This window comes from Saccoglossus kowalevskii, chromosome 12 (assembly GCF_978046115.1).
Source record: "Saccoglossus kowalevskii chromosome 12, keSacKowa6.1, whole genome shotgun sequence".
Taxonomy (NCBI): Eukaryota; Metazoa; Hemichordata; class Enteropneusta; family Harrimaniidae; genus Saccoglossus; species Saccoglossus kowalevskii.
In genome coordinates, this window is record NC_140652.1 from 11,143,851 (window position 1) to 11,204,798 (window position 60,948).

General features: G+C 37.6%; 2 protein-coding genes across 2 annotated transcripts; both read left to right on the forward strand.

The window, feature by feature from the left end:
* Positions 1-5,966: 5,966 nt before the first annotated feature.
* LOC102802840 (ras-related and estrogen-regulated growth inhibitor-like protein A) lies at positions 5,967-16,703 on the forward strand. Its single transcript, XM_078013702.1, has 5 exons — positions 5,967-6,146; positions 14,002-14,058; positions 15,312-15,385; positions 15,723-15,921; positions 16,534-16,703. Exons 1-5 carry the CDS (start codon positions 5,972-5,974, stop codon positions 16,701-16,703), a joined length of 675 nt encoding a protein of 224 aa, XP_077869828.1. The 5' UTR covers positions 5,967-5,971.
* A 6,641-nt stretch (positions 16,704-23,344) lies between these two features.
* Positions 23,345-58,771, forward strand: LOC102806857 (ras-like protein family member 11B). The gene is made up of 4 exons (XM_085506131.1): positions 23,345-23,672; positions 42,968-43,024; positions 55,811-55,887; positions 56,954-58,771. Exons 1-4 carry the CDS (start codon positions 23,585-23,587, stop codon positions 57,368-57,370), a joined length of 639 nt encoding a protein of 212 aa, XP_085362257.1. The 5' UTR covers positions 23,345-23,584; the 3' UTR covers positions 57,371-58,771.
* Positions 58,772-60,948: the final 2,177 nt, after the last annotated feature.

Genomic DNA, 60,948 nt, shown 5'->3' on the forward strand with positions numbered 1-60,948 from the left:
GGACTCGTCACGGTGTGTACCACAATGTGAAACAAAGGATGATACGCGTAAACAGCAGTACGAACATTGAAAAATATCCTTGGCAGGTCACGTGTTCTATATATCGTACACGCACGGCCACGTGTTAGACGTATGTATTCTAAAACTCCGAGTCTGAGCTAGACGCAAAACCAATACATGTAAGAGTTCGAGTCAAAACATGTCACCACAGAACTGCGTGTAGAACTACTTTTTCGTTTTTGCAATGCTGCTACTGACTTTTTTCAGCTAACTAGAAGAAAAAAAAATACAATTCTTTTATTTATTTTTTTTATTTTCTAGTATTGTACTAGACTGACCCAGGTACTTTTGCATACCGCTCGTCTTATAAGCCGAGCCCACAAGCAGCAAAGCATTTTTTATAATACAAAAATGTGTATTGTCTACTCCATTCATTAATTGTATCATTACTTATGCTGGTACAAACATCTGATGTCAGCATCGTAACTATTAACCACCTTCAAAACATAAAAATTATTAATAATTACATTTTTTTATATGATATATTTTCTTGTAACACCGAGCTGCCTATGTGGGGTCGTAAATATGAATTTGAAGCCGTTCGCGGGCAATTGAGCTAGGAATAAAAGCGAACGAAATTTTGTTGATTTAGAAACAAATACTTTTAGACCTTTTCTACTTAGTACGAAATATTTTTTTAAAGAAAAACTGTCTGAAAACATGCAAAAACGGATTTTTTTTAACTATTTCCTTATGATTTTTTTCCATAAAAAGTATATAGTATTTGTTAGAGTTTCCCAATAAGCAGTACAACCATTAATATTAATCACGTATGATTTTTCACCATTATAAAAGATATAATATGACTTAACTTGTTTACCACTGGAACTATTAAAATTGCTCAATAATTGATATTTTTAGTACGAAAAGTAGTTCGGCGGCCAGACCTTTTTATCAACATTCTGTGAACACAACATCATACTAATAAAGAAATATATAATAAATGTCTGGGAAATCGGGCGATAATTTTATACACCGTGACTAGACGTAAAAATGTTTAAACACTGTTAAAAAAGGTTGGGACTGATACAAATTGTGTTAATAGTAATAAGCTACCTTAATGTAGACACTTTTGTCCAAAACACTTAGTTGCCAAATAACTTTAAGGATATTTCTAACCGTACCTATATTTACGACAGCTTCCAGTCGGAAAATCAATTACACCGATCTTCCCCGCACCAAATACGAAATAATCAACAATATAGGACTTCAAGATTAAATTACATAATATCCAATTATACTGTAGATTAAACAGCGCAGCTTAAAAACGCTGACAAAATAGGACATAATTGATATCACATTACTGTAAGCGAATACATACACTTGAACCGTAGTCCCTTTTTCATAACTTACTCCAATATTTCGCACCGAACACGTAACACGACGCGTTAAAAAGACGTCAACAAAGTGTCGATCTACCTTAAATTTTGTCCCTTCAAATTTTATTCCACTCACCCCCGCCGTTGCGTCTGCTGTTCCAATCAGCATTATAGTTACACGGGTCAAGAGTAGGCGCGGTGCCGGGAGAGAATTGAATACAATTTTAGAGGGTGAAAAACAGTTTCGCGGTTCGCTCTCTCCCTGGTGTATCCTTTGGTACTGAATTTCACAGATTGTAAAAGCGGGTGCGTGAAATGTAAATAGAATGCTTAGGTGTGTGTCCGGTCATTTCAAATACTTTTTGTTTTAATTGTTTTTGTGCAAGGCGATATTTCCGACATTGTCACTGTTGTCTCTTTTGAATTTTCTTTGTAAGTGCAAATTACTTTGTTAGTGTTGAAACATTGGGACTACACGGTTCAAATACTTCATGGCCCCTCCTCCAGCCCCCCCCCCCCCCACACAGGGGCGTCGATCCATTCTGAAAAGTGAGGGGGGGCACTTTTGTGTCCGACACCACTATGTTCCGAAACCCCTATGTTCCGACACACAGTATACTTATGTCAAACTTAATCTGACTAGCAGTGCGTGACCTTTTACTACCTTGATATAACCAGGATGTCTTGTGTGTTAATACTGGAAATCCAACTGTAGTGTAGTCCGGCCATGATGCTCGAAAGTTCGTGAAGGCGGGATCTTGCATAATGTTATCGGATAATTATCAGAGAATTGTCAAACAATGTTGCCCATTGTATCATTATACTTCGACAATTATTTGACAATATCCGTGTCTGTTGGGTGTGGTTCCAACCTTAAATCCTCCGATTGCCTAACTATCGAAGTTTTAGATCGATAATTATCGGAGAATTATTTTACCTTTTTAATGAAAGTCGCGGAATTGCAAGGATGTCGTTTACATCCGGTAGAACCTTTCCAAGTTTATCTACATATTAATTAAAATCATTTATTTATTATGCGAGAGATGAATAGGCACTGCATTTAACATTCCGTAGTGTTTGCATAAGTTTTTGAGATTGCCAAAAAATACAAAGGTTTCACACTATCTCTTTCCATTCCTATATTGTGTGTTTTCGACCAACATTCCTTGTTTACCTCCACACGTTATACGTTTTCCTATCAATCTAAGACATTGATAGGTCTCAGAGAATTCCATGTTTAAAAAAATTAAACCACCACCCAGCTGTAGACCCTGTCTAATATCGAGAATTATCAGATATTTATCCGATAATTCAAATGTACAATAGGCCGGCTTCCTCTAATGCGAGGATATTGCACAAGTTTATACTACCTGCAAATTTGAAGCATAATTCATCGTTCAAGGTTAAGGTTCATATTAGACAGATTTCCTTGAGGAAGTCAGAAAGCACTATTCTATTCTATTCTTCGTTGTTCCATTGCATTGTTCCGATATTCCTCGTTATTCTGAAAATATTCCCATATGTTACACTCATAAATTACAGTTGGTATAATACACAATTTAAATACTTATCCTTATATTGGCCAAAACATGTATATCCAGTATTTATACTTTACATTATTTCTTTGTCAATATCCTTCGTGTTCTGCAGATGTGTTTGAAACTGCCTATTCGCTCCATTGTGCAGTCGTCGATTTAGTAATTTACGTTTGTGTAAATTGCCCAAACTTCCTTGCTACATATGTTTAATTTACTTATGTAAATCTTAGGTCAGGCAACGTCTCGCCATCTTTTTGAATTCTTTTTTTATCTGTATGTAATTTCTTGGCAGTGTAATAGCGTGATCTTAAATAAATAAATAAATAAAAAAAAAAAAAAAAAAAAAAAAAAAAAAAATAAATAAATAAATAAATAAATAAATAAATAAATAAATAAATAAATAAATAAATAAATAAATAAATAAATAAATAAATAAATGTTGAGAAAGCATAAAAATACTTATTTTCAAATACATGAATATGTCATGACTAATTCATTTTATTATAGACAGAATTTGCCCAGAAATGCCATTTCATGATTTTGAATAACGTATAATAAAGTTAATGAATTCATAGTGTCAATAAGTAATGGAATATAATATCCAACGTAATACTTGTACGCTACACCAATATAGCTTTAATATGATATATAACATGATGGTGTTTGTCTGAGGTACAGGCTATTACGTAATTATATCTTTGTATAAGATTGATCCCATAAAATTCCCTTTTTATTTGACGCTGTGTTTAATTTTTTAAAGCTAACATATTTACCCTGATTTTCGGGGGCAAAACGGCTCAGATTCTACAGCCAAAATTGACCAAATTAATTTCCATGTTTCTGTCTATTTTATGGCAAGTAAATTTGACAGCTTTCAAGTTTGTCTTAATTTTAATTGTACAGTCAGTATTCTGTAACTAGACTGATCGCGCTGAAAAGAAAAAAAAAACATGTTGCTTTGTTCTACCATGGGAAGGGGTATTTATCCAATGTTGGCTTCCGACCACTAGCGTACATATTTCCATTGAAAACAATGTAATTTAGGTCTCCCCGAGTACAAGTTGTCAGGGGCCCATATGAAGACTGTCAAGTACATAGTTTATTGTTGATCTGAACGCAGGCTTTGATATAAGCCTATTATTGATATTTGGGTAAGTCTGGAAAGTGGAGGGGACAGTTGATATTGTGTCCCCCACCCTTCAAAAAGTGGGGGGAGGGACGTGTCCCCCCTGTCCCCCCATGATCGACGCCCCTGCCCCCACATACAAACACATCACCCGTCCCATCTTTCGCAATAGTTCTTTTAAGGATTAATGATTGGACGGAACCGGGACACAACTTCATGGTGGTTGTAGCCCTGTCCGCAGGGCAAACAAATAAAATTAAATCTCTTTATTTTTTCAGTTTACAAATTAAATAATGTATCAATTGAACGGCAAATGTTTTGGACATTGGACTACGTATCTATTATTACCCATCGGTTTATTATTGAAAACAAGCTCCGCGCCTAATAGATAATTTATTAGGGTGAATATTTTTTTTATAATATTTCTTTGTTTATATGAAAACTTCATGTCATCGCTGCTACGTGATACTTCATGTTTCTTCCCTATCCATCATAGAAAATAGAGATACAACAATAGATTTGCATACGGTTTCTTGTTTGTTTTTTGCGTTTTTTTTTCAAGAAAATAAAATATTATGTGAGTGTATAAATGGCGAAAGCTGAATTACCGCGAAAGCCGGATTACCGCGTCCCGTTCTAAAAATGAGACATCAAACAAACAAACAAAAAAAGACTGCATGCAAGTTTGCCACATCAAAAACGCAAGACATATCTATTAATTTGCCATTTTGCGCATATAAAAAACAAACAAAAGTAACTGCAATTGCACATATGTCTGGTTAATGCTGATTGTCATCATCCGATACCGTATACTAATAATGAAAACAGTTAAATTCGAGTGTTGAAGTGCTAGTATTATTTCTGAGAATAGCCCACACTATATTTGGAAGCGTTGTTCCGCATCTGGGTTTTTTGTATCTGGGGAATCATCACTTATCGGGCTCACACTATGATTAAGACAGTAAGTTTCCAGTAACCCCCCCCCCCCATAGTATACCACTCCTAAAACGGGGGAGTCGTCACCTGCGCATGCGTCAGATGGCCATAGCGTGTCATTGTTTACAAACAAGCGTCTGCCCCTAAGCCTTTGCGTTTTTTTAGTGTGTGTTGTTATTGTCGCTTTGGACTCAATTCCCGCGCGTGCGCAGGTGACGAGCCTCCCACGTTAATGATAATGAGAATAATCTTTAACAAAAATACTTTGACATGGTTACACAAGCACCATAACATGGAAGACAAGGAAATTGTTCTATATTGTACTAGCGTACGGTTCCATGTCAGTCATAAATCAACGTTTGTTCAAATATTGTCACATTAAAATGTTCTAATCAGTAATAAAGATCAGTGCACTGTCCCACTACCACCGGTCTGGCAACGGCTGTTAACAGTGTTATGCGTTTAAAACTAAGGTTTTCAGTGAGGGGTGGGACACAGAGGGGCTGTGGGTAGGCTAGCATATCTACGTTTTAAAGTAAGCTGGACCAACATTTTTTGTTGGCAGAGCATGGTTGCTCGGATCGGCTGTCGGTTTCTCAACATCAATATATATGTAAAATCTAACCGTGTTGAGGACCGTTGTATCCTTGTCATTTTTTCTGTAAAATAACGAGATCTGGAGACTCGGGGATGTCAGGAAAAAAGAATTCAAGGTATTGCATTTTCGTGATGGAAGGAAAGTGTGCATGACCTTGGAAAACTTAGAAGTGTTGCGAAGAAGCAGTGTAACCTTCGATTAATACATGAGTTGGGAAATTAAACATTCCTCGGGGACAATTTGTTAGGTTCCCTTTGCGCAGATAATAACATCTGTTATTCAAAGGTATAGGTATTGCGCTCATCTATGATAACCTCTGACCTCGCCAGTTTTGCGCAAGATTATAGTCATCGGCGGCGCTTGCTAAGTTTTAGTTGTCAACTTACCGAGTGAGATGCAACGTCGAAGGTCCAAGAGTGTAGCTGGCACCGCGCCTAATCCGAAAAAGCTGGATGTACCACTTCGTAAGTTGAGTACGTCGAGTCCGTTCACCTTCAGAAGAAAAAAATCAAGCAACGTTACAGATGTGCGAATCGCATTTGTCGGGACGCTGGGTGTTGGAAAGAGTGGTAAGTGGTACACTTCATGGCATCCCTATACGTATACATACACTCACAGAGACAGTTAAGTATGCTAATCCATATGTCTGATAAGCGGTAACAAACATGGAAGTTTTGGTGAAGTTAATTGCCTACTAGTAGACTGTGATAGACGGACCGCTGAGAAAACAGTGTATCTAAGTATATTACAATGGTACGGGCACAATCCATGTCAATAGATAATATATGTATCACAACATGTTTTTAATCATCTACAACAACAAGTATATTAGTTTTAAGCAGGTGTCCTTGTTTTTCTTTCCAAGCATGCTTGCGTTCAAACGTTACAGTCACGACATATTCTTCTGATGTCGATTGAGTATGACGACGAATGTATAACGAAACATATTTTTAAAGCCAGTCTACATTTTCCAACGTACACGATGCAATGTTCCAGCGGTCACACAACTTACCACGTTTAACAAGTGGCTCGTAGAGCGAATGCAGTAGAAGATGTTTACATGCCTATGGGAATGTAACGTCCCTCGTCTTAGAACAGCTCTTTATTTGTTAGCGTTGGCTCTTCCATCTTCCATCTGTCATATTGAAAAAAAAATCCACTTAGTTCTAGTTAGGGTATTTACACAAACGTCCCAAAGAACGACATAGAACCAGTCATGCAAGAGAAAGGGTCGAATTCAGACGATTGATCGTATATGATACGGACCACTCGATTTTGTAAATGAAACCTCTTGTACCATTCTGATACAGCGAGATTTAAATTGAAGTATGGCGCTAGTTTGTTGCGGGTACATCGAACGCAGTAAACGCCGGCTTTTAACCTCGGGTTTAGCTAGCCTGGCGTGCCGTGGTGTCGCGACCGTTCGTCGAACAGTCTTATCCCGAAGTTGTTATTTCTAACCAACAATAATCACTACATCGCAACCTTTAATCAAGGTGGATATCATGATGTTTTTTTTATCGTTTGGTAGCATTTTTTTACAGAGTTTATCATTCCCCGTCTGTATTTGTTTTGTTTTTGTGTACTCATTGCGTAAACGTCATGCCCTGCCCACCGGCGGCAGCTAAATACTGCCAAGATGAGAGGTGAATTATAAGGAATAACAAAAATATACGTCACAATATGCGATGCACCATGGTTGGATCACGTTGTCACTATACATATATCAACTCAGTTGTAATAATTCACACCATTATATAAAGCTGTTAAACTGTTATCAAAGTGCAAATTTATGCAGCACTATATTAACCATGGGCGGCTGATAAGAACAGGAGATTTGAGCTGTGAGTAAGGTGAATGACCTGTTCTGCATAATTAGCAAAACAAAAACTTGTCATGTGCATATGTCGATCTCAAATCGAATTGAAGATGAAATGCATTTCATCTTAGATTGCAATTTCTATGAAGTAGAGAGAAAACATGTTTTGAAGTATTTTAAAATAAAAATTAATGAGTTAAATTAATGAGATCTCCAAAATGGAAAGCTTCGTGAAAATGATGGGAAATAATATGGCTTTATCATATTATTTAAAAAAAATACAATTTTCTAAAGTTAAGTATGTAACTGTGGTCTGGGAGAACCTTGCTGCTGTTTAATAAGTTTTTTCAGAGATTTTCTAATTGTTATTTTATTTCTTTTGTTGAATTTCAGTGTATTTTAGTTTTAGCGTGTCTTTTTTTATTTGTCTTTGTAATCATTTTTTACCTTACTAAACCCACGGATGGTTAAGTTGCGTAATAAAGTTATTATCATTATTTATCTGCCGTGTTTAAAAACACGATTGAGATTTCAGACTAAACCACATCGACATTATCCATGTATGCATAAATCTCACATTTCTGCTTGAATATATTATTAGATACAAACTACATTTCGGTCATTCACATATAATAAAAATAAACGCACCTCTAATAGTCCGGTCAATCTTAATATGGTGCTACGTAGCCTGGGGCGTACTTATACATGTAATACGTATCACAATTCAGTGTTACACTAAACGCCATAAATGTGTCAACATTGCTAGGTATATATCTGTGACAAAACTGCCTTTCAGACGGGCGATACAACTTGTTTTTTTGTTCAATATATATGCTGAAATAATATAATAGTTTGTCTGAAATGTGCATTCCTGCGATCGAGCTCGTCGAGAAGTCGTACAATATTCACTAAAATCGGGTTTCAAATATCTATATCAAGCTAATGTATGGTGGGTAAACAATTTATTTGAAACACTGAGAAATTCTGAATAATTTGCATTCGTCTGGAACATTTGTTTGCGTGAACGAGACAGTGACCGTGACAGTGCTCGTCATAAACTATCTGCGAACGAGCCAGCAAGTTCCTGACGCATTATCACGTGACCAGAATCTCCTAATCGTTCACCCGCGAAATACATGTTTGAAATCGAAATATAGATAGACAGTGTTTGAACATTCTAAATTTCTACGAAAACAAGCTGGGATTTTGTTGAACACGATGCAATACACATCAATCATTATTTCTCAATAAGTTCGGTTAAGTATTAGGCGTGCCGAAAGTCCGGATCCGGGTACGTCGCACTAATATGAAATTCATAGTGTATCCTGTTTATGCATCCATAACGCGTGCTAACAGCGTAGCAATATTTGTCATATCTAGATCGCAGTATGATTCAGAATGATTTTATCTACGATGGTGACGCGACGACAGCACACATTGTGGTCTGTATGACGTCATTTCAGTCGCACACCTCTCATTTCCATCTATTTTTGAAAGGTGTGAACAAACATAATGACACGTCTTATAAAGTAAATAACGAGCTCGTAATGTCTAACATTCAAAGATATATTGCCGAATCTACTGTCCAGCTGATTTATATACCATGCCCCCGCCTTTCGATGAATACAATTGGCGGTTTCACGTATTACTTTTGTTCAGGTACGTCATACAAACTGCTTCGTAGAAAGTCGTGCAATAATAACTAAAATCGTTCTCCAAATATCTGCCTATTAAAGCATTGCATGACGGGTAACTTGTTGAAACCGAAAATTACACAAGTACTTTCGAACTTCAAACACAAATTTGATTATCGTTATCATGTGTATCATGTTTTTGCTATTTACAAGCTTGAAATATTTATGACATTAACATTTCACCCACTAAACAATATTTCACTACAATACACGATTAAAAAGCAACTTAAATTGGAAAAAGAAGTATCAAGTTCCGTGTATAAACACTAGTGTAAAGAGGCGGCGGGGCGCTATTTTAACCAAAATCGGCTAGTAAGACGTCATATGACACAGGTCTGTGCTGGAACAGCGCTTCCTGTGACGACACAACGCAGTAAACGTGTATTGAAAGGGTGGCGCGGAAACAATCTTTCTAATGATATATGCAGTATAATGCGCATGCGCAGTGAACCATTTGCGGTATTGTTGGACTTGTCCGTCAATTGGACTCACTTGATATGTGTCATTAAAGCTATATTGATTTTAAAAATAATGCGATAACCATTTTACAATAATTTTGTTTTCGTCTTCAGCGCAAAAAAGTGAATGTAATTTACTGCTTTGTATTGGGACATTGCGTGGAACCTGTAGGCTGTAGCGGATCGTGGGAGAGAAATGGCTCTAGTGAATTGAAATATTTTGTTTTTGCAGCTATCGTCACATCTTCTACAAAATGACGGGTTCCTTGTGGCCAATCAATACAAGACGTCCGAAGAATCAATTAATGTAACCTTACTCATCACGTGACAACCAGACATATGGCCGCCTATGGCGCTGTCTCCCTTTGTGCCCTACATTTTCTAACTCGTAGTCGTTATTGACAGAAGGTGACTTGTACCATGTTCCCATCGTTTATAACTCATTTCCTAGGATTGATTGGGAATTATACTTAGTTACAGCGAGAGAGCAGCGATTCACCTATTTGTAGTGCGGAATTTTCTGTAACTCACTTCAATATATTACCCATACGAGCGCCGCCATTTTGTCTATCAGTCTTGACCAACTGTTGAAAAATTGTGATGGATATCACGTAACTTCTTGTACGTGCAACAACTCGTCTCATTTAATGCTGAGATGGCATCGTACATTTTAAGGTAGCTGGGCATCTGAGTTCCATTTACTGGTGGCCCTCGCGTGAACTGTGTCCAAGGTGATGGTAAGGCGTTAGTCTTCTTCGCTGACACGTAGTAAGTCGCGCATAAGGTACTTAGAGTCTAGGACAGACTTCTGCTGGTAAATGACAATACCGAATTCACAATTGACATTGTAACACTTGTTTTGCAATAACCTCTCAATGAAGTGACTATTTGGCGATTTTTTAAACAAACTAACTTTTACCCTTATATTCTTGACTTCCGGAAGAAATTTCAATTCTGTAGTGACTTTAGAATTAATAATACCAACATTTAGACATTATTAAAACCACATGACACGTGACAGAAGAAATAATATAGGTATTGCAATCATATAGGGTAGTTTTGCTCCAACATTTATCAGAATATTGCATTGCATACTGGGTAATGGAAACGATTGCCCATGGTATTTGTGTCCGAGCACCATACCACCCACAGCCTCGTTCGTTGGCATTTAGTTGTACAATCATAATCTTAAATGAACTCGTCCTCTAAACATCTATCTATCATACCACGGCGAGCGAATAAATGTTTGATTTGAACAACTCGAAATTATGAAAAGCTACGTTCGTTTGAATCAATTGTCAGTGTGCATGGGACGGACAAATTTTGGGTGTGGTTCGAAGCGACGACTCAAACCACAGCAGATAGAACATTAAACACCTGTATGAAATTGAGGGATTCGATTGGCGCATCTATGCAAATTGAACACAATCAAGCCATGGTTTATGTTACTATATGTACTTATATCAGTATCAAATAATTGGCGGGGAAATGAAAACGCGTTTATCACAGTACCGTGGTGACTTTGCTAAGCCAACATTTCGGGTTTCCGGGTAAATGTACGCTTTGTGTCGTGTGTTACATTAATAATCATAAGACCACGTGATAGGTTATAATTATGCTCCAAGTCGTACAATTGCCTTAATACACAATTAACACTCAGTGGCGAGTTAAGCTAACTAATATATGACCATATACGGTAGTACTACAACATATAGTTCCACATACTATTAACACCGACTGCTACGTGTAACGGACATTGCAATTAAACAGTGTGTTATTGTTGCATCGACACCTTTTCTCGCACAAATTATCACTTAATCGGTTAATAAACCCACGATGTCGTGTAAAGACGTACTCGAGTATCGGTTGCCAGGTAACTACGTAAAGTGTTTGTTAATCCGTGATAAAAAAAAATCGATCAACTCCCAGGTCACGTGACCCGAAGTGTGTCAATTTTGTTGTCGCTGGGTGTGAACTTTGCAACTATATGTACACATATACGACTTTCAGGTAGGGGCGACTCAATTGAACACATCGGTGGTTGGTACGGTGGATGTTTGTTTTTTTAAACGACGATAGGAAATATCAGCCAGTGGACCTGTTTCCGGTTTCCGACACAAATCCGACACAAATGCTTCACTAATTAGAAAAAAAATATGTTACCAGTTTTATTTCGAGTTACACAAAATCAAACTTTGTATATACGAGGATAGTTAAAACAATTACCCAGAATGCCGATGGGTACCACGTGTGAATTATATAGGATGTTAAATGCTACGTTGAAATTCGACTGTGAACCTTGGAGGGGGGAGGGGGAGGGGTAATGTCATGTCACGTGTGTGTGCTAAAATAAACGTGACTGATGTGGATGGGAATGATCATCTGATCAATTGATCGGCGTCTTCAAGAGATATTATTAATCCTGAGTGCATGGCAAACTATTACAAGATAATAACTATTTAGATATTAAAAAAATACTACAATTTGAACATGTTTAGATGATAGGCTGCGTAAAGACAATATTTATCTCTTAAATATGATGAATGGCACGCGCCTGCCAAATTGTGTTGCATGGTGGGTAATCATCAGTACGATGCACACGAGAGGCTGTATTTATTCCATGCGAATTCCCATAACGGGTACCCAGACATGATGGCCTATGTTTTTCTTTTCACAGATGCCTGGTGTTTTTAGGAATATTCTGTGTTTTAAAGAGACAATAAAGCCAAGAGTTTTGTGGGGTTTTTTATTTAAGATTTTTGCTGTTGCTGTTGTTCTTTTTTTTTCAAATTGAACGAAGTGTTGGCTGTAAAGAGTTGAGTTAAATATATTTGTTTACAGTAATGATGTATTACCGGGTCGCAGACCAAAGTAAATAGCCGAACGCTGTTAACGAGTTCAACCTAATGACCCGATGCTACCATACATCATTAAGAGATAATTTTAGTGCCTCAATGCCAGATAGTATCCCTCGAATAGACTATTTGTGGATTTTGCGCGCGATATTGTGTCTGATTACGTCAGCAGCACGTTTGTAGTTTGTTCATGGCGCGCGAGGTCATCGTCTCGTGCAAACAAAAATATGATTAATATGAATGCACTTTATTAAATATTTCCAGGTGTTCAAACATTTACCCGTCATGCAATGATGTGTCTAAAACTATCATTATATCTCAAATTGCAGCACCAGCAACTGAGTTTGTAGTAATAGTGTTCAGTTGTTGTTAAAGTACATCTGGAATGCACCTGTGTCGATCAAATGTCGTTCTTGTTGTTACCTATCTTACAAAAGAAGGGGTTTTTCATTTTCCACACATATATAACGTGGAGATTATTTCCCGGGGATAAAGCTGATCCACTCCAATTAATATTCACACGTTAGGCTCAGTCTACGGTCATCTACGAGTATACAGCCGGCTCTAGCTCGGGCTCTGTTCAATCACTGCTCAGCAAGTCCTCTACAGTTACGCCAGACAATCACATAGCAATGACTTATCTTATTCCCAACATCAAACCAATCATATGCACTTCCGTTGACATTACTAATTAATAGCGCATGACGTCATTTCCGGATTTTCATTTTAAATGATCCATAAACGTTTCTCTTACTCAAGATCTGCGCTATCTCTTGTTTTCAAACAGAAGTATTATCTCTTGAGTCGACTAAGTATAATGAGTTCACCGGGGTCAACACTGACTCAGACTACCGTTTAGATACAATCTGATGACATCACATATGACAAACAATCCCGTCAACTCATGCTAACACAGATCATCAAAATAATCAACGCCCAACGCCAATGTTATGTATGTATGTGATCGGTGTACATTACTGGTAAGATCCGAACGTTGACAGCGATCACATATATGTTTGGAGCAGTCTTTAATGTTTGTACAGGAATCGATATACATTTAGTGTATCAGATATCTATGTGTGTCAGTGCTGGGTTGTCTGTGTAACACACATGTGTATTTACATAACACGTCGAAATTCAAACAACACGAGTTCGTGTTCAAATATCAATACTTTGACAGTTTAATTGCATTGGAGTGAAATCTAAAATATGTAAACTCTGACAGTTGTCAGAATTTACAAAACATTTGTTTAAAACGATTGATATCAAATGTCAACGTTCCCAGGGACCATCACGTCTGTTGGCATATTAACGTCATGTTATTCACTCTATTTACTTTCCTGTCTCTGATTTATTTATTTAATTTACATCCATTTCCATTCTTCGACGAATAAACAAACAACGCTGCAAACACAGATGTAAATATTTTCACAAATTCGAACACTAAATATCGATTTACACACTATTTAATTGGCATATATGTTTATTCTATTCAGTATTGACCTGTGTACAATTTATGAAAACAGTGTTAGATTTACCAAGTGTGGACAGACTACGGTGTAACGTTTATAAATCATTATACTTTTTTTATTTTGCAGCTTTAACCGTTAGATTTCTGACACGGAGATTTATTGGTGAATATGAAAACTCAGCAGGTACGTTACATACGCAGTCTTGTGGCTGACATTGGACTTCTTTGTGAAGCACGCCCTCTAGCGCAAACTTTCCCGGTAGTAGCGAGACTGGAGTGCAAAAATTCTCCTTTTTCATGCCTGAAAAAACAAACATGTAAGTTTTCTGATAGTCGATAGAAGACATTTTTTTTTGTGACGTTGATTGGTACACCTTGAAACACATTATCACGCGTTACATCCCAAAACGGCATGCGCGCGCATGCGAAGCCCCGTTTCGTCGACTTCCGGGAAAGTCGTATATGGGACGCCATTCATAGCGTCGTTAGTTTGTGGTAGTCTGTCAACAAAAAGATACTGATTTTTATAATAGTGTTGCTATATTGTGAACGGCGAGCGGCTACGGCTTTCGATTTGAATGACATTGTTCACACCCAACTACCTCATTTTGACATCGCGGAAGCGCTTTGTCGCTAGAGGTCGCGATTCACAGAAAAAGCGTAATTTTTACAACCAACGGAAGAGTCATAATTTTCGATGACTGCAATCAAACCAAGATTGTATTATATTTATTTGGTATCTTGAAATAAAGATAAAATTGACGAGTTTGTGTGTCTGAGAATTCGAAATTCTTGTCCAGTCGGTATAATACTCCACTGAGAACTGGCTTCAGACAACTCTCCCTTGCAACGCCCTCGTAGTTGATCACAGATAAACTAATTGATTAGATATTCAACATCCATTTGAAAACTAGGGCGATTGGGTTTATACAAGTAGCATATTCACCTGTATTCATCTGTATAGCGACAATTTATGTATTCGCACCTTCTTTTTTTCTGCATTATACACCTATTTGGAATTTCGGTTTTGTTGGACGCCAATTCTTCAGTCCATAGACGACTTTCCCGGAAGTAGCGAGAATGGGGTGCAAAAATACTCCTGCTTTGTCATGGCTGAAAAAAACAAACGTGTCAGTTTGTTTATAGTCGATAGAAGGCAATTTTATTGTTACAGACAGAAGCACAATATCATGCGTGCAAGTTTGAGTTACACCCCAAAACGGCATGCGCGCGCTTGTGCAACGCCGTATCTTCGACTTCCGGGAGAGTTGCCATTCCAGTATTCAAACGCGGAATTAATAGAGGGCTTCCATAGCACCACGCATAGTGTTGTAATATGGTTACCGTATGAGAACTGCACCTACTTCAAAGTTTGCCGCCCATCATTTAAAAAAAATTAACTTACTGTATCCATGGCAACATGGCCTTCATTTTCAGATTACAAATATCGTCACATGATGTCACTACGAGATGAAATTGTGCACTTAGAGGTACTCGATGCTAGAAGTGAGGTAAGCATTGTGTTGTGTTCATCGCTGTGCGCTTACTGTATCGCTAAACTTCATTTTATTGAATCTCAGATGTTGTTAACGACAATTAATTTGAATAAGTTGTTTGTTATTGCAGTTTCACTGCAGTAAATTGGAATCGATATCACCATATTCCAGTTTGATTCATCTGATAACAAATTGCAGATTCGCCGCCCCGTTTTATGACTATGATATGACACGCAACAAGCGTGTGGACGGACGGACGGACGGACGGACATACTGGCGGACTGACTGACTGACTGACTGACTGACTGACATGACTCCCGAGGTATTTAACATATATATTTCCATTTCTCAGAACGACCTATCCAATGACGTCATACGCTGGGCTGACGGAGTATGCTTGGTATACTCTATTACAGATTTGTCAAGTTTCTGGACGTTACGGACTTGGGCGCATAAAATAAGAGAGTGTCGAAAAAACTTAGTCTGTGAGTTCATTCTTGTGGGAAATAAGCAAGATCTCTCTCACTTTAGAAAAATCAGCACAGAGAACGGTACGTACCAAAAGCTGTCAGTTGTCAGATATTCTGTAAAAACAAATCAATCTCAAGGCGCCCTATATACAGAAAACACTCAAGCTCAGAGCTCTGCATCAAACGACTGAAGCAAAGAGCAATATTACGGTAAATCCTGGTCTCTGTACATTATATCAACTTGGATCAACTTGCAGCCAGATATGAAAAATTCACTGTAGTGCAGCGACAGCAATTAGCACGCCACAAAAGTCCCGGGATACCCCGTTAAAAATGCTAATTATTCTCATTAATGGTTTCAACGTCTCGGCAATTCTCGTCAAATCTCTATAATGATTCTACGTCTTAGCAATTGCCTTCAACTTACGTAACGATTACCACATCTCGTCAATTTAGAAGTCGCGTTAATGTTTATTACATCCCACCAATTGTCGCGAGACCCTGGGCCAGTTACAGGATCGCAGAATATATCACATTCTCACTGCTGATTGGCTAGCCGCACACGGGAATTGAACTCAGAATGTCCTTGATTATGAGTGGACAATCTAACTATTAAACATCACACCACAAGCAATATATATGGTTTCTATGTCTTTAAATGCAATAATAATTCATTCATATTTTACTTTGCAGGAAGAGCACTTGCCTCCGAACTCGGATGTTCCTTTTTTGAAGTATCTGCGGCAGAAGATTATCAAAGTATTTGTGATGCTCTATGCAAACTTTACCAAGAAGTAACATTATACAAAAACAGGCGAAAAATGTCAATATTTGGCAGAGTATTCAAAAACTCGCACAAATGACCACGTGAGCAGGACTGACGTCATGACGGGTGACACCCACTACTCGAAAGGGGGCGCCATTCACGATTTGAGCATTTTCATTCTGCATTATTCGGAAATATGTTCTGTATAAGATATTCAATTGCATTTTTAATAATTGTGATATTATATAGACTTATTATTTTAACGTTTGGTTTTACAAGACGCAATGAAATATTGTGTTCCATGAACATGTTCTAAAATTAATATTTTGGCACTTTTTTGTTAAAAAATGAAACTATACTCCGTGATTGCAGTACATAGTAAACCAATTAATATGCTATTTATGAATATTTTTCTCAAAGTCATGAATAAGGCTGTTACATTAAAGATACACCGTCGTCGTTACTGCGTATGTGCGAATTCTGCTGTTTAACTATTGTTCTCGAGTCTGGTTGGGTAAGACGTTTCGTGCCCATACATTGTCTATTTTTTCAGCTTACCCCGGTTTGAGTGTAGCCAATCAGAGTAGTTGTCGATTCGTATTTCTTTCTTACTTGTCCAACTCCATCACGTGACTTAAATGGCGGTGGTCGCCGCGCCGAGCATGTGCGACATTTGCGTTCAACTTGATAAACATTGATTTTCTCACAATCCAATCGCTCTTCGAATAAAATCACGAGTACGAGGTTTGACCTGTGTAAAACTTGCACTAAATACTGCCGGTGACTCCTTCAATACGTTCCAATACCGTCACGTTGGTAACGGCTGAGCACAACAGTCAAAATCGCCATATTTTGTATACGAGACCCATATCTTACGCAAGCGTGGCGTGACGACCACCACCCTCACTTCGCGTGCGGAATATCGATATTTCAGATAAACCGCTACGACGTTTTGGACTTAAACACTTAAACTTGCTCTCTCAGATGACACTATTAGCTTTATGGCTGACCTGGAACATATTCTGATAACAGTAATGTCGATATTTTGTCAATATTTTGTTATGTTATGTGCTAAAATGCATATCATCAGAAAATTACATTACAGTATGATAACTAATATTAAATACATGAGAACGATAGATGAGTAATACCGCATTTTACCGCATTCAAAAAAGAAATACAAATAAATATAGCCGTCATTAATAATATGAACCTTCCTAAATGTCTTTCGGAATAGTTATATACATACTGATAATTTGATAATTGCACACTTTCAAATACATCACTATATTCGTGTATTTTATTTCTGTACATATCTTGGCTTTAAATGCCATTTTAATTATCTTATGTTTTAATTGTTTTTAGAGTTCTGTACATTTCATTTATATGCGTTTATGCGAAAGTTTCAACTTTGGATTATTATGTTAATTATGAAATGTATCGTTCTATATTGTATCGTTGTATTTTTTTATATGGGATATTACATTTCAATGTCAACCAATTAAAATAGTTGTTTTTCTTGAATGATATTTGAATACCAAAGTCGATTTTATTTCAGTCACGACGGATCACCATGATTCAAAAATCCTTGTGAGTATAGACGGAGTAAACAACAAATCCTTGTTGATGGGTGATGGACAGGTTTGTTGTCAATTGCATGTAGGTTACCTTTATTGCTTTTATCAGCCTCCGCTATTAAATCCTTGATTGCTGTGCCATTCTACGGCATCACTCCCACTGGACATTTCATAACTCACAGTGACAGTTATTGTGGGCAACGCAATGCAACGCAATGCAATGCAACGCAACGTAACGCAACATCGCAAAAATTCAACTTATAGGAACTTATTTTTTCTCTCGAAAGTATGACAACTGGAAGTTGAAGTTGATAATAATAAAATATTTAAAAGTAGAAAAATCATCATTGTAACCCTTATCAATAATTATGACTATAACTGTTTTTTTCCAATCTTTGCGCAACTACATACACGCTACATTATCCGTTGTTCAGTGTACTGAATAAATAGTGCATCGAAAATAACGATGCTATATTTTACTTCTTTCCTGACTGCATCATTCCAAATTGATTTATGCCCACCAGAGACAGTCTGACTCATTTATATAAACGATCTCTTTTGAAAATGGACACGTATGACACTGACGTCATTCTATATTGCAGTAGAAATCTACTCATATAATTTTTGAGAAGGGTCGTCACCTGCGCACGCGTGGGAATTGAGTCCCAAGCGACGAAAACAACACAAAGGCTCATGTGAACAATGACACGCTATGGCCATCTGACGCATGCGCAGGTGACGACTCCCCCTTAAAAATACTAGTACATGGAGCTATTTTTCATGGCACAATAAAATAGCATTCAGTTATTGTGTGTGTTACAGTGACTTTTTTGAGAAACTTATCATAATATTTTTCCAAAATCACCATTATTGGGACAATCCTATAAAACATAGTGTTAAAAAAAATGCATCAATTCTTCAAAAATTAGGCTGGTAACCCCCAACCTTTTTAAATTAAATGTCCTTATATTGCCCTGGAGTATAATTTATTGCAAAACGAATAAATTCTGGGTATTTTTATTTCTGAGTAAGATGGAAACGATGATAGATAGGACCGTGACGGTAAACGCGATTTGCTGGTTTCATTGTCACGTGATATTCTGGCCTGAGAACGTCATCAAATTCACTATCGTTTTCATCCTCGTTCGCAGCTAACAGGTTGGTTACTTAGATAATAATAATACGAGTACTACAACGCCTACAAGTAACACATCGCATTCATACTGTCGCCGTAGGGGGCAGCCTACAGCGGAAGATTAACATTATACTAGTATTTATTGTGCCTTGAGGGGTTGCAAGCAAATATTCTTCCGGGGGCACTTGATCCAAATGTGGGTACGTATGTGTTCTATGTTTCTGAAAACACAGATGTTAAATGCCCTTTTTTTTCAAGACAATACACGAATTATCAAAGAAAAATTAAAATAATCAACAGAAAAATTTGAGAGAATATTTAGCACATGTTTAACCATTCGAAATCCGATCGGTAGTTGCATATTTATGCTCAAAATAAAGCGTAATATAAATATTCAAACTTATTTCCTTTCAAAGTGTTTAGTTCTAGCCACTGGCGAAATCGAGTTACACGCAACATTTCAAGAGAGGACTTGTACAATCACGCTACTTTTACGCCCACGTGTTCCACATTTAACGTCGGGTCACAGTGCACATGTTGAACCTAAATTGAATCGAAAGTAAACAGTGCGCTCGTTTTACATGCTCCTAAAATCTCCACAGAGTCTACTTATATTTTTAAAAAAAACGCGAAAGAAGGCGAGTGTAACTAATATTAACTGCCTCCCAAATGGAACTGTCGCTGTTTTACAATCACTGAGAGACGCTGAACGCGACTGAAATGTGCTCCTTTAATGTGATCATCACTCATTCGATTGTAATCATCAGTTGAGACCCGGGTACTAAACTGAATTCGCTCTCCTAATGAATAGTCTGTCGTTTTTGTTTGTGTTTGGTAGTCGTAATGCATGAGTATCAGTGGAAATGTAACTATCTAGGGAGTGTCATACTCCCCTAGTTGTGTGTAGGATAAATCAACTTGTTTGATTTAATGGGGATGAACTTAGTCTAGTTATAAACGGGCCGGCATCACGTGACGTGCACAGCGCCATCAAGTGACAGCTCTATCATTATATTGATGGCGTTATGGAATGGTTCGATGATGACTTGCGCTTAATGATCATGCGTGGCGTTAGCGCTAGATCCACGGCGTCGTCAGAGTGGGTGTTATTCACATTTGGTGGTCAGCTGTCCTTTCAAATACTGCCCCCCTCGCCATTAGTCCTGCTATAGCAAAATGAGGTGCACGGACAGCAACTTGTTTCACACTGTTTTACACTCAACTGATGAACCACACACAAACCAACCAGAAACTCAATTTTTCTGTAAAAATCTCTGTTGCATGTCTGATTGGTTAAATACTGAGTTAGATTATCGCTTTTGTACGCATGCGTATTTAGTGTAATCGTTTTTAAGCGACTACCCCTTTTTGCTATGGCAGGATCAAATATAAACACGTTCTGACAACGCCGTGTTTAAAGGGCTAGACTAGCAGCGAGTGCCTAAATGTGGCTTTATACATACGTAGTTGAGGCGTATATGTATTTATGACAGTATGACAACTATTGCCGATTTGAGAGCGTTTTTGTATTTATCTTTGAAAAAAAAACTGAAACCCTAAGTGCGCCATATATATACTAGTAATTATGCTTTTTAAGTGGGTGCTTTTAAGTGCAAAGTGTTGTGAATATTGTTGAATTGTTTTGTATCGTCTGTCTTAACGAAGAACACGCGACGTTGTAGAATTGTGAAAACCTGTTCCCAAATGAAACAGTGCCATAATGTCGGAGAACTCAGCAAAGCTTCTAAATCTAAAAACTACAGATATTGACATACAATTGTATAGTAGAAAGAGTACAAACAGAGCTCGCTGATAGTATCTACGCACTGCACTACACACTCGGGGAATTAAACGAACAGAGACAGTGCGCATGCGCGACAACTAAATTGACGTCATTCCAATGGTTTGAAGTATAATGTCATTGGGCGAGATAATCGATAATGCAATTGTCACAAACATTCGGTTGAAAACTTCAGGTGCCGTCTCCATTTTATACGTACATAGCCGAGTTTCAGACTCAAGATTTCCCTGGTTGCTAAGCTACCATGTGCTGATGAGATGTAATCGTCGTTGATTCACTTCTGGTCAGCAGAAATAGCAGTTAGTCTATAGGTAGTTATTTTACTATACCTACAATGCTGTGACATTCTGAGTTGTAGACATTCAATGTCACCTTTGAAAATCAACTTTGAAAGACCACTTTGCATAAAATTCAAAATAGTGTTAAGCATTAAAATTAAATATAATCTAAAATAGATATTCTTTTAATTTCCGTACGTAGCTTCGTGACTTATGTCTGGAAGCAATATACAAGCATGTATATTCAACGTACGAACAACAAGCTCACGAGCGACCAGTTGTAAAATCGACCATCTTCTCGTCGCAGGCGAGATCAGTAACGTAGCAGCCATGGAACACGCCCGGGTACGCGAAACTCGTCTATCCTCGGGGCGGAGCTACGTCACAGACGTTCTACGTTGCTAAGACGCGCACCACTGTACCACGTATTTCTATGGGCTTTGTGCGCGCTGCTGTGGAACGCCTGTGGAGCCGGTGAAAACTCGAGAAAACAACGCAAACTCAACTTTGAAGTAATCCTGAACAACCAAATTCATATATGTTACACACGTAGGGCTAATCTTGTTACACTGTTCAGGGCACTCTCAACAACCATCGCAAAGTACCGTTTTCTGTGAGTTTTTGGTCTTTGTTTTCACCGCGAAGGTTGCCAGGCGGTAGAAAATACCCGGATGTCCGCCCCCGAGGATTGATTTCGTCATTTTGTGACGCAACCATCCATCTTGAACACACAATTATTGCTACAGTGAGTCAATAGAATAAAATATAATGATTTTCCACATCTGTATTTCATATAAGTCCGGACAACGAAAGGATTTATATAATAAGTATGCAAGTGTGTATTCTGTGAAGCTGTCGGTTAGAACTAAGCTCAAGAGACCATTTTCCGTTCACTGCGAGATCACGAGTTATGCGTGAAATCGAACGTAAAAACAGGACAAACAAAGGATTCGACAAACACGAAAGTATTTTGAGGGATATTTCCATGTATAATAATGTGCTGTACACATTTGATGATGGTCAATTTCGATAAAATGAGGAAATAAAGAAATTCGAGTTCAAATTAAATCGAATCGTTAGATTTTTGCGGCTGACGTCGTTCGGCGCGCATCTTTCACGCAATTCGCGAGATCTCGAAGTTGAACGAAAAATCACCTACTGACGCGGGTGGAATGAGTTCGCGAATGCAGTTGCATACCCTAATCTTATAAATCTTTGGTTCGGATCATATTATTGTTTTGTTACTGACTTTTCGGAATAGCAGATCGAAATCAGTTCATGCCCCTCCCATGAACGGCGGAAGACTTAAAAAAAATGCCACATTCAAGATAAAAAAAACGTACAGACAAGAAACTGAGACAAAAATGCACTGATCCAGCTGGTCATACTTTTCACCCCCCCCCCCCGCGAATTCACATGGCTGATCCCTTATATGATTGTATACAATTACCAACACGTTATAGGCCAATGGCGAGATTTCACACACCGTTCTAAAAATGACATAACTCGTTGATTTCTTCTGGCCGTTGAACTCGACTGCTGCCGAGGTTTCAAACATTACGGAATGCGTCCTTATCGGGATGCTTATTAATCTGTTGTTGACGAAATTACTAAAAAAAAATGATGAATACCTATTGACCTACTGGCAGGTCACGGAATCAGATAAAGTTAACTTGTACTGAAATATGTATTTTTTCCCCGAGAACAAATTAAACTCCTTGATCAAAATAATTGAGGCGAAATGAAAAAATCAATACATGCAACTGAAAATGTAACAAATATAGATGAGTATAATACTTGACAGTTTGACCTGAAAACAATATTTTGCAGATTAGCACGGTGACATATTTATAAGAAGGTCATTCAATTTTGACGTATTATAAATTCAAGTCATTACATACCTATACCACCACTCAGTTGCGAGCACACTGTTTCAGTTAAGTATTACCAGAAGCGCAAGTCTGTACAACGCACGGCAAATCGCTGGGGAGTGTGCGAAGTTGCCGTATCAGCGACTGAAGTGCCATGAAAAGAATATTCCGCCCTCACATGCAACACCCCGGCCTAAGAGCTCAGTCTTGGCTTGTTATTGTTTACTTCGTATCGGAGACTTGCGAGTGAAACGACAGTTATTACCGCACGTAGTCTACGCTCGTATACTGCATTGCAAAGTTCAGTTAGTGTGAGATGGCGTATTCGCCGCCTAAAATTCGATACAACGGCCACAAGGAATTGAAGATACTGGTCATAGGCAAAGACGGTGTTGGCAAATCTGGTAAGTTGGAATGACATTTTTGTGTGTGACGCTACACGAACATTTCGTCACTGTGTGTTTTCTAATGGGTAATTGGGTGCCTGTATGAGTTTGATACAGCGCGTCCTCGTGTGTGCTCACACTGAAAATCCCATCAATACCGCATCAATACTCTGTCATCGGTGTCCTCAGCTGTCACGTCTCAGCGACTCTCCGGGTCGGCGACAGTAAGTTTACGGCATACACAGGAGTTTGGGCACTGTGAGTAACAATGGCGTGTGCGTGTCATAAGTGTCAGACAGTGTTTGCACACGTTGCAAGATGCACATACTAGTACCTAGATATAGCGTGATATGGTGCATCGATTGACTTCATCGTATAAGTCCGCTGGACTTCCTCGATTTATCGTACCATTGGATGGTTCGATTCATACCCAGAGTACGTATATTTAGAATTACATCCCTAGGATGGTTTGATTCATACCCAGAGTACGTATATTTAGAATTACATTCCTTGGATGGTTTGATTCATACCCAGAGTACGTATATTTAGAATTACATCCCTGGGATGGTTTGATTCATACACAGAGTACGTATATTTAGAATTACATCCCTGGGATGGTTTGATTCATACCCAGAGTACGTATATTTAGAATTACATCCCTAGGATGGTTTGATTCATACCCAGAGTACGTATATTTAGAATTATATCCCTAGGATGGTTTGATTCATACACAGAGTACGTATATTTAGAATTACATCCCTGGGATGGTTTGATTCATACACAGAGTACGTATATTTAGAATTACATCCCTTGGATGGTTTGATTCATACACAGAGTACGTATATTTAGAATTACATCCCTAGGATGGTTTGATTCATACCCAGAGTACGTATATTTAGAATTACATCCCTTGGATGGTTTGATCCATACCCAGAGTACGTATATTTAGAATTACATCCCTAGGATGGTTTGATTCATACACAGAGTACGTATATTTAGAATTACATCCCTGGGATGGTTTGATTCATACCCAGAGTACGTATATTTAGAATTACATTCCTAGGATGGTTTGATTCATACCCAGAGTACGTATATTTAGAATTACATCCCTAGGATGGTTTGATTCATACCCAGAGTACGTATATTTAGAATTACATCCCTAGGATGGTTTGATTCATACACAGAGTACGTATATTTAGAATTACATCCCTAGAATGGTTTGATTCATACACAGAGTACGTATATTTAGAATTACATCCCTAGGATGGTTTGATTCATACACAGAGTACGTATATTTAGAATTACATCCCTAGGATGGTTTGATTCATACACAGAGTACGTATATTTAGAATTACATCCCTAGGATGGTTTGATTCATACCCAGAGTACGTATATTTGGAATTACATCCCTTGAATGGTTTGATTCATACACAGAGTACGTATATTTAGAATTACATCCCTAGGATGGTTTGATTCATACCCAGAGTACGTATATTTAGAATTATATCCCTAGGATGGTTTGATTCATACCCAGAGTACGTATATTTAGAATTACATCCCTAGGATGGTTTGATTCATACCCAGAGTACGTATATTTAGAATTACATCCCTGGGATGGTTTGATTCATACACAGAGTACGTATATTTAGAATTACATCCCTGGGATGGTTTGATTCACACACAGATTACGTATATTTAGAATTACATCCCTAGGATGGTTTGATTCATACCCAGAGTACGTATATTTAGAATTACATCCCTAGGATGGTTTGATTCATACCCAGAGTACGTATATTTAGAATTATATCCCTAGGATGGTTTGATTCATACACAGAGTACGTATATTTAGAATTACATCCCTGGGATGGTTTGATTCATACACAGAGTACGTATATTTAGAATTACATCCCTTGGATGGTTTGATTCATACACAGAGTACGTATATTTAGAATTACATCCCTAGGATGGTTTGATTCATACCCAGAGTACGTATATTTAGAATTACATTCCTAGGATGGTTTGATTCATACCCAGAGTACGTATATTTAGAATTACATCCCTTGGATGGTTTGATCCATACCCAGAGTACGTATATTTAGAATTACATCCCTAGGATGGTTTGATTCATACACAGAGTACGTATATTTAGAATTACATCCCTAGGATGGTTTGATTCATACACAGAGTACGTATATTTAGAATTACATCCCTGGGATAGTTTGATTCACACACAGATTACGTATTTTTAGAATTACATCCCTAGGATGGTTTGATTCATACCCAGAGTACGTATATTTAGAATTACATCCCTAGGATGGTTTGATTCATACCCAGAGTACGTATATTTAGAATTATATCCCTAGGATGGTTTGATTCATACACAGAGTACGTATATTTAGAATTACATCCCTGGGATGGTTTGATTCATACACAGAGTACGTATATTTAGAATTACATCCCTTGGATGGTTTGATTCATACACAGAGTACGTATATTTAGAATTACATCCCTAGGATGGTTTGATTCATACCCAGAGTACGTATATTTAGAATTACATTCCTAGGATGGTTTGATTCATACCCAGAGTACGTATATTTAGAATTACATCCCTTGGATGGTTTGATCCATACCCAGAGTACGTATATTTAGAATTACATCCCTAGGATGGTTTGATTCATACACAGAGTACGTATATTTAGAATTACATCCCTAGGATGGTTTGATTCATACACAGAGTACGTATATTTAGAATTACATCCCTGGGATAGTTTGATTCACACACAGATTACGTATTTTTAGAATTACATCCCTAGGATGGTTTGATTCATACCCAGAGTACGTATATTTAGAATTACATCCCTTGGATGGTTTGATTCATACACAGAGTACGTATATTTAGAATTACATCCCTAGGATGGTTTGATTCATACACAGAGTACGTATATTTAGAATTACATCCCTAGAATGGTTTGGTTAAACATTGGCAATTATGTTTTTCGAGGCACACATTTGTTTTCCCAGCTGCATAGATATCTAAGTCTACAGTTCTCGTTGCATGCAATCATCTGGTTACCATGGTAACCACATATTGTGTATAAATATATATAAATGTCTGTATATACGTATGGTGATTACAGATGAAACGGCAATCCAATTCGTATTTGTGATTAGCTATGGTTTTGAAGTCTCACATTACTTTAAATAGTATAGAAATAATTAATGAGATTGCAATACTTACGTTACAAAGTGTATTTGAAAAAGGTCACTTCTACGTCATTTCTACGACACATTGAATAGCAACACATGTTTTGTAATAATAAATTGCGACCACAAGTACGATAAGATGATATTATATTAAAATAGTATTCGCGAGACCGGAATACTATTGAAACGGTGTTATATCGAGTACATGTAAATAACAAAACATCTCTATTTTTTATAATTCATTTTTTTTCAGTAATAAAAGGAAACGTAGCCGCAACTACTATAGAACATGATGGCGTAGAATAGGGTACATCGAAAGGCAGTTTATTCTGAGTGTTTTTATTGTTGAGTTGGGTAACACAAAAATTAGTTAAATATGCCTACATTGTAACGAGTGCGATACTGTTTGTACATGTTTATCAACACACTTCAAAACTGTTACTGATATCGGCGTGGAACAGTTGTCACGTGGTGTAATCGGCGTGCTCTACGTAAGTAACATGACCTGCAGCCGTTTTCGCAATTGATATACAAACAACGGATTGTGATAAATTAATTTAACGAACGCTACTCTTTAGAGTAAACCATCAATCACCAAACACTGTATACACATTTCAAACTCTAATACTGTTTTTTTATCGTCAGATTGATATCGCAACCCCCATGTGTGTCTTGCGCTTCTGCCTACAAATGATAGATTTTAGCGTCACTGTAAGGTTTGGGACGTTAATCACGCGTGTGTTGGGGATGCCCCAAATTTAGAAAATATCATAAATGACATCTTTTTTTCTTTGTTTCTTTAAAAGGGGAGGGTGTCCTTTCTGAATAATGCGAATCAGTATGTTTTCTGTCGACAAATTGAACATTTTTTTTTTTCAAATTCAATATTCTCGTCTCGTGAATCGCGAGACTACGCTGTAAATTTCAGGCCAATTCCCTCTCAGATTTATTTTCGTAAGAGCGTCCTAGTTCAGTTTTAGTACGACACACGTAATGACCGCATTCCGCTACGGCCACGTGACCCTCTGTCTTGTTATTATTCAATTTGTATGTTCAAATTATCTATTGGTGAATAACCGTGACGATCCCATTTATTGCTGGCCTAGGGTCTGCGCCTACTTCAACCGTCGTTATATGCTTTACACTCATTATCGGAGCTCATTGTTAATATAATTGATTCATTCCTCGTGGAATCACTGTAAATGGTCATCGTAAGTACGCAATAACAAAGAAACATATACTTAAACCGTGTTTTGTAATGTTAGGAAACAGTTCCAATGTATGTCACAGTAAACCATCATCTGTGTACTTAATTTCAATCATTAACGACCCCATGTTTTCAAGTGTTGCAACAGACTGTACATAAAACTGTTTTTCATTTTTAAGTAACATTGAAATGTCGTTTGACTAGCTATATGATTTATTGCATTCCTTGCTTCCGATAGCAGTGATAAGTTTCCGTCATACACGGCACTGTTGCCAAGCAGCAACATTGTCCTGTTATTACGCATACATGATATTCACAGCTTTGATGGTTTTTAACGTGTTAATCTATATTTGTTTACCCTAAGACATATGACACGGTTTAGCGTAAAATATGTGAGACCGGAGATGCAAAGAAATTCTAAACGAAATGAGTCAAATAGATAGTCTTCGACCGGAATTTCGCGTGGTAAATCGTTTATTATAGATTCTAGCACAAAAATATCTTTAATTTTTATTTTTTGACTGTATTCTCATTACTCTAAATAGGGATAAGATTTGGTATCTCTTCGCAGGCAAAGTGATTTGTCATGTTTAAAATTCCACAGCTGGTATCTTTAGAAATATTTTTTTCTTGTAAATTGTTTAGTGTTCACACGTTATTATTCACAATAATAATTTATTTCATTAAGCTTAAGCGTTACAAACCAATGCAATGCTGGGAAACCCGAAAAGATGACAAACACGTATACTAGTAAAATTACCGACATCCAAATGCGTAGTCATCACGTACAGAAACCGGTCCTCACACTATAGTCCGGCGACTACAGCATAGCGGCGTCTTATGTTCGATGATCAAAGAGCTAGTTGAGGCCAAGGTTATGATGGAATTTCGATTAATCATATTATTTGTGGCCCTACGTTGTAAATCTGTAAGTTTTACATGACTTGAAAGTTATAAAAGTTAACCTTAGTTGATTCATCGCGTCAGCTGAGATTTATTTTCACGCGAAAACACTTTTTAATGGCGGCAATTATGAGATTAAGTTTATTGTAGTTTTGGGGCAAACTAACTGTGTAATCAACAATTGAAGGTCAATATAAAAGAAATCATATTTATTATATAACTTATATAAAATTGTTTCATTTCCCATCGTCGCATCGTGTTTTATTGGATATATGTCCCATGTGACATATAACACGCGTGTAAAATATTAACTTTCATTCCTTTGGCGATCTGATCAATAAAATTCAACTTTCTTAAGACCCCATTAGTCAAATTGATTGTTAAAAGTTTTGCACATCCACCTTGAATGTTACCAAGCATTGTGCGTTTATTAAAACGATACTCTATTTTTTGTTATTTTCTACAACACACGCTTCACCTAATAACACAATTTCCAGTGACCGCATTTGTTTTCAATTTTCTTATAGCACAATATTATTGAAAGTAAAAACAAAATTATGTTTAATGTTCAAGTGTGGGATTCAGTGCCACATGGACTGTCTGAGTTTGTCATCTCACCGTCCCCCACCCCCAGTTTAATCAGTCGAGTTCATAGAAAGCTCCCAATATCTCAGTATATTTCTATCGCATCACTGCCTGGAAGGTAACTGTTAGTTATAGTTACGTTTATAGTGCAAATGTTGTGGAGCCAATCTACAATGAGCCTACAATTCTTTTTCGTACTCGAACGAAATGTGACGCGCTCAAAAAAATTGATTTAGAGTTAAATGGACGCCAACGTCTCGTTGAAAACGCGAGAGCCACAAAACTTGTTTTCGTAACTAATAAATTCTCTCCCGTCATTGCCTTTACTGTTTCTAATGCCATGGTTACGTAGGCCAGGGTAAAGTGGACGTGGGAGTGGAAGAGAATAGAACCCTGAATGGCAGCACTGTTTTAGGGACAAAAACAAATCTCGCTCTCCGCGAGATCTCGGTATTCACTTACGTCTGAGATTCATTGCGCAGTCCATCGACGTGACGCTGGCGTCGCAAAGTCATGTTTTAGGTTTTCTGAGATTTCACCTCAATGATCTGACTGAATAAACATATAATTAAAAAAAGTTGTCATCGTGATAGATACTTGGTGTACATCTTTTAGGCTTCCGCTCTTGGAATTGAACACTACACAGGAAATAGAACACTGTTAGCGCGACGTACTTGAATTTGACAGATGTCGAGGTCACTTGACAACCCCATCTTTCATTTTTCTCACGATGCTTCCGAGGAGAAATTCGGCGAAAACAATCTTCTTCAAAATATTGTTAAACGTTGCTAACGCCATTGCGCCCACATAGCCCCTTTGAAGTTATCGAATAAATGGCAACTCACACACTCTTTTTTTCCGGTGATATGTGTGATATAGTAGAAATAATTCACCACACACACTCTTTGTATCGTTCTTAGACCCTTTCTCTACCAGCCAGTAACAAACCCTATGCACATTCCTGCGGCGAATCAAATCTGAAATACGAAATAATCTGCGGGAATAATCACATGTAGTATAACGTCACAGTCGTTACGCTACGCCGCGCGCGTTCGCAGTGTAAACCGATATTGTATTTTACAAGCGCTCTCTGCGACGCATGAGACCCATTTCTGGTGCGACACATCCTCAAATCCCCCAATATTATTTTGCTTCAGTGGAAAATTTCGGCAAAACAATCGTCTTTAAATTTAAATATTGTTAAACTTTGCATTAGGTCAACATTGTGCCCACATAGTCCCTTGCTGATGTGTTGAAGCTATCGAAGAAATGGCAACCCACGCACTCTTCTCTTTCTGTCGTGTTTGATATAGTACTAATAACCCACACACGCTCTCCGTATAGTTCATAGACTTTTCTCCGCCAGTCAGTAACAAACCGTGTCCAGATTACAGCAGCAAATCAAAGCTGAAACAGAAAATAATCAGAATTTGCGGGAAATAATCACATTTAATCCAACGCCACAGTCGTCATGCTACGCAGCGCGCGTTCGCAATGTAAACCGGTATTGTATTTTACACGCGCTCTATACGTCGCATAGAACCATTTCCGCAGCGATATATTCCAAATATTTTATTTTGCTTCAGAGTAGAAATCCTGCGAAAACAATCCTCTTCAAAATATTGTTAAACTTTGCATCAGAACGGCATTGTGCCCACATAGTACCTTGCTCCCGTGTTGAAGCTATCGAATAAATGGCAATCCACTCACTCTGTCATTTTTAATATATTATAAATAACCCACGCACACTCCCCGTATCGTTCTTAGACCTTTTCTCTGTCAGTCGGCAACAAACCCTGTCTGTCCACATCACAGCTGTGAGTCAAATCTGGAATAGAAAATAATCTGCGGGAAATAATCAGATGTACTATAACATCTCAGTCGTCACGATACGCCGCGCGCGTTCGCAACCTAAACCGATATTGTATTTCACACGCACGTCATATGGGTCCAATTTCTGGAGCAAAATCTTTAAATCCCCCAAAATTTTTTTATAGTGCAACTTTACTAAACTTTATATGCAAATAGCCGAAGAGATCTCGCTGAGCACGAGAGGGTCACGTGATGTGTTTTGCTTCTCTTTCGAGAATAGTGGGCACGACGATGGGAGGCAATGGAACAAACACAAGTCTCGCGGCTCTCTAACTCCCAATGAGACCTCGACGGCCACGCGTGTTTCCTATATAGTTGCTTGAATTATTAAATAATAATTGACCAGATTGGTCATAATCAACGTCGGGACATTATTATGACTTAGTACGTTGACTTTTTTCTATAATGTTAGTAGGGTAGATTGAAGACACCTAAGCAATGTTTGACCACTCTTTGATTTATTACAGGAATACCACCGAAAACTCGGCAAGGTAAATATTATGTTAATCAAAGTAAACATGTACTGCGTGCTCGAACCGACACACACGTATGCCATCATTCTGTGGCATGGCGCGTCTTACACTAATCCTCTGCCAACGTACACCCCCCAACGGATGCTTAATTAATAACCGTACTTATTACACACCGAGACTGAGTCATCCGTCCATGCCGATCATAAGATTAAAAGCACAAGGCAAAACCAGATATCACAATAATAGTTATTCGACGATAGCGAGCAAGAAATGCGCATGCGTTTTGAATTAATGGTGCGTGCCAGTAATATAGTCTCATTTTGAAATTGGTTTTCATGGAAAATAACGACGCGTTTATTGTGAATCGCTTAACTTTATAATAATTACGAAAATCAGAAGCTATAGACAATTAATTCGAGACAGTGATTTATTTGTTGTTTAATATAATTACTGAATTTGAAACTAATCCCGTCCCCGTTTATTCAAAGTGTAATGTATATATTTGCTAATGGACGTATTTGATAACGTATCCGTATTCAGTTATTGAAATACACGGAATCAAATGCAATCAATGCCGATCTGTCAATGTTGATACATGCTGTTGCTTTGACATTTGTGTGCCCATGGATGGGTTCTCATTACGGTAAGCATCCCACGATGAGGATAGATTATAGTCTACAGTTATGACGAATTGAACGATTTTTGTGATACGGGACTCGAGCTATTAACCTGTACGTAATGCGGTTATCTTTCTGCGAGAATGTAAATTCTCTTCCTATGATACTGCCGTTTTCAAACAATCTGCCGCAATCACTAAAGGTAAATGGAATTCCAACGGGAATGTTCTAATTTCACGGTAATTCACTTCAACCATTTACACGTACCTGTAAAGTCGCAGTGTAACAAATTTGTTTTTCAAGATGGCGGTTTCAGTGACGTACTCTGACGACAAATGTCACGTGACAATGAAACCGACAAACGATGTATTTGTTCGAACGGAAAGCATACAGACAAAGTATGACGCATGGTGACTAATCAATGCTCGCACGCGTTCTTCTGGTGGGATGAGATATACGAGAGAATTCTAAAATTCTTGCTAGTTGCCATTGTAGGTTTATATTGTCCAGCTTATGTAGTAGTTCTCTACATTCTGCCAACCTAATGAGTGGCTCATTCAACCATTACACAAAAGAGACAATTGTCGCCGGGAATCGTCGTCAGCCAAATAGCGAAGTATTACAGCTGCAAGCTAATAGAGTAACGTTCCGGCTAAGAAGACAACTCTCCGAGTAATTGCTCGTTGGGGTCAGACAGTTCCAAACCCAATACAATTCTCCCAGGGCATCCTGAAACGGAACGCTAAAATTAAATATTGAAAACACGTTTTTTCTCATCGTGAGGTTGATAATAGGACTGTTTTAATTCGTGTTGAACAGGTGCTGAAATTCCGAGCGCTATTCGCAAGTAGCAATGACCTATTTTCATGTTGAATGAGGATTCATTGCAACCAATGGGGTCTCGGGGATGTCGTCTGGTATATGTAACATTATTGGCAATAAAACCGTCTTTCACCAATAAATATTGACTGATATTACACCGCCGGTTCGCTCATAAACTTTTATATCTCGGCCATAAATGATAATTTATTATTGAATAGATAGAAACATCAACAACATTTTTCGCATTGAGGAATTTATATGACAGAATGTTGAGACAATATTAAATTCTCTCACCAAATATTCATGCCAAACGATCCCCAACTGCTCGGTATTTTTTATCATATTAATTTGTTTAGGTAATTTAGGAAACACACGCATATATTTTAAAATATGCTTATGCGTTTTGATCGAAACTCCTAAATATTTTTCTTTTGTAAATTTACGAATCAGGCAATCAGACATTCTCCCTGTCGATTTTCTGGCAAGACTGAGTTGGCATTGGCGACGGAAGGAATAAATCTTTAATAAGTTTATAGGTTACTAGTATAGTTGAAAAAATACGATCTGAGATAACTGTCACTCTGAACCTTTCAGTGTTCCGCTGAATACCGTACTTGTAAAAAAAACTGATCAACCCACCTGGTGAAATGAGTATATCTATTGCAGGGACAAACACGTGTGTTGTGTGACGATCTAAAACATAACTCAGTACGTCGTTTCTTCATTTCAGCGGACTAACATCAATATACTACAATCACGGTACACACACAAATATGAAACGTCTTTTATAAAGGGTAGATCGGATTAACACCTCAAATTTTGAAATATTTTAAAATGTTTAAAAATTGAGGAAACCGCTATAATAGATTTGTGATGTTGACAAGTCACATCTCAATCCGATTTAATGTAGCGAGTTCTATCGCGTTCGCACTGATAAGAATGTCCCTGTGATCATCTCTCAAATGGCTTACTTAATCTGAGTTTGTGTTTTTTTTACAATAGAGATGCATGTGATACGCTATACTATGTCTTAAAGCATGTGTAGTATAGGTCTAGAAAACTGTCTATAGTTAAAGGGTGAAATCAGACACGTGTAAGCGACTTCTAACGGCTATGTTTCAGTGGATAAATTCGAGTCTTCGATTCGAGTCTGTCATGGGCGAGCAGATGTAGTAAATATTTGTCTATCGATGCTAATTAATTGCGAAAGACTGCAATTATGCATAAATAACACCGGATATGAATTAGGAAACACGCGTGGATAACCGCGTTACGTAGATGGCACCTCCATCAGGTAATTGCTGAGGAAGATGTGTCATGCTTGTGCTTGATATTCATGCTAGAGAGTACCTATCGTGAAAAATACCGTGGTTTGAAATTATTACTTTTAAACGGGAGTATGACAAAGTCCAGGGAAATTGAGGGTCATTATTCACACCTTGACATGAGTAATTGATTCCCTAATATGCTAGTATATACGGCGTTCCAATCACTATCGACCACCCCACTAGATACTAGATACGGTATCTCTGGTAATGCAAGTTCTGCAAACGACGTTATGCTCAATGGTTAGTTTAAATCAAGCATGTTGTGAACCATTGTTTGTTTACACGAAATTCGAACGTGACGACTGTGGTGCTACGTGATTTCCGTGGCGCTGCATGACGGCTGTGGCGTTGCGTGACGGCTGTGGCGCCGCGTGACGCCCGTGGCGCCACATAACAACTACGGCGTTGCGTGCAGCTGTGGTGTTGCGTGTCTACTTTGGCGTTGCATGACGACTGAGGCGCTACGTGACAACTGTGGCGCCGCGTGACGCTACGTGGCGCCCGTGGCGCCGCATGACGGTTGTGGCGTCCCGTGACGACTGTGGCGATGTGTGACTACTCTGATGTTTTATAACATTAAAACGTTACCATGCATTTAGATTTCTAGTAACGGGAAACATTTACTGTGAAGAAATCACGAATTCAAACAAGCTGGGCACATACACAATATTCTGCGTGGAAAACGCCCTTTTCTGAGAACGGCGAATAATGTTAAATAAAGAAATCCCGACGTGTATATATGTAATCTACCGGCAGATAGTGTGACTGGAGGCAATACAAGGTAGCCCCAATAGCGTAACAACACATTTCAAACAGTATCAATTACCTCACTATTTTAAAATATTGGTGTCACATGACATAAGGCGAGACTTGGTAGCCCGAGGAACGTAACAGCAAGGATATATAACCGTATCAATTACTTCACTGTTTTTTGAAATATTGATGTCACGTAATATTACCTTTTGACGAGTAGCTTTTATTGAAAGTAGTTAAACGCGCAAATATTTCAATTGATGGTTTTTTTTATTATGGTAACCATAATTATAGCCTAAAGCTGAGTAGCAATGTTCTCTGGATAAAAACACCTGAAGACTACACAATGTAACGTTTCATATTTGGCCTGATTTAAGCAAAATATCGTTCTCCCACCCAATAACATATTGAATAAAGAGCAAACAGTAAACAACAACCATCATCAAATCTCTCGCCATCTTGCCAGCCAAGGACCATTTATTCGGACGTAGCCTCAACATTAATGTTCGTGGGCCGGTTATGAATGGTTGGCTTTAGCGAAACCGTGCGATTCAGACGATGATCTCTCACGGTGGGCGCCTATTTTAACGTGCCACAACCGGCGCGCAGCGTGTGGTAGAATTTCGTGTAAACAAACACGTGTTCGGACGCTTCGTATACGTCGCGTCGGACCCATATCGAAACGGCGCTTCACACTTTAATGCTATACATGTATATTAACATGTTATTCTCATTACATAGTACTACTGTTTTGTTATTGTCAGTGTAATTAAATGGTATATGTCGCATCAACAGTGAAAAAATGGACACATTGAAGTGTTTTGAGATTGTCGGATTTTATTGTCGGATGCCGAGACTGACTACTACGGCAACCGAGGTGGCTCACAACATGGCATTTTATAAAACTATTTTCACAATTATTTTTTATTTATAATTCCTTTTCAATAACCATTTTCGGTTCTGAAATCGATTTTTAAACAACACTTTCGCTTCTGATATATGTTTTCATTATAAAAAACAATTGTTTGAATCCATTTTCGTTTTTAAAATCCGTTTTCAAAATCCGTTTTCATTTTCAAAATCCATTTTTTGATTTCAAAATCCATTTTCGTTTTCAAAATCCATTTTCATTTGTTTTAAATCCATTTTCATTTTCAAAATCCATTTTTGATTTTAAAATCCATTTTCGTTTTTAAAATCCATTTTTGTTTTTAAAATCCATTTTCGTTTTTAAAATCCATTTTTGTTTTTAAAATCCATTTTTGATTTCAAAATTCATTTTTAAAACCCATTTTTGATTTCAAAATTCATTTTCGTTTTTAAAACCCACTTTGTTTTCAAAATCTATTTTCATTTTTAAAATCTATTTTTTTAATCCGTTTTTGTTTTTACTAATCCGTTTTTATTTTTAAAATCCATTCTCACGTTTTTGTTGACATTTGAAGTATAGGTATATACGTATTTTTCACGTTGACGCAAATTTTCCATGAGAATTTACATAAGAATCGCTGTTGTTTCCCGCCTATCGCTAACTGTTTTTACTAAGATTCTCATTTCGATTCGATATTCGATTTGTGTTTAGTATAACATTTTACCTTGACCTGATAGTTTTTTTTTTTATTTCAACCAGTGATGTTTCCATGACAAGGCTTCTCTACGTAAGTTATTCTTCAGGCTATAACTTTATTTTGGTTCATAAAGGGCTCTTGGCTTCACCGGTTGGTCACAGTCAGCTGGCGCACACCTGATATAATAACAAAATCTTGGAGCTCTCATTTTATCAGCTGTAACGTTGATACTCACATTAGAACAAGTTATAGCTGTGGGTCTGCTGTGTTATCGTACCGGATAAGGTACTGTAGGTATACAAGGCAGCGCCATCTGTGTATGTTCAGGCATTCCACGCCACAGCGTAAGCCGACAGATGAAGCTAAGAACCCTCTATGAATCCAAAAACGCCGTTGAATCACGGCCAAATAGGTTATAGTCTTAAGTAGCCCTGAGTACAGTCCTGTAGGTTGGCCTTCTTCCGCTGATCATTCGGTCCCTGTGGGGTCCCTGTGGGGACCGAATGATCAGCGGAAGAAGGCCAACCTACAGGACTGTACTCAGGGCTAAGTCTTAAGAAGACGAACTTACGTAAAAAGGCCTTACCATGGAAACGTCACCGGTGGTAATAACAAATTCGGAATCCGAGTTACAATTCCTAGTCACGTGGTATGAGGTCAGAGGGCGAGGTCACAGGTTAAAAAGTGAAAATGAAAATGGATTTTGAAAATGAAAATGGATTTTAAAAATGAAAATGAAATTTGAAAACGAAAATGGATTTTAAAAATGAAAATGGATTTTAAAAATGGAAATGGAATATGAAAACGAAAATGAATTTTGAAAATGAAAATGGAATTTGTAAACGAAACTGGATTTTGAAAATGAAAACTGATTTCAAAGATGAAAATGGATTTAAACAATTGGTTTTAAAAATAAGAACAGAATCCAGAAACGAAAGTGGGTTTTAAAAATCGATTCCAGAACCGAAAATGGTGTTTAAAAAAAGATTAACAAATAAAAATGAGTTTTCAAAATGTAAATGAATTGTAAAAATGGTTTTATAAAATGCCATGTTGTGAGCCACCTCGGTTGCCGTAGACTACACATGCGCACTTGGATTGCTGACAGCTAACATTATTTGACTGATGAGACAGACTTGTTTATATACATATGTATTTTTCTTTTCTATGTCAGGCGATATTTCTAAACTCACTGCTATCTATTGTAAACCTCCGTTCATGCTTGGTGCTAATTACAAGTTTATGACGTATGTGCAAACCAGTCTTCCATATACCCAATACCGTGTTTGGTATAACAGTCCGTTATACCTTCGGCTCTGGCATCATCACGAGTCTGACATCATCTTGGCCATGACCATAATATTGATGATCAATATTATGGTCATGGCCAGCATCCTTAGGGCAGGCAACACATCGTGATATTGCCCTCACACACATCGTAGGGTAAACAAAGTAATTACATTCCAAACACTACTTATTTATACAATGCGTGTCCAGCAAGCTGAGTGCTATTATTAAACCTAATACATGGTAATTTTTTTATCAGTATGGAAAAAGGAATACGTGACTTTAGAATAAAAATATAAATTTCAAACCTAAGATTTATAAATAGTTAATTTCAAACCTAAGATTTATAAATAGTTTCTCCTCCTTGACCGCGACCTCCTTTCTCTAATTTGCAAATACGCACGCATACACATACCAATACATAAAGTGCCTCGTTTGACAATGCCTCGGTAGACGCCTAATACAAGGTTAGTCAGAATCGAGAACACGAAGACGGATGTCGAAGTGTCATCACTGATTTCCCATCGGGATAGTGGAGTACATCGACGTGGCACGCAACGGGAAACGAGCTCAATGCGGCTTTTATGAAGTCCTGGAGGTCAGATTTCCTGTTTAGTTGTCAATACGGCAGCCTCTTTACAAGTTTTTTTATTGCATGCATACTTATAACTTGATAGTACACATTTGAGCCGCTGCAACTCCCACGTTGCCATGTGGATGTTCCCTGCACGCCGAGATCTCGCACACTCTCGTGTGTACATCAATCTGACAAGCGCGTACGTTTCGCCGAGATATCCCAAACTACTCTCATGTCTAAGTCGGATTCCGCACACTGACTTACGCACTAGTGTTCTCGCACATGGCTCTTGTATATGCGTCGGATCTCGCACACTAGTTTTCACGTGTACATCTCGTTTAAATCTCACGTACTAATCACGTGAATTGAACTTGAAGCACATCGACTTAAATAGTCCCGCTGAAAACATCAAGAAAAAGCTCCCCGATTGTTCCAAGAAAAAAATGCATGGTAATTTTTAGATGTTATGTCACCCTCCCTGATGATTACCGCCAGTGTCAATCTTATTAAAAGTTTTTTTTTTTTATTTTATTTTATTTTATTTTATTTTATTTTATTTTATTTTATTTTATTTTATTTTATTTTATTTTATTTTATTTTATTTTATTTTATTTTATTTTATTTTATTTTATTTTATTTTATTTTATTTTGATCTAGTATTTTTTTTTTGAAGTTTTGGATAAACCATGCAAACAGTTTTAATTTAAATCCGAAATTACAAAGTTCTGATTTAAAATTTCGAAAACCTGGTGTTCGGTTCTTCAGTCTTTTAATAAGTATCCTACAGCAACTAAAGCTGAAGTTTATATTTTCTAAATATTAAGCTACTAGTATTATCGGGTTGTGTCATTCAAACAAAAAATATGAGACGTGTTTTTGCTAGTAACAAAGAGGTTTAGAAATCCTTGGTCGCAAATGTCCGCTAAGATCTCGAGCGAGAGTTCCACGAGACTTGTTTTTGCCCCTCAAACAGTGTTCAGTTCTCTCCTGTCATCCTATGTTATATTATTAACCATGGTGTAATACCTATATATAATGATAGCTTATGTAAACCAATATTGACCCAGACGATTTATTGATTTATTATTGTCGCTGTGAAACAAACCATCATTGTGACAGTCGTTATTAATGTCATCGAAGTCACGTGATGTATCGATTTAATGGCCACCGTAACCAACGTAACCTGCATCTCCCGTGATACACATAAGTTTTTTATGAATTTATTGTGACTGGTATCAGTAATTAATATTATCAGCTGTCGGAAGGTTGGATATTAGTGGATGATTTGGCTTCGTGTTATCAGACTAAATAAATTTTGTCGCCAATTATCAGAGAACGTTATCTTTCTCACTATTATCAGGAAGATGCGATCATCGGTATCGTAACCATAGTTACAGCCTTCTAGAATTACTGCTGATAAATACGTAGTCCACGAGCATAGTTTCCTTTTGACGTCATCGACAGTCATGTGTTTCCCGTGATGTGCATTGCCTTCAAGTTTCAAGTTGTTGTAGTATAATTTCCCATAATCCTTTGCGTGTACCGTTGGTTTTCAGTAAACGGGTGTTTGGAGCAGAAGTTTAATTTACAACGTTTGACATCACATAGTAGTCACTTGATAATAAATAGCCGTGTGCAGTATGGATTGGCTCGCTCATCTTGCGTAGAATCCATTTTTCCGAGCGACGAAATGATCGAATGGTAGAAGCAATGTAGTTAAAAAAAAATAGTGATTTAGTACGATATTACAAAACGTGAATTCGAAATTATTTGTTTATGTAAATTATCATACAGCCATTTCTGCACCATCATTGCTCAGAAACAGTGTGCAAATGTCAAGTTCTAATTCATTTGAGGAAATTGCTGTTAAGATATCAACAAAAAACACGCTGATCCAGGTAATTATTGTGCAAATTATTTATAAAGCGGTGTTTGACATTCCACTACAAAAAAGTATACATTTATTAAGTTTTAACCAATCTGAGAAAACTGATTTTAGGATATCAAAAAACATGCGAACATTTTTGCAAATTAGGTAATTAATATGTAAGGATTTTGTCTGGAGTTCATCACAATGTATCTGTGCACCAAATTTCACTCCAATCCACCAAGTGATTCTTGATGTATTGGTAGAACAATATTTGACACATCCATCCACTATACAGACAGACAGGCATTGGTATGTCATTAGCCTACCATTTTGTGCTTTTCACACGGGAGCCGAAAAATAGATGACGCCATTCTGCGACGAGATGCACTGACAACGGAATAAGGTCATTTTCACCACAGTCCCTCAAGGTTTTGAGGAACTGTGTTTTCACTTGAGGAAATTATTGTGACAACGCACCGAACAGAACATGAGGCAGCGTGGCGACGATAACGGGTACACTGGGAAACTATTAACATGTGACGACTAGTTGCCTGAACCCGTCAAGACCAATCTCAGCGACGAAACACCGAAACAAAACACGACACAGCGTAGTATAACATTAAGGTACTGTTTTGTAATCATAGTTCAAAGTCACTATTCAAAATAGCTAAACGTTTCCGGCAATGTCCCTTCATCAGTTGGAAATGTGTATACAGCTTGTGATTTCCCGTCAGAATTGACTAATATGTATATGCCTTAAGCAACGCCTTTCGGCGCTTTTCTATTGATCATTTCTTCAATTAATGCTAACAAAAGTTGATTCAATTCCCGATTTTTTCTTCAAAACAGAATTATTGGATTCGTAGAATTTCACACTGTCTCACGGCCATCAATATCATTTGACCTTCGTCTCAAAAATGGGTCAAAAGATAGCACGGGGTCAAGTGTTACCTCATGCTATGGATCGAGGACTGCGACATATTTTCCAAGTCAGAACAAGAGGAACTCGTTGCTATCACAGTTGTTCGCATGATAATCGAATATACCCGGATATCAATGAATATGCTGAGCCTGGTCGATGATGACAGCGGCCATCCTGTTCGAGAAGGCCAAATTTATGTGTCCCAGAAATAAATATTTTTCTGGGACAACCATCTGACATAAAATATGTATATGTGTGTTTGTAATCAATGTCATCTCTGACAACATTTCTTGAAATGAGTACACATGCTATTGTATCAGGTCACGTAATGTTAGGTCACATGGTAATATGTCAGGTCACGTGGTAATGTGTCGGGTCCTATGGTAATACTAGTATGTTAGGTTACATGGTAATATTTCAGGTCACGTGGTAATATGGTTAAACAATGTGAATTTACACTTGACGTACGTTTTACCTGTTATTGTTGTGGCTTACATATAATAGTCATAAAATTAATAATCATATCACTGACTACTCAAACAATTGGCATATCGCATCTCGCAGTTTTCGGTACTCCACATACCGGAATCGAAATATGGCGAGAGTTGAACGTTTCTAACGATAGAAACAAGTTCTAACATAATATACAAGACAAGACTGTTTGTATGATAAAAAGCAAAAAAAAAAATTCCACTCCCAAGTGCCCATGAACCTGCATCTGTACCTTAAACGTGTTGAGACCGAGTTGTGTTTGTTTGTTTTAAGATACGACTTACAGTATCTCACAAATATCCAATCGGGCTGAGATGTGACGCGATCCATCACAGTATTCCACGTAGTTTATGTTCATTTCATGGTTCTTGAGTGAAATATCGTAATATCTTTAGAAAATTGTGTATTTATGTTGGCCATCAAAAGTCGATACACGCAATCTGGACTCGGATTACGATGAGTCGTAAACTAGAAACGTTAATATCTCATCACACAGCACAGTTCATTGCCGTACATTTCTTCAGACGAATTGTATTTTTTTGTGATGTAAAAAAAAACTGTCATATGAAGTACAAGCAATATAAATGTATAAAAACGAAGTCCCAATTTGATCAAATAATGTGGGCGAATAGAATATCAACTATTCATAATTCTCGCCACCGTGATTTATTGATGCATTAAATTGGATAAATCGATAATTTCCCGAGGGTCCTTTCGCAATTAGTTGCAACTCATATAACCTGAGATCACGAGAAAACAGACGTGTTTATATTGTATTTGCTCTATATACGTGTACGTCACTCAATCATTTCCTGTTTTTTCTTGTCTTTCAGCCATCGTGGTTCGTTACCTCACTAAACGATTTATCGGTGATTATGACCCTAATTTGGGTAAGTATGTCACGTGACGATCCAATCAAAGAGTTGCTTAAACGTTCCAGTTGCATATTTACAAGGCAAAGTGTGATACGTCAAACAAATCTGGCAACAAATAAGCTGCTCTCTGATTGGTCAAATTCTTAGTGGTTGAGGGTTGAGGAGCCAATCAGATACATGTATACAACGATGCATTGAGCATCAAACATTTTTGAATTAAGCAAATGCATTTGTCTATTTCTGACCTCTGCACCAAAGGTTAATCCTTAGCAGTCTATTATTAGAGCAAACATATTTATTCTAGAGTTATTACTAAAATATAATGCGAAAAGTGTGTATTACAACGCATTGTCTCATATTGCAGCGGTGCAAAATATGGTACGAGTCGAGCGAGGTTCCTAAAGCTCCGATCTCTAGACACTGCAGGTCAATTACGTTATAAATTTGTGTGCAATCGTGACTTTAAAGTATACAAAATGCGATTATATTATATGCACGCTGTCTTTAATTATATCTAATATTGCGACAAATATGCACTGCAACGTTGGCATAGCATAAAACGTGAATTTAAAGAAAAAATAATTGCCTGTATACCATGTTTCACATGCGACCCCACGATTTCTCAAGATGATAATCCATTTCCGAGTCTTAATGATACACGATTTAGTAGCTTAGAACGGACTATGAGACTGTAATCATGCCTATTTGTAGTAATGGCCATCACTAGTACGATTCTCGATGAGCCCGTGATGAACGTCGAGGCCCGGAGTAAAGGCTGCATAGCCTTAACGATATAAGCAAGGGAGTGCCTTCTATAATAATCTTAATGATTAAACATTCTCTAGTACGTCACAATACTCTCCTGTATTGCTATCACGGGGGAAATTCCTCTCCTCTGGGGTTCTCCAATACGTGCCAGGACGGATTTATCGTCTGTCTCTATGTCACGTCTGCTTGAGGTACGGGATCGGGAACGTCACTTAAACTTAACAGTTAAATAGACGCAAACAACGGAATACGTATCAACTCTCGTCTTTAGTCGGTCAGTCGAGCACTCTATAAGACACAGCGCCCTGGGGAAAAGTCCCCAAGACTATCGCAAGGCTGACCCAAGATTCTGTCCCAAGACTGCATCTCTCGTGATGTACTCGCCAAGACCAACTAAAACAACTTTATTCACTTTCAAAACCTTAACCAATTACAAAGAAGTTAAAAGACTCTAAGGCGTGGCCTTCACACATTCAACCAATCACACTAAGTACTGGACACGTCATATCTGTTGATTAATCGTTCACTATATTACTAACTGCGAATACCAACTGTCAGAAATAGTAGTCCGGATAGCGTCGGTTATATTGTAATTAGTTCCAAATCACTGAGTCGAGTTCCGTCCAGGACCTCACATGAGCCTAAACGATGACATACATAACACAGCCATTCGCTAGTAATCAGCTAAATAAGTCGGACAACAGATACGCGCAAACAAATTCATCACATTGCCTCCACTAAACCTAAATGAAATTAGTCCCTATCTCGCGGCGCGTTGTGACATCAGATGATCAAAAAGTAATGTAGAAATCAAATATTGTTGTACTTGTTATTAAGGGAGGTGATCCTGGCTTTTAGGTCGCTATGGGACCCACATCGAATACGTCGCCTCGCGACGATCTTTTACGCTAACTTGGGATTATTGAGAAATTTGTTCGTAAAACACATGATAATGAACATTAGTTTATTGTGTACAGCCACAGAGCTTTAATTACATGGTAACGTGAAAAAATATTCTTTGTGTGTTATAGCACCGTATTTTGAGAAAATTGGACTAGATTATTCCGAAATTGCCATTTTTAGAACACTTCCATAAAATATCAAGTCATATATATCATAACCCTGTGGCCCAAATCTGTTCATTCTTTGCATGTACATTGCCTATTATTTTATCTGGGACATATTCACGTGCAGTGGTTTACTGGTTCAATCCAAGATGGCTGACTGGCAGCTATTTTGTTTTTTTGAAAATGTGGTATCTTATGTATACTTTGTCAGTTTTTGTTTAAACTTGGTACGTACATTATACATGTTAGGATACATGTCTATGACGATTCGTTTCGCGGTAGGATCAAAGATGGTTGACTGGCAGCCATTTATTGATCATAATATTATATGTCCAAGGTTTAGGAACATTTTCAATCATATTACATCATTCATATTAGGCTACGTGTCTATGTCAGTTTGTCTCATAATCAGACCAAAGACGGCCATCTTACTTTTTAACCATATCTCCAAAGCTTATTGACCATTTTCATTCATATTTGGCACATACATCATACATATAGGAATACATGTACATCTCAGTGTGTTCCATAACCAGATCAAAGATGGCCGACTGGCGTCTATCCTTTTTTTCGAAAATGTGGTACTAGTATCTTGGACAGGATTTGTCGGTTTTCAAATTTGATACATGCTGAGATACATATCTATGATGATTCGTTTTGTGTTTCGTATCTCTGTACATAAGCCTAGACAAATTAAATTCTTTTTGGATACAAAAAATGCATGAATAGCATATCCTGTTTAATTTCTGACCATATATTACGATTTCGGAAGAGTCATTTAATACATCTAATTCTGCTGATACTAGACCAGCCAATGATTCACTCTAAATTATTAACTATGCTGTCAGTGCATGATACTTTAATTCGGGTATGAATAATATTTCCCCCTAATTCCAACGGGGACTATACAATGACTTGTTTTACTCCTGTATGAAACATGCGCGTCTTGACCATTCTGCGCACGTTAGGTCTGTTATCACTTAGCTAAATAAATGAATCAATGGGATAAACAGGCAATGTCAATAGAGTAGGCAAGGTGTTAACATGGATACTGACAAATCAAATTCTGCATTGATAGGTCTCCGTCTGACGCATGCTTTTTATTTCATTTAATGTACTTTTTGAACGCGGCAGCCCTCAAAACTTAATATTGCTATTGTACTTATTGTACAAAGGGTTTCGGCGCTAAAACACAAAGGAAACTAAACTGGGATTTAAAATCGTGTTCAAACCCAAACCTCCTTTGCAAATGTTATATTTTTATCTTATGTCACTGGCTTACAATTTGAGATATAGCATAGAATTTGAATACATGGCGACCATTTAATAATTTAAAATACAATCATAATTTGAAAAAATAGATTGGTGACTCATAACATGTTTAAAGTCGCCGTACTTATATCGAGTGAGAATGCACCTTTTTGGCAAATTGTTTAATTTCTGGATATTTTCATAATTGACTGGCTTCGACCTAAATAGGGTTTATTGAGCAGATTTTAACATTATATTTACTCGTACATGTGCTAAGACGTTTCTCCGACCTGTCCCTCTATGTATTTCGTACACCGTTTTCCTCTTTGTGCGTAATTGAATGTGCCATGACGACCAACGAATACAATCGTCTGTGATCTCAGGGGAGCCATTTGCAACAAATGAAGTTTTTAACGACGTCGTAAGATCGATCACTAACATGGATTGAGCAATTTCTTGCACTTCTTGGCGCGTGGTGGAAGTTTATCGGTTAAATTCTCTCTCAAAAACACGTTTAAATGTAGATAATGTGTTCACATTGACACGCACTACATGTCCTTGTATCGCTGTTGAGTAGTTGTATATATCCTTCTTACAACTCACGTTATCTTCTGTTATCTCTCTGTAAAATCACATGTCGGTTTTATGCAGCGTCTCACTAAAACAGAGTCGTGTAAATTATGCATCTGCGCTGTTTCATTACAAGTAACTCACTTGTTTTGATATTACGATTTACAATGTTCCACACCAGACTGTCTAAAAATGATCGGTATCATTTGATTGTACTAAAGTGATGTCATTGTGCCTGACCGGTCTGGTGTCATTTGGCTTCATAGCTCGAGATATTCATTGAAACAAGCATAGCTGATTTTCTGAGGTCACGTGGCATGGCCGATTCGATATCATTACATTCTACAGCTATGCGATAAGATTGACCATGGAGGTAAAAATTTATGTCAAAGTACCATTTCTGTCATCACTGTTTATTCCAAACTATATAAAACAGTTACCGTATTTGCTCTATTAGAAGAGCATCTCCAATAGAAGCACATGTAAGTCAACAGTTGCATTGTATATTGATTTATTAAAATATGTATTTTGACCATAGAAACACTTCTGACACTTACATAAGAGCATATTATTAACACAATGTTCAGGTTATTTAGATTGTTAAATGAGAAACGACAGTTCGCTTTTAATCTTGACGAGAAATAATATACCAAATCGGAAAAATATTACCGATATTTATACCTATCTTGACCAGAAATAAGACCGATACTTAACCAAAAAACGAGACTCATTTCAGGGGCACGTCCCCATTAGGCAAGTTCTATGTATTGCCCCCCCGGGGGATCACCTTTATCGGGGGTAACAGCGCAAATGTCAAACTAGTCTGAGATCCGGCAACAATTGTGCATGTAAGTCGCGTAGGGCGCTGTCATCCTATTTAGAAAACAGGTTCAATCACGCGGCATAATTCGCCTCAAGTTGATGGGACACGGTAGATAACTCGTATTTGGTTGTCACTCTGCATCGAGATGAAAACGCGGCACTATAGGGATTCGTTTTTTTGTAATTGCACACACTCTCCAGGCAACCGTAAGGTTTCATTAATCGGTAGATGGCTGCAATGATAGGGCATCCCATACACTTGATTAAAATAGTGCACACAGTGATGTAAGCATTAGCTTATTCCGAAAGCTTAACTATGCTCCAAACTCACTTCACCTATTATACGTATGTATATTTGTTAGCATGCATGTAAACGAATATTTTCGATGTCGAAATCCACTACAGGAATTTTACAGTTTTAAAAATGTGGTGGCAATATTTTTAATATGCAGTGCTATAAAATTATACTTTTTACCGAACTAATACATTACCCTGACTACTCAACCAACCAAGCTAAATTGGTGACTGTACCCAGGAGCATCTTTACTATTTGACTAATTACACATCTAAACTTGTGGCTACGAATATTTGTGATGTACAAGGTCACGTCAAGTTTTATTATTTCACTATTGTACGTGTTTACAAGATAGAAGACATTTTGTTCAATAGAAATGTATTGAAGACGACATAGTATAGTTCAAGGAATAATCATGTTTTAAATCTAAAACTAAAAACAAAATAACACAACTGCTGATTAATCGCCACCAGATACAGCTGCTATGAATCGTGCCATCTAACGACAACCGTTTTTGTGACGCAAATGAATGCTTTTCATAGCGTCTACGTTTTTTTTTTTTAAATCTGTTGTCGACGGTCAACAAAAATATAGGTATGGTAAAGTATTTTGATTAACATTGAAATGCCTACACATTCAAACAGAATTGTCCACCAGAACGGTACAGCTCACACTCATCTCTGTCATTTGACGTCACAGATGCAGTTCGTCGCTAGAGAGCATGTATTATATTGAACTTCATCACTGCATTCACTTTATCACATCACTACATCCACGTGACTTGTGTGCATTACAATCTGTATATGACTATTTTTTCGTCTCTCTTTCAGAATTTCAAGGTTGATAGCCTTGACCTTAGATTTTTTAGATTGTTGTTGCCCAATTTATACAAGTTAATTAAACGAAGCGCAAATTCACATTTCCAATTTAAAATGTTTGATTACAAATATTCCCGACATGCTGTATGATTTGACCATGATAGCGAAGTCTTCATTATTCTGATAAGTGCTATCCATTCTCGGGTCACTAATTCTCGATTGCCAAATCCCGTGTGACACTATGTGTGTTCCGGTTTCTGAAAGGGTCACTGAACACATGACATCCGGGCAATTTTGCATTTTATCAGTTCCTGAACCGGGCATGATGTCGTTGTAGATTAAACTTCATTTGCATACTCTTTGTCGCTAAATGAAGTAACACGAACGAAATAAAGTGATGTTCAACATACATTGTACGTAGCAGCCAATTTCTGGCAAGTTGAGCAACTTATTGATTAACTAAAAATAGAACTGACGTAACCGTAGATTGTCAATGCACGTGAACTGCGTGAGTTGGGCGGGATTACACTGCGCACAGTTTAGTTTTAAGAGGGAGGGTCGTCACCTGCGCACGCGCGGGAATTGAGTCCGAAGCGACGATAAAAACACACGCTAAGGCTCATGGGTAGACGCTTGTTTGTAAAAAAAAAATGACACGCTATGGCCATCTGACGCATGCGCAGGTGACGACTCTCCCGCTTCAAGCGTCGCCATTGCTCAAAGTAACGTAACTTGAAACGCCATTCAAAGTTAAACTCTCGGGATATATATATTTCTGTCACACTCTTCCTGTGTTCGTTATGATGAAAACAAACACACTATGAATCATGTTGTCTTGGTTTTGTAAAATATTCGCTATATTTATTCAGACCTTATTTTCTCCCGTGTAAAACAGTAGTAAATCAGCTTCTAAAATCTAATCCGTTTTAACGGTAGACAAAATAATATATAACAGGCAATGTCTGACGAGCGAACGCAACCAAGCAGTTTATTGATTTACTAAAAATAGTACTGACGTAACCATGAACAGTCGAACTGCGGGCGTCGAGTTATTATTTCACGCGTGAGTTGAGCGGGATTTCAAATGACGCCGCGCACAACTAGTGTGTTGCCGCTGCGTGAAGTGACTCTGAATAACATTTAAGCACATCCAGCTGACGAGATGTTGAGTTGTTTGAGTTACGAACATCGAGTTACAAAAACATCGAGTTACAAAAATGATCGCGCCACTTTTGAGAAACCACGCCCAATCCGTAATACGATATTCAATGAACAATTAACCCAACTTCGAGTTACAGCAAACATAAATTTGTCGTTTTGGTTAAAGTGCAGCAGTCGTCGCGCTGCGCATGTGCGACATTTGTGTTGATAAACACTGCTTTACCCACAATCCAATGCGCTTTTCTAATGGAAATCACAAGTATGAGGTTTGACCTGGGCGCAACTTGCACTAATTACCGCCGGTGACTCCTTCGATACCTTCAAATCACCTAAAATACTTAATTAAAGCTTGGTAACGTCTCAGTTTGTACTCATTGATCTTCGCAACAGTCAAAGTCGCCATCTTTGTTTATATGAGACCCATATATTTCGCGCATGCGTGGCGCGACGACTACCGTACTTTAACATTTAAATTTAGTAAATCGAACTTTAATTAACGGTTAACTGAACCTCAATTTACTTCATAGACCCTGTGGTTGCGTGAAACATACGTAAACCGTCAATGAAAATAAAAACAATTCTGTTAACTCTTAATTTAAGTTTGAGTTACTGAACGTGGACGTTCAACAACAATAAAACTATAGGTTGCCCATAACTCGAAGTTCTGTTAACTGTTAATCTAGTTACAATTTGGGCGTGGTTTCTTAAAAGTGGACGTGGTTTTAAAATATGGGCGTGGTCATTTTTGTAACTCAATGTTTTCGTAACTCGATGTTCGTAACTCGATGTTCGTAACTCTAACAATTCCGCATCTCCCAGCTGACGTACAAGTGATAATAACATGAATTCGATTAATTTACCGATATTTATTATATATAACAGCCTGCTGGAATATGGCTTGAAACTATTATTTAGAGTCCTATTATTTAGTTTCAAGCCGTAGTCAAGAGGACAGCGGTGTCGGTAAGATGACTATTTGACATTCAAAATATTCTGGTCAATAAACGAGTTGCAAATAGAAGAAATATCTCCCTGTACAGTACTGTTGTCCGAGTAGATCGTACCAGGTTGTTTGCTTGCCACTGAAACAACGGCCATTCAAATCAGCACACGATTTTGACAAGTAAACTCCGAATTCGAAATGACAAAAGAACTATTTATTAGCTGTAAGCTTCGGGGTATATGAAGATTTGTTTCCCGGTTGTGACAATTATTCACCTTGGATGCGCCTCGGTGAATAATGGTCACATCGAATAGAAACATATTCACATATCCCTCAGATCCAGTTAATAATTGTGTAATGTAATTTGGTTTGCTCATCTGAAGGTAATTATTTAGCACTGGTACTAATAAAGTGACGTCATATCGGAGTAATGAACAACGACGCACCATAAACAAGGAAAGCGACTCGTTTGATATATATAAACGTAACTGGAAGTAATTCAACTCTAATCATATATATTCTCCTTAATCAACTCAACAATGACGTTACTTCGTGAGTTATATTACCAGATCACGTCGATTACATTTGTATTTGTCTCAAGGATGAATATACTCTAATTCCGAATTTAAACTGGCTGATTTCATTTATCTGTTTCCTTTGGGCCATATTTGCCCAGTTACGGTAAATGCGGGGTTTTCAATTATCACGAAGTTTCCCGACGACGGAATATTGAATCTCATCTCTGAGAGCTGACCTCAGTGGCTGACACAGTTTATCTTCGGACTAGTTGTCCCCTATTTCTTATCTCCGGGCTCTAATCAGAAAAGAAGCTGCTGATCCAGTACGACAGAAACTCTCTGTGCACATCACGTGATCCACGAGAACTGACCTATAGTTGAACTGTTCTCATTATCTTTAATGGCCTGATCCACTTAGCAAGTATGTTATGGGATTACGGAGTTTATTATTATCCACCTTACAAACAACCTGTGGCATTCCAATCCGCTCCCAGCTACCACTTCAGAGCATAACAATTTGCCATTACTCAAGAGTTTGTATTGTGTGCGCACTTCCACTTACAGAGTATTTTTGCTTATACCTGCACGGGTGGGGGCTCTAATTTGTTAATTGTGGGCTTTATCTATATATGGTCTTTATTCACAAATATTAAAGGCTTTCGGCCCATAAAGTGATTACAAAACAAAGAACATTTGTGCGTTTGTACAGTAAATATTACAATAAATCTGAAATTTTGTACCTATAATTTATTGTATGAAATACATATTCACCAAGGTGTTTCAAAATGACCGGCATCGTCACGTGATTTCATTAAAAGAATAAATTTGTTGAAAGACGGTAAATCATAGAAGTAACGGGGTAGATATCTATCACGAAATTCATTATAAAAAGGGCAGACTAACAGGAAGTGGTACTCATCTTCTATTTGGTTTGTTTCACAAAGTTGACATATACTTTGGTTTCTTTCGATTGCTCCTCTACTTACTTCAATGTGAAGACAGTGTGCTGAGCAGCGAAAAAACAGTTATTAAAGTGATATATAGTACTAAATGTATTCTTTGAAATGTTGTTTAAAAATAAATATTACAGTACAAACAACTATTGAATCGTATGATATCAGACACGCAGCCGGTGTGGGTGGGGTGGGGGTATTCTAAAAAAGATGTTGGCCAGTTATAACCCTTGTAGCAACCATCAATGTAACAACCATATCAACGGTTTTTGTTTCGTTTATTTACTCATTAATTTATAGAAAAGTCGCCTTACCAATCAAAACTGTAGTTGCAGCCATGCACTTTTTAGCTCCGCTGTCAACTTTGTTGTCCGTCGTCGTCTGTCGTCGTCCGTCGTCGTCCGTCCTCCGGCGTCCGTCGTCCGTTTCAATGTTTTACTTTTTCGACTTCTACTTGAAAACTACAAGACTGAATGCTCTGATACTTGGTGTATATGTACCTTGGGTAGACCTCTCTCAGATTTGTTCATTTCATGATCATATCTTCAATTCTCTAATTTTGGTGAATATTTTTGTTATTTTTGGTAAAAAGTGATATATTGTCTTCTTGTTAAAAACCACAATCATTTATGGTGAAACATTATATTTTTGAATTCTTGTTGAAAACAGCAAGTCCTATTGCATTGATACTATGCATATTGTTCATTTTCTAATGATATCTTCTGTTCTTTAATTGAAATGTGCATTGCTAACAGCGGAGCTATCTCAGCCGAGAGGCTGCTTGTTAGTAAATAAATGTTGTTAAACATGACAGGTAAGACAGCCCAAGGGGCTAGATGTTTGGGGTTATGTGGCATTTTTTAAATTTAACTCTGAACTAGATATTATAAATTATTCTATAATCACAGTTATTCGAAGGACGGATAGATAATTGTGTCGTCAAAAGGCGTGAAGTGGTTTAAAGTGCGGCGGTGTCGCGTCGCATCATGTTCGATATGGGATTCATAGCGACGTACACAGCGCGTGTAAAAACATCGTTTGAAATTCGAACACACGCTGTGCCATCGCCCTTTAACTCCATGTATTCGCTCACCGTGTCCCAAATCATAAACCCACGTTTTTAACCTTACAACTAATAACAATTGTTTCTACATATAATTATTGTTTCGGTATTTTGAAATCGATGTTTTTTTCAAACACACAACTTTGTCATTGGCTAATTATAATAAAGTTGCATTCTCGCGTTATAAAATATGCATAACTCTCTCACTGATTTAAGTGATCAACAACCACATTCTAAAATGATGTGATAGGTCAAGGTATGTTTACCTTATTTTAGGAACCCCTCTAAACTCTTAATTCGATTACAGGATTCAGCGGCCAATAAGAGGGTTTGTATGATGCAATTAATTAGCGTATGATGTAACTAGTGAGTGTATGATGTATTCTGCTTTGTACCGGAGGTGCGATAGCAACTAAAAAAATGATATGTTTTGCACCCATTTATTTTTCATAAGATATTTTACTCGAAGAATTACTGGCTACCTGAAACAATAACATACTACTCATCATCGACAATAACAACGCTTATTTGTGAACAACGACACGCTATGACCGTCTGCCGCATGCGCAGGTTACGACTCCTTCTTTTAACCGTATCCTAGATTCCTGCACAGATCTATACAAATCAAACAGATCAACGACGAGCAAATAAACAAATTACGGATCTGGACACCCGCCAAAATTTATAGTATTTAAAAGGTGAAAGTCGTCGCGCCACGCATGCGCGAGATACATGGGTCTCATATAAACAAAGATGGCGACTTTGATTGTTGCGAAGATCAACGAGTACAAACTGAGACGTTACCAAGCTTTAATCAGGTATTTGTTCAGGTGATTGGAAGGTATCGAAGGAGTCACCGGCGGTAATTAGTGCAAGTCGCGTCCAGGTCAAACCTTATACAAACCGACGACCGATCCCCGAGATGGACGAATATTGTATTGTTATTTAAGTTTTCAATCCCCGGCATTCCAATTAGCACATCCCTCCAGTGACACCAAACAATAGCGTCCATTGTATTTTCTGATTCTACAATCATGCCGGGCTGTGAGAAGTCGACGAACACGTGTTTACGTTGCATTCTGTGCAATTATTCGTGATTTCGATGACCCACTTACGAGGTGGCTCGTTGTATACAGTGATTATTGACATGATGTGACCTCACGTGACTCTTACATGTGCCTGCCAAGTCTCCCGGATAATGTTTGTGCCACCGTGGCATATTTGGACATATTTTGGCGCCATTTACATCCTGCATACAAAATAATCCGAAGTGGAGAATTTGCCGTGAAACGTATAAACGTAATGTTGCGATATGAGTGAAATGCGGCACCACCACAATCTCTGGGTAAATAGACAATGTCGCCTTCGCCAAGCGCAGAAGTCACCCCGAAAGAATGAGAATTTGATTGGTCAAGAAACCCGTCGTTCGATTTATTTGACCAGTGGAAATTTATGTATCATGTATTTTTGGTGGTATTTGAGCTGGGAGAAGCTGTCAGTTTAGTGGTTGTTTACCAAAGACTTAGTTACCAAAGAAAAAATACAAGGCCTAATTATACGCAATAGTACTCGTACATGTCTAAGGTATTACTCTCAGTGCAACAAAGGCATTCCCTTCATTTTCATAACTATTTAAAATACCATATATGGCAATTGATTCCAGTCACCCAATTAACGAGAACAGTACCCAAAGACGTTATTTGAAAACATTCAACTATTATTCAGCGGATCAAATTCTTTCCCTTAAGTTTGAATTGTGAATTTTTTAAATATTTTTAAAGAGAAGGGGGATGTCTTTGTTGCGTTGAGAGTAACAAATTGATATTATTTTAATGTATTTTTATTGACAAAATGTTTTTATACTATTTTTATGGAAATAAATGCTGAAATAGCACGATTAAATATCAACTTCCTTCGGTTTTTGAAAAGTTGGCAAGTTTGCAGATATACTTGGACTTCTTTTTTTGACCTCACGTCTGTACTTTCCGGATACCATCAAAAGCTGATTCCCAAAACACTCTGCGAGATCTGGCAAGGCTAGGCTGTGACACGCAGGGCGATGTATTACTTGAATTGCCGTTATAAATATATATAGCATAATATTTGTGGATGTTTTGTATATAATCCATTGCGAGTACGTGGAGGTAATGACGGGTCATGTACTGGAATGCTTTCATATAGTTCTGGCTTAATAACGACTCGAGGAGCGTGCATTTCAGGATATGTGGGAGTAAACAATGTCATCGGCATGACGAGATGCCGAATGGGTAGGGGTAGTTCAACAAACGGATGTTGCCGCTCTTCCAGCGAGTGAGTATCCACCCTCTAGAAACGTAGTAACGAACACTTATATACGAGACACACCTCAGTGTCATGGAGCTCCATGCTCAGAGTATATGGAGGTTTAGGGGCCATGTCCTCACTACAATACACAGTTTGTTGTGTGTGTGGGTGGTTGGGGGTTGTGGGTGGGTGGGGGTTGTGGTTGGGTGGTTGGGATGTATCTGCCCATCTACCAGTATTCTTCTCTCTCCAACATAACTATTTCTATCTGTGCATTTTTTTTTCACAGAGTCGGTATACACACAGAGTACGAAAGTAGAAGACCAAAGTATGAATCTACACATTTTAGACACAGCGGGTGATTTCGTGAGTAGTGCTATCATTTTTAGTCTATATATACATCATATATTATGATTGGCCGTGCACTAAAAAAATCACTTGATGAATCATACGAGTGCGCATGTGTATTGATTAATTGGTACTCACCATTTGCACAGTTCGTTTTCTCATCAAATGAATACACGTGTTTTGTGTGGAAGTAAAAAATAAATAAATAACTCTTCCTTAGCTACACTTAGCTTAATTATGTACTTTATAAGTTACCTATAAACTTATATATCTGTATACTCAAACAGCAGTTACTTTATATGCGCCGGCGCATGTTTTAATTTATGCTAATGTATGCATTTGAATATGAATTAGAATGATTTTAAATGAAAATTGTTGGGTTGAAAAAAATTGATAGGTATATTCATAAGAATAAATATGTCATGAGTTTAGCTTTTATCGCCTTTTATTAAACTTATAAATAACTGTTAAGGCCTAAGTATCTATGTGAAAACGTGGCTTCCAATATTCGCGTGGACAGCAGTGAAGACATTTCCCTATCTGAAATATGTTGAAGTTTACATGTTCCGCTAATATATCGTGGTCTACTTTTGTTATTGGAACTTCACTTTAAAAAGGACTATTTGACTGATTGCGTTGATTACTGTGCATTTTGTTATATAATGAAATTATTACAAACTAAAACCGTTACTGTCGTCACCCACAAAACTAAACATTTGTTTTTAATTACTGGTACGTACTGTTAATTCAAGCGCATGCGTGGTGAATTTCTTGTACGTGATATTATTTCAAGCGCATATGTGTTGAATTACTGGTACGCACTATTTACTCAAGAGCGCGTGGGTATTTAATTACTATCACGTACGGTTAATTCACGTGCATGCGTGTTGAATTACTGGTACGTACTAGTACTCCAAATTCAAGCTCATGCGCATTTGCCTAAAAATATCTCATTAAACACTATATTGCGTGCTAATATAACACAAATTGTCATTCACGATAAATCATACCCAGTTTGTATGATGCACAATCGAACAATTTTTCTTTTTAATTTTACGGTTCCACGTTTTTTTTTCTTCATCAGGATCCAAGCAACTCAGTTCGAGAAGAACAAGTAAAGTGGGCTGATGCAATTATATTTGTCTTCTCAGTAACTGACAAACTAAGCATCGAATACGTGCAAAAACTAAGAAAAGAAATAAAAAGTACAAGAGACTGGGATAAGACTCCGTGTGCATTGCTAGCCAATAAGTGCGAGTTAAGTCACTTCCGGGAAGTGACGCCAGCCGAAGGGTGCGTCGCAGCCAATCATATGAACTGTCAGTATTTCGAGGTGTCTGCCGGGGAAAGTTACCGGGGAATAACAGAAGCCATACACTGGATTGCCAAAGAGTGGATCAAAATAACACGGCGAATGAAAGTGAAAAGGCTTGTATCAAGACTGCAACTGAAAAATACACTGAGAAACTTTGGATTTCGTGAAAGGACGAACACTCTATAAACGTTTTTATATTAAATTCAATGGCAACACCTTTCGCAACCGGAGTTCGTGATCGACATGTATCATTAAAACACTGACGCCATTCATGGCGTGGCCTGCAATTGATGTTTGTGCAGCCATTGCGCATTGTTATCACGATAACTTCACTGGTAAATGCCTTATTATGTGCGTGGGTAGATCATTTGAAAGGAATATTGCGCTGTCAAGACACCACTATGAATAGTCCTACTGTTTGAACTACATAGCTTTTACATAACTCTATAGACACGTGACGCCAAATTTGACCATTTTTAACAATGACTCCCCCTTTTGAAAAGGGTCTCCAATTTCAGCCTTTATTATTAAGATTATTAATAGAATCTGCATAAATATGCTAAAAAGCTGTGTTCAGCCTATCAATTCAATTCAATTCAATTCAATTCTTATATTATTTCGGAGTTTTACAAATTTAGCCAAAGACTAATACCACTGACTATAAAGTAAATTAAAATACTCCCAAATTTAACAAATAAATCAGTGACACTTCACAATATATACAAATAAAATTAAAAGTTAACATTTCCAATGTGAAATAACATTTACAAGGACTGGTTTTATATATATTACATTACGGTCCAGTCTATGATTGTTTTTATATTGACAAATCTGTACATTAAATTTTTATTTTGACAGGAAAACACATAATGCATAATCCATGGCAAAAAGAAACATAGTCTGAGACGAGGTATATGTTTTTCTCTTATTTTGGCTGTCTGAAAAGAAAATAGGTATCTGACGGTATTAGTAGCACTTCACTAGCTAGGAGTAAAAATCACGTGACCTCGAGTCGCAACCCGCTCTTAACAAGTTCACAATTTGCAGTCGTACATACTAACTTAAATCAGAACTCTAAATATCCTAGCACCCACGCACATTTTGAAACAAGGTATTTGTAGAGTTTAGTTTAATTTAATATGTACGAAACACTTTGGGGGTGAGGTGAGGTTGGCGGTGAATAGAAAACATAGTTTAGAGCGTAATTAAAAACAAATATCACATTATTTTGATCCATGCTACTGATCCCTTCGCGCGTTGCAGTAAATATCATCATCTCCTTTGATGGTCTCGATGGAAATACTTTCCTTCCAAGTCACAACATGAATTATTGTTTAAACTCCCTGTCGGCTGACGATATCCGTTGACAGATCTCAAACATCACAACTTTTTCACACTTTGCAGGTTGTTTCAACACACAATAAGCGACAATGAGGGCGCTCTAACATGTACTTAGCTAAACGTTACTAGTCGTATTTATATCGGATTTATTGGTGTATATATATTAACTTATTAAGTTTGCAACTTTAAAAAATGCTACGATTTTAAGACAAAATAAATGACAACTTGAGTTGGTGTACAAAATAATGGGACGATATTTTGTTTCTAATATAACGAGGTTTCTATTTATGGGTACTAACACACACATAAACATTATAAATATACGTTTATATATGAGAGTTGGGTATTCTGATATATCATACGATTTGTGACCGACATTGACATTGGCCACTAATTAAGGTTCTTAGGTAAGTGCGCACACCAGGAGGGTATATGTAAATTTATATTATTAACAAGCAGCCTGTCGGTTGATATGGCCGCTGTTGTTGATATGACCGCTGTTTATATATGAGAGTTGGGTATTCTGATATATCATACGATTTGTGACCGACATTGACATTGGCCACTAATTAAGGTTCTTAGGTAAGTGCGCACACCAGGAGGGTATATGTAAATTTATATTATTAACAAGCAGCCTGTCGGTTGATATGGCCGCTGTTGTTGATATGACCGCTGTTTATATATGAGAGTTGGGTATTCTGATATATCATACGATTTGTGACCGACATTGACATTGGCCACTAATTAAGGTTCTTAGGTAAGTGCGCACACCAGGAGGGTATATGTAAATTTATATTATTAACAAGCAGCCTGTCGGTTGATATGGCCGCTGTTGTTGATATGACCGCTGTTTATATATGAGAGTTGGGTATTCTGATATATCATACGATTTGTGACCGACATTGACATTGGCCACTAATTAAGGTTCTTAGGTAAGTGCGCACACCAGGAGGGTATATGTAAATTTATATTATTAACAAGCAGCCTGTCGGTTGATATGGCCGCTGTTGTTGATATGACCGCTGTTTATATATGAGAGTTGGGTATTCTGATATATCATACGATTTGTGACCGACATTGACATTGGCCACTAATTAAGGTTCTTAGGTAAGTGCGCACACCAGGAGGGTATATGTAAATTTATATTATTAACAAGCAGCCTGTCGGTTGATATGGCCGCTGTTGTTGATATGACCGCTGTTTATATATGAGAGTTGGGTATTCTGATATATCATACGATTTGTGACCGACATTGACATTGGCCACTAATTAAGGTTCTTAGGTAAGTGCGCACACCAGAAGGGTATATGTAAATTTATATTATTAACAAGCAGCCTGTCGGTTGATATGGCCGCTGTTGTTGATATGGCCGCTGTTGTTGATATGGCCGCTGTTGTTGATATGACCGCTGTTTCCTCAGCCATTTTCAAGATAACAAGAATATTCACTAAAAGAAGACAAGTTATCTGCACTAAATAATTGAAATCTGAAAAAAAGAAGGAATATAATCAAACTGACAGAGGTCCATCTAAGACATCTACATATGATATATCTAAACAATTGCGATGCTAGTTCTAAAAAAGACGTGCGAAATTTTTTTGTTACCGAAATTGACAAAAATATCAACTAAAATTGGACAACTGAACTTTTGTTATGAAAATCAACAAATCTGAGAGAGGTCAATCCATGGCATCTACATGTAAAATACCAAGGCAAGCAGTTATTAATAAAAAATAAAAAAAATTGCATTTTGACAGAATTATTGACTAAAATTAGCGATTTGAAAGTAACATTAAACATTGTTATGTGGTAAAACAACATTAGCAGTTCGGACATGCCTATTATGTCTCTTAGTAATTGGTAATGTGGAAGTGAACCCTGGTCCAAACTATGGTGACTCAGATGAGGGCGGTGGAGGTGCACGCAGAAATTTGAGAAGTAAATCGAATTTAGACGACCCAGTACGACAAGACATTAAACAACTAAAGGACACAATGAAAGTTCAATTGCGGGGCATTTCCAATGTATTAGAAAACATAAATAAGCGCTTTAGGCTGTTTGAAGAGAGAATGAATAATATAGAAGACGACATGGTTACTATGCGTGAAGATATTGATAGATTAAGGAGGAACAGTGGCCATGAAACGAGCGGAAATTTAGGGTTCGAGTTAAAACAGATGCACGACATGATGAAGGAAATGAGAGATGACTACGATGATTTGGATAACAGAACAAGAAGATGTAATTTGATTTTCTCTGGTGTTAAGCAAGATGAGAGAAATAAAACATGGGAACAATCCGAGATAAAGGTGAGGGAAATTATAAAAGACAGGTTGGGAATATAAAGGGAGATAGGAAATGAAAGAGCGCATCGTATTGTTAATGGGCCAGTGGTGGCCGGGGCAAAGCTAATTGCAACTAAA

Coding starts and splice junctions, on each gene's coding strand:
- LOC102802840 (XM_078013702.1), top strand. CDS start 5,972: ATGCAACGTCGAAGGTCCAAGAGTGTAGCTGGCACCGCGCCTAATCCG. Junction 15,386..15,722: donor TACTCGATGCTAGAAGTGAG/GTAAGCATTGTG, acceptor TCCATTTCTCAG/AACGACCTATCCAATGACGT. Junction 15,922..16,533: donor AAAAATCAGCACAGAGAACG/GTACGTACCAAA, acceptor TTTACTTTGCAG/GAAGAGCACTTGCCTCCGAA.
- LOC102806857 (XM_085506131.1), top strand. CDS start 23,585: ATGGCGTATTCGCCGCCTAAAATTCGATACAACGGCCACAAGGAATTG. Junction 23,673..42,967: donor AGACGGTGTTGGCAAATCTG/GTAAGTTGGAAT, acceptor CTTGTCTTTCAG/CCATCGTGGTTCGTTACCTC. Junction 55,888..56,953: donor TAGACACAGCGGGTGATTTC/GTGAGTAGTGCT, acceptor TTTCTTCATCAG/GATCCAAGCAACTCAGTTCG.